General features: G+C 37.7%; 3 protein-coding genes across 8 annotated transcripts in view; all 3 read left to right on the top strand.

The window, feature by feature from the left end:
- The window catches only part of RASA2 (RAS p21 protein activator 2), a 42,733-nt gene extending 21,921 nt beyond the window's left edge, over positions 1-20,812 (top strand). The window contains exons 2-19 of one of the 6 annotated variants that reach the window (XM_018075015.2): positions 660-672; positions 1,154-1,252; positions 3,337-3,493; positions 4,671-4,819; positions 6,105-6,219; positions 6,673-6,747; positions 7,469-7,592; positions 8,959-9,065; positions 10,274-10,360; positions 10,448-10,525; positions 10,972-11,045; positions 12,268-12,374; positions 12,659-12,741; positions 13,615-13,823; positions 14,575-14,678; positions 15,253-15,442; positions 18,052-18,137; positions 20,742-20,812. In XM_018075015.2, coding sequence (XP_017930504.2) covers positions 662-672; positions 1,154-1,252; positions 3,337-3,493; positions 4,671-4,819; positions 6,105-6,219; positions 6,673-6,747; positions 7,469-7,592; positions 8,959-9,065; positions 10,274-10,360; positions 10,448-10,525; positions 10,972-11,045; positions 12,268-12,374; positions 12,659-12,741; positions 13,615-13,823; positions 14,575-14,678; positions 15,253-15,442; positions 18,052-18,137; positions 20,742-20,779 — 1,893 coding nt within the window. In that variant the 5' untranslated portion in view covers positions 660-661 and the 3' untranslated portion in view covers positions 20,780-20,812. Of the gene's footprint in view, positions 1-659; positions 673-1,153; positions 1,253-3,336; positions 3,494-4,670; positions 4,820-6,104; positions 6,220-6,672; positions 6,748-7,468; positions 7,593-8,958; positions 9,066-10,273; positions 10,361-10,447; positions 10,526-10,971; positions 11,046-12,267; positions 12,375-12,658; positions 12,742-13,614; positions 13,824-14,574; positions 14,679-15,252; positions 15,443-16,302; positions 18,699-20,741 lie in introns of those variants that run through there. The other 5 variants (XM_018075020.2, XM_018075016.2, XM_018075018.2 and 2 more) reach the window with 5 other exon arrangements.
- A 7,408-nt stretch (positions 20,813-28,220) lies between these two features.
- On the top strand, positions 28,221-34,827 carry RNF7 (ring finger protein 7). Its single transcript, XM_029960747.1, is given in 5 exon segments — positions 28,221-28,365; positions 28,368-28,410; positions 30,614-30,617; positions 31,539-31,586; positions 33,077-34,827. Coding segments are annotated over 5 exon segments (282 nt in total). The 5' UTR covers positions 28,221-28,235; the 3' UTR covers positions 33,134-34,827.
- An 877-nt stretch (positions 34,828-35,704) lies between these two features.
- GRK7 (G protein-coupled receptor kinase 7) lies at positions 35,705-58,593 on the top strand. The gene is made up of 4 exons (XM_008925353.3): positions 35,705-38,230; positions 38,975-39,412; positions 53,179-53,450; positions 57,586-58,593. Exons 1-4 carry the CDS (start codon positions 37,628-37,630, stop codon positions 57,926-57,928), a joined length of 1,656 nt encoding a protein of 551 aa, XP_008923601.1. The 5' UTR covers positions 35,705-37,627; the 3' UTR covers positions 57,929-58,593.
- The last annotated feature ends 13,003 nt before the right edge of the window (positions 58,594-71,596 follow it).

Here is a 71,596-nt window from a genome sequence, read left to right as displayed (position 1 = left end):
TGTTTTGAAGTAAATAGTGGTAGAGTGTATCTAGCAGCCTAAACTTGTTTCCTGTGCCTGTGAGTCATGAGGTTGAGGACCTCCTGTCAATTTATATTAGTTTGGGCAGAATACTGGTGATAGAACTTGTACTGAAGGATATTAGCATATCCTTCACAGACCTGATCCCAGTATGTAGTTTCAAGGAACAGCCTCTTCTTTGACCTCCTTACAATTTCACAAAGCTTTTTAGAGGAACATTCATGTTTCATCTTTTCCTTGCAAATGCAAATACTCAAAGTATGGTCCCCTTTTCTGCTCCTTTACCCTCAGAGCAGGTCTGTCTGTATTTATTTGATGTAGTCAGAACAGTTGAGAGCCCCATACTCATTTTTATTGTGTTCCTGCACATACATGCACCAAATCTGCTGAATGACAGAAAGTCTTCAAGGCTAGCATGTTTACCTAATGGGTATCAGGAGAATTTAGCAGTTAATTTTAATAGCCATTATAGAACTATTTGATATGTGCATTTTTAACTATTAGCGTCATTAATTAGAAATGTATCTTTCTTTATAGATCTAAATATATTTAGAAAAATTAGTCATGCCCCAACAAATCTAGTTGTCTTTTGTTTTTGTTTTTGTTTTTTTTTGTTCTTAACAACTGCTGTCTGTCAGAAATGTCAGAGAGGTAAGAAGTAATAGAACAAACCCAAGGTGCATGTCTGGAGTCTGGTTCCTTTTGAGGTTGTAAGCATATGAGCTGCTGCTTGGAAAAACAAGCGCATGTGTTGGCGTGGCATTGCAGTGTGCCAGATTCTAGCAGTTAGACAGAGATGTAAATATATGGCTAAAAAGTTCACTTGAATTACCTCAGAAGAAATGTGCACAGTTTTGGGGGTGGAGGCTGCTCAGAACCCATACATATTGCCAATATCACTTTTATTGACTGATGCAAGGTCTGCAAGTCTAACTTTCACTGTTTGTTTCTTTATCTGTTCTTTATGGGTTAATAAAAGCCACTTGTTTGATTCTTCTTGATTTATTTAGAATGGAGTGAGATTTCTAACATTTGCTGCCTGCATGCGTGTGGATTAGTGCTGTAAGGCAGTTATTGTTAACTTATTTCTCTCTGGGGGAAAAAAAAAATCAAACAATGTTCTTATTTTCAGGGTTGACCTGTGGAATAATGGGAATCTGGTACAAGACGTCTTTCTAGGAGAAATTAAAGTTCCTGTGAAGGTGTTAAGAAATGATTCCTTTCAAGCATGGTGAGAAATGGTAGTTCAGAAGTGAATTTGCTTGTCTTGCACGTTTTCCCTTGCAAAGGATATGCTTTATTCTACCTATTCATTAAACTATGTCTTCCTGTTGGTAGTCAGGGTAAAACATGTTTTTAGAGCTTCCCTGCTCAATAAATTAACCTTGCCAGAGGGTACATTTGGCTCTTCTCCCCCCCATCTGCCTAAGGTCACAGAATAGTTGGTGTGTTTGAGGGGCAGGTACAGAGGGGGAACACTGAGTGATCTTTCAGTCTGCTTGTGGGATGTGCATATTTTTCAGCCTAACCAGCAAACCGGGAGTTTCTCAGAATTGCATCACTTATAATTAAATTTCTAACTTGGACTTCCAGAATGACTGATGAAGAGTTTACTTAGTCCTTAAGTGTGGCTTTTTTTCTTCCTTGGGGAGGTTCTGGAAGTATCTTCTGGAACCGACCCAACGTCATTTCGGGGGAGCAGGCACAGAAGCTGGAAGGGTGAGGTATGAAGGGAATTCAGGAAACAAGGACTTCAGTGTGTAACATAGCAGCAACCTCCTTTCTGACGTTCTTGCAAGCAGGAACCCATCTCTAACCCTAATGCTCAGCAGCAGGAAATGATGAGTGTAAGAGATTTGAGTGCCTCAAAGTGTGTAGAATATTCTGCTTTTAGTGAACCTTTCACTCCAGAAAAAAGCATGGAGGAAGCCCTTGTGTGCACACATAGAAAATGCATAGGGAGGAAGTGGATAAATAGGAATTAAATGTAACACAGGTCTTGGCTGTGCTCCATGTACCCACCTCAGGCCCCAAGTGTTTTGGATGTGTCAAAGTTAAACTCGGACTCTTAGTGTTTGGCTGTGATCCTAAACATAATAAATGTTTGTGTTGGTAGTTTCTGGTTTTTACACAGTGTGTTGCAGACACAGACTTGTTCTGCCAGTGCTCTGATCAACAACTGTACGACCATATTAACATAATGACATGCCTCTGTTAACAACCTGCTAAGAGAGAGATTAATCAGCATGGGCTCATTACCAGTGTATTGTGTTTGTGTAGCTTTTTGGATTGACCTGACTCATATCTAGTTCACTTGAAGGATTGGTAAATAGAGTGGTTTGGGTCTGCTAATATGCTTTATAGGAATACCTTACATTGAACATCCCCATATCCAATTATGATCTGCTTAGCAAAAACAGTTCTGTGATTAAAAATAACTGATTTTTTATACTCTTACTAATTTGCATAATATGTTTTTAAATGTGACTGAAGTGCAGCACATAAAGCATTAGCACTACTACTAAATATTGGGAAGATAAGCCTAAGAGTCATGCTGTTAAGTAGAGGTTCTCCTGATAAATCAGTTTTACTTTATATTAGCATGCCTTCATGGGCACTGCATCTGATTATGAAAAAAAAGAAGTCTGATCTCTGGATTGTAGAAGCAAAAATATACATGATTGTAAAAGAATATTTGAAGACAGGATTTCAGTTTGTTGGGGTGAATGTTGAAGCTGTACTGTGACTACTTAAAAGCTGTTAAGATTTTTGTAGGGCTGCACCTCCTGTTGGAACATAGTGGAACTACAGCAAAAGCCAGTGAAGAATTGTTTAGTGTGTTTTGTATTAAGAGCAGAAAAACACCCACTTTTTTCCTTTATCCTGTTTCTCAAGAATGCAGCCTGCTAATATTATGTATTTTTACTGGTTTCACACTAGACCATTTAAATTCTTCACCCTAGCTGTTCCATCTGCAGTGTCCAACACCCTAAATTTAACTTTGATGTGAAATGAGATGTCCAGTGTAATTCCAAACTATTCCTGCTATTCCAGGTAGCCTAAAAAAAGTATACCCTATTTTCCTGTTTGGAAAGATAGGAGAAAATAAATATGTTTCATTATGTGCTAAAGATGTATTAAGTGCTGCTCATTTCTTTCTTTTGTGTCTCAAGTTTGAGGCACTGGCATTTTTTAGCCAGTTTTCAGACTTAGTGTATGTATACTAAAATAATTGTTATACTTTACTTTATTGTAGAATTAGTCAAATGAATTAAATGGGAATCTAATATTTTAGAATTACCCTGTTGCTTACAGGTACTTACTTCAACCCAAAGAAAATGGAAACAAGTCTTCTAAAACTGATGATTTGGGATCACTTAGATTAAATATCTGTTACACAGAAGACTGTGTACTTCCATCTGAATACTACACTTCCCTGAGGAACTTGCTGCTAAAATCTTCAGATGTTCAGGTACTTTTTTGAAAATTTCTTTAAAATGAAAACTTAAAATGAATTGCGTAGTCCTGTGTGAGACAGTATGAATTACTTGTATATAGATAATTGGTTTTGTTCCTTTGAGGTAATTACTTTTGTCACACCCAGATGAGAAGCTTCTAGAGCTTTTACTTCTGCAAAGTACCAGGATTTTCTTCTTATTTTAAAAGAACTGGCAGAGACAGTGAAATAACCTGTGCTATGTGACTGGAGGAGATAAAATACTTCTGTTAGTTGCTCTTTTCAATGTTGTATTTTTCCACTGGCTGCTATTGGCTTCCTGGATTTAGAGGTTTTCAAGGGACATTGATCCATTATTGGCACTGAAGAGGCAGATAATGAAAAAAAATGGTCTACTTCAGAATTGGTTTCTAATTCTACTTCTGAATTGCTTCTGCCTTCCCTAACACGTTAATCAGCGTGACTGGATTTCTCCACATGGACACAGTGACAAAGAGGGAACTGTGGTAGATGGTTTGCATAACATTGGGACAGGAATCAAATTATAGTAACCAGGCTTGATGTTCTTAGGTCTTTTATAGCTTTTCATCACGTCAATGTTTGTGAAATACTGGCAGAGGAGAAGAAAGATAAAGAGGAGGCAGATGTGACTGAAGTTTTTGCTGGCCCGTATTCAAATACTGCTTCTCTGGAATTCAGGAATAGCTGAGTATGTAGGCAGTGGCAGTCAGCAGCTGTCTTTTCTACTTAAATGAAATAATTTAGTTTTTGTATTGAAACTCCCAACTGCACAGTGGTGACAGACACTTTAGAAGTGTGGGAACTTTTAATATCCCCTGATTATAGTTTTAAAAGTCCTATAAAGATACATGACATTATAGTAAAGCAATTGCTTCCTGCCTCTTACTTGGATTTGGGACAAAGCCGTACTCTAACCCTTTAGGGAGAATGAGAAGGATGAGTACCTGCTGAATTCCATTCTTAAATGTCAATTATAGAGTAGATAATATCAATTTTCAATTAAGTAACTCTGTAGAACGGAAGCTTTTAATTGCCATGTTATACAGCAAATGTTGAAACTTTCTGTTAAGAAACTATGTCCATAGTCATGTTAGATCTGATCTGTTCTTTGTCAAATACACAAAAATATTTAACTACTTCACTCATGATTTCATGTTCTGCTTTCTCCCAGCCCATTTCTGCATCTGCTGCCTACATCCTGAGCGAAGTTTGTCGAGACAAGTACGATGCTGTTCTGCCCCTTGTACGACTGTTGCTACACCACCATAAGCTGGTTCCATTTGTTGCTGCAGTGGCAGAACTGGATCTGAAGGACACCCAGTATGTATTTCATGTTTATTGATTTCATGCCTTCTAAAATTTTTCTTCAAAGGGCTTCATGACACAACATGAATAAGTAAGTGTGTTGATTTCTTTCTCTCACTACGTAAAACTGACTAAACACATCCATCTTTTAATGCTACTTTATAAAAACATCCATTAAAATCACTTTGAAGTTGGGAGTCATACTTAATGGTTGTGTGCAATTCAGTAAAATTTTGTCTAAGAGCATATAGTTTTTATTTTAAAATGTCTTAATTTAGCCACTCTTCAGATTTTACTGGCCGTTGGATTGGAACTTACAAACTTAGATGGAACTAATTAAATGGAACGTTTTTTATATTGCTAAGAATCTTATCCTGCTAACTTTAATATGTGACTTCAATGAGGGCTACTGTTTTTCTGCAAAAATTCCTTGTAATTAAGAACATGTCCTGTGTGCCTTGAAAGTAGCAAGCACAGGAGTTTTTCCAAGTAGTGGTGTATGGGCTGTGAATTTGCAGTTCTGTGGTGAGGAGAGAAATGAAGAAGACCTGAGTAGTAGCCACTGAGGTGCCAGGTCACGGCCAGGTGTGGAAGGGATTCTGTCAGCACAGGACAGTTCATTTCAAGGCTGGCTTACTCTTGATTTAAATAAGATGAGACAGCTTAACTCTGTAGAAGGAAGTGACTCACAGAAAATAATTTTCTAAACTGCATTTTAGTACACACATTCCACTGTAACTGAACTGTAACAAAGAAAGCTTAAACTAAATCCCTCAGATTAGAAAGATACACTTTGCACAGCTGGCTCACCGTTTTCTTCAACAGCTATAATGAGTAAAAAGCATAACTCTGGATTAAATATGTTTTGGTTTAAGTGTCTGAGTTTATTGGTGTAGTGGAGCAGTGTTGTATCTCTAAGATTATTTTTTTTTTCACCATGACTGCTGGAGGAGGAATTGTGTATTAGTGAGGTACAACTTTGATTATTTTGGAGTTTTCTCTGATTGTACTTGCTCACATTCCAAACTGCACTGTGACTTCCATTGTCTAAAACGTCAGGATTTTTCTTATGGTTTTATTTACATTTCTGGCTTTGGTAATAGCTGTAATAACATTCTTGTTTATTCTCTTTCTGTTCCTGCCATTGCAAGCTCAGTATCTAGATTCTGGAATTTCTGACTGAAATACATGAAAAATATTTTTAAAAATATTATGTAATAGCAAGATAAAGTATTAATTGAATTTTGTAGCCAAACTTATTTTTTCCCTGCTCAAGTAAAATCAATTCTTTTCTTTACAGAGAAGCAAACACAATCTTCAGAGGCAACTCATTGGCAACTCGATGTGTAGATGAAATGATGAAAATAGTGGGGAAGCACTACCTGAAGGTTACTTTGAAACCTGTTATTGATGAGGTAGGTTATCCTACCAAAACTTTTTTCAGGACACTCAGCCCTCAGGGGTGTCCTGTGTTTTTGATAGGCATTCTGCTTAGAACTCTGTCTATGGTAGGAATCACTCAAGTGAGGGAATTCTGGAGGAAAATTAAATTGAGCAATAGATGGGTTAAGTTTAGGCGGAGAAACTGCTTTTTGTTATTTATGTTCCAGATGCTTCAAAATAAACAGTCAATGACAGTTGTTCCAGCCTCCAACACATTGCAGAATTTGCCCACGTGATGCTTTATGTAATTGATCCATTAAAAAGACACAGACAAAAGTGAGGATGATCATTACATGCTGCTGTGGATAGTTAGGCCCTATTTAGAGTTTTCCTAAACCTAGGACAGAATCTGGCTTTAAATAGGTGCATTTCTGTACTTTCTGTCTGAGAAGTTGAACTCCTGTAGTTTTGTTTGTTTGTTTCAGATCTGTGAGTCTCCTAAGCCCTGTGAGATAGATCCCATCAAATTAAAAGAAGGGGATAATGTAGAAAGTAACATGGTGAGTTTCCTCATTGATTTTTACTAATTTAAATTTTCTCAAAATCTGAAATAAAAGCATTTTAAAAGCGGTTCTTTGTGATGGAAAGTGAGTAACTTACAGTAGCAGTATAATTCTCTGATTTCAGAGTAAACATAGAAAAAGCTGTATTTTCTTATCCTTGTGTAATTATGAACACAGCAATGGAAAACTCCAGTGGAAAACAGGATGGAGTGGAGAAACTAAAGATTAGTCTTTCTTACCAATTTTGTGGGTGTTTTGATTCCTGGTGTTCTGTGCTCAGTGTCTAGATTATGATGTACCTAATTAGAACTGCTTCAGCATTTTTCATTGAAGTTTTGCTTGCTGCTTGCCTGTTATTAGAGGATAACATTAAAGGCAATAGTTGCTGCAACAAAGTTAATATTCATTTGATATACATGGGAAGTGCTCCTTCCTTGTTGTCAGATTACAAAACAGGTATTGATATATAGTTCTATATTGCCAGACAGTGCTAATATACTTTAATGTAAATGAATAGAACTAAATTATCTTTTAACACTAGTAGTGCCATATAAATATTATGAGACTTCTTAAATATGCACTGTACTAAAATTCAGAATTGAATAGTCAGGCAGTGTTTGGAAAAAAAAAATTGTTATGATTATGTTCAGGGAAAAAAACAAACATAGAAATGTGTATGTTCATAGATTGAAAAAAATGCCTCTTTTCATACTTGCAGGACAATCTACGCTATTACGTGGACAAAGTATTCCGTGAGATAGTGCAGTCAAGCATAAGTTGTCCTACCCTAATGTGTGATGTTTTTTATTCTTTGAGGCATCTGGCTGCCAAAAGATTTCCAAGTAAGTGTTCTCTAAAAACTTATGAAAGCGGTGTTTAGAGTGAAACTTTATTTCTGCAGTTACCATATGGGGATTGTTAAAATTCTTGCCCTGTCCAAAGCTGTACCCTGAGCTTCTTACTCAGGCATTTGTTTTTCTGTAAGTTATAGTGAAGCTTTGTGGTCAATCAGCAGGAATTTTGTATTTTCTGATACAAAAACGTAGTAGGTCAGAAACTGCAAGACAGCAGCAAATGAGAAGTCACCAACAGAAGTATGAGATAATAGAAGAAAAGCACAAGTAGTACAGGAAGTGATTTATTTGAAAGATATGTCAAATTTGTAGGAGCTGTTCTGTTTATTGCTTCCAAAGAAGCAAGATGTGCACCTCAAAATAAATTCACTGTTTGCATGAACTACCATTCTATTAACTGTGACTAGCACATCCATAACTTCTCTGAAGTTAGCTTTACCACTGCTATAGCTGTTCTACTTCTGGGTAGTTTTGAGGAGGGGGATAATAAAAAAGTATTTAATAAGCTTGTAAATATGACCAATATTAGAACAGAATAGTTTTAATATAGGAATAATGTGATAGGTCTGAAATACTCTTACACTTCAGTCAATTAAAATCTGAGATAAGGTGAATTAAAATCTTTAATAAGGTGAAGAATATGCTTCTCATAATGTGGAACATTTCTCAGGTTCATGTTTGTCACTGATACTGAAGCCAGGAATTGCTCTGGTTTAGACAGTCTTTTTAGAATAGCAAACTTCCCAGATCAGATTCAAGTGGTCATTAGAGTAAGAATGCGATCCCACTGTATTTCCCAATATAAAAGTGTAAATATTCTCACAATATTAAATGAAAAATCCTCATTTACATTGTCAAAATTATATAACACTATGGTTTTATGAAGCAACTCAGAACTGGAATTAAACTTGTTCATATGTGTGGACTATTTTTCGTGCAGCATTAATGTATTTGAGTTGATGTGTGAGTAGCTTTCCAAGGGTAATAAATCCAGTAAGCCCCAGTGTTTAGAGGCAACTGCTGCAGTGTTTTTTCTCTGCTCCCAGCATCAGCCATACCTAATGAACACTGTGGATGTAAATGCTTGCAGTCATCTCATCATTCCTAGCAGTGGAGCTGATGAGCCAGTTGTATGGGAACAGAACTTCTCAGAGAAATAAACCCTCCATAATAAGTAGAACATTTCTTACCATGATCACCTTTCCCATTTCATGCACTTCATTGATTTTTCTCTTCTATTTTAAAATATAAATGTCTCCTCTGATGTTATCTTCTCAAGGATTTTTATGTTAACTGTCTTCATTATTTCCTGTTGAGTTTAGTGCATGTTACATTTCATGGTTTTTCTCTGCAGATGACCCTCATGTACAGTATTCTGCAGTGAGCAGCTTTGTGTTTCTCCGTTTCTTTGCTGTAGCCGTAGTCTCACCTCATACTTTTCATTTACGACCTCACCATCCCGTAAGTTTCGTCAAGCTTTGTTCTGTTTTATTCACGCCGTCAGATCTGTTGATGTGGGAAGGCCTCAGTTACTTTCAGTGGGTATGAGTGGGAAATTAGATGACTAAATATCTCTAGGTTCAGTTTTCAAGGGAAATAAGACATTTGCAGTTCTTTAAGCATCAGATTTTTCAGTCTTTCTGGGGTGTTCTGAAATGATGTGGCAGAGCTGTTAATGCTAAAGATGCTGTGCCTTTTTTAGAAATGTGTTTCTTGGTTAAAATAGCAACATGACTGAGGGTTCTTTAAGTTATAGGCCTCAACTGCATCAGTTCTTTCCACCAAGGAAGTTAAATATCCAGAAGTCGCTTTTATGTTTATTTCTGTTTGTGTCTTAAGCAGAGGTTGTAGACAATAATTGGTTGGTGTATTTATTCTGGACTCCACTAGTTACAGTGGGTTGCCAAATTTTCCATTTTCAGTTGTCAAGTAGATACACATAACAAAAAATTTTCAAAGATAGAAATATGGAGATTAAAAAACCTGTATTTTTCTCATGAAATAACAGAACGTGTATGAAATCTGCTTCCGAGGTTATCTTTATTAGCTTATTTAATTTACTTAATGTGTGTTGTGCTTTCCAAAGAAAAAAATACATACTTACTCTAATTAATTCCTTTGATTATCCAGTTTGTTGAGTAAAAAAAAATTGAAGGATTTTAGCACTTGAGAGTTAAACATTTGAAAGGGAACAGCAGGGCTGCATTTGGGGGCTGTTTTTATAATCCTGTACTAAAATGCAAGCAGTGAGGTAGCAAACAAATTAAGTAAAAACCTTAAAGACAGTATTTTAGATTCATTTTGTATTATGAAAATTTATACCATTTGTCAAGCAATGGTTCATTATGTTTATTATTCAGGAGTTTGTTAGATGTGTAGTAATGATTACAGGATTTGAGGGGTTTGAGATATTTTATAGGTAAAAATATTTTTCCAAGTACTAATATTGAATTCTAGTGATAGTGAGTAAAATATTAAGCACTGTGCAGTAGTTTATAAACTATATAATACTTCATATGCATTTTTTCTCTTGGGGCAAAGGAAAGGAATGAAAATGTGTCAGATTTACATTGTGTAATATAGTAATTTTTGTGACATTTTAATTTTCAAATGTTTTACCTGACATTGTGAAAAAAATGTGACTTCTGAATTTTGTTTCTTTGTTTTAGGATGCACAGACTTCTAGAACATTAACTCTTATATCAAAAGCCATCCAGACTTTAGGGAGTTGGGGAAGTTTGACCAAAAGCAAACTTGTAAGGCTGCTAAAATTCTTTCTTATTTAATAGACATGATGAACATTCTGTGAAAGTTTATTTATGTCAATATACGTTTTCTTTCAGTCAAGTTTCAAGGAGACATTTATGTGTGAGTTTTTCAAAACATTTCAAGAAGAAAAATTTACTGAATCTGTTAAAAAGGTACTTTTCAACTATATGTTTTTTCATGGTGTATTTGATCAGTCTTCATTATTAGAAGGTTGTGTTATTGTTCAGTTTTCTACTAGACAGCAAAAGAAAAATTGTGGTCCATTTCAGACTTAAAAACCCCCAAAAAACAACACAGCAAAGTCAACACAGTCAAAGTTTTATACTTAGCAAACTAAGCTAATTTAGTTTAAAAAATAAAGTATACTTTTTTTGAGACAGACTTTATTGAATCTGCTGTTCAGGAACTAATTAAAGAAAGCTTGTGTGGCTTATGGGCATCCCGTGTTGCCTTGTTCCAGTCCCTGCAATCTGTTTTCCTCTGTTGCATAAAGTAATTGCTCTGTTCAGTGAGAAACTGTTCGTGTATATTTTCAAAACAGCTTTTGTTTTTAATGTGTTTCTGAATAGTATATATTCCCTGTATTTTTTTCCTTAAGTTCCTAGATGATGTTTCCTCTACTGAAAGTAAAGAGCCCAGTGGTCTGAGCGAGCCAGTGCATCTAAAGGAAGGGTAAATACATCTTGGATCTGTACTGTGTGACAGAATTGACTTTACTGTTTCTTCATTAATACCAACGTCAGATTAAAGCTTATTAAAATGTTTGATAGAGTGCAGAAATTCTGATATCTGTAATTTAAGATAATTCTTTATTAGTTTGCAGAATTAGTTTAAAAGAACAGCTGTAAACTTTACTAACACATCTTTTAAATACTTTCAGGGGGGAAAGTAATTAAAAGCAGGTTAAAACCTATTAAAAACTGACTGCATTATTGTCACAGTCCAGCGTGTGCTCTGTGATGGGTTATTGAGGATTGTGAAAGTGTATTTTAGAAGAATGTATTAATTTAGAATTACTCTACATGCTGTTTAAGCCCAGCCAGCTACATTTAAAGTAGGAGAAAAAATTACTCTGTAATTGAAATACTTAATTTTTATAACAGCATTGTATCACTTACTATTGAGGTGAAAGTAAGTCATCCTAAGAAATAAACTGTTGTTTTCTTGGTGTTGATTAAGAATAGCTGATAAATTATTCAAACAACATTCATGGGGAAAAAATATTTTAATTTATTTGAGAAGTAGATTTATAGGAAGTAAAGATTCTTCTGTAAAACAGGCATCCAAATTTCAAACAAGAAAGAAGTGTGTCTCTTTTTAAGATACTTGATAGAAATGAAGGAGGAAATTCAAGTGAATCAACACTCAGTTATGGTGTTATAAATTGATGGCTGTTGCTCAAAACCAAAAAATTAGTTAGCACTTAAAGTGCACTGAATGCAGCTTGTGTCTACCCTTGCTATTGAGTCATGTTCAGTGTCATTTAATTTATATTCAGTTTCTGATCCAGGTAAGGCCAAGTACAATCATATGAAGAAAGTGGCAGGAAGGAGAGGATCTTGTAGTTGGATACACCTTACTCCCTTTTGGAAAATTTGGAATTCTGGATCTGAATGAGTAAATATCCCCTCCAGATTTACTGCTACAAACACAAGTCTCAATTGTGTATTCTTCAGACTCCTTTCTGGGAGTTTTTGGAACCCTCTACACGATCACCATGTTGGGAGGTGATCTTGAGGATCTGTTTTGAACAACCAGAAGATATTTTTTTTTTTAAAATGCATAATGAAGTAGATCTTTATGTTGCTGAACAGTAATGTGTTGTCTCAATAAATGGTTTTGAAAGCTCTTCAGAAGAGTAATGATTGCATTTCATTTGATTGAATCTTTACAGAGAAATGTACAAAAGAGCTCAGGGAAGGACTCGGATTGGTAAAAAGAATTTCAAGAAGCGGTGGTTCTGTTTAACAAGCAGAGAATTCACATACCATAAACAGCAAGGTAATTGTGTTTATTTTACTAATAGTTTTATTTTTCAGTGTTTTCTAAGTGTGTGCATCTAATTTGTGCTTTTAAAAAGGCATCATCTTCTTCTTTTCCTAAAATACCTATGATGTATTTTAGTTACCTTTGCCTTGATTAATAAATGCTTCTCTCTGATTCATGTCTATTTTCTCAATAATAAAAATGCATATTTTGAGAGCTTGAACTGCAATGTCAGTGCACTGAGGTTCTAAAACAGTTCTGACACATTGCTTCACTCCTCTGTTTACAATTTTTTACAGATAAAGAACCAATTTTCACTATTCCAATCAAAAACATCCTTGCAGTGGAGAAACTTGATGAGAGCTCCTTCAACAAGAAAAATGTGGGTCAAAAGATGGTTTATATGTAATTCTTGATGTGTTCCTTAAATAAAAAAAGATTATAATTACTTTATAAGGGTAATGAAACCCCACTACCAAACATTTCAGCAAAAAGTCTTTTTAATGGATCAAGAATAAGAAGCTGTGTGCAGTATCTCCAAGTACTCTGAACATTGTTAACCTGGAAATAAGGAAATCTGCACCAGCTTTTCTGACTGATTCTGACTTCTGTCCTCCTTCCCAAATTTCTGGAATGAAGGTTAAAACTACATGACCTTATTACAGAGCACTTTTAATTATATTATGTTCTACTAGATATGTATGTATTCCTTTCAATGAGTACTTCCTTCAGTACCTTCATCAGCTCACACAGTTGTCTGTGCTCACAGCCTCATTCTGGTCCTGTAACATATCAGTTATTTCTATTATTTTAATCCAGAATTCTGAGACAGTGATAAAAGTTGATAAAAGTCCAGCTAAGGCTGAGAATGGCTTAAAAGGAGAGACTTCTGGGAGTCTTCTGTTGCTCTCAGGATAGGAAGGATGAAAGTCATGCTTCATGAAGTCTGGGGCCACACTTAAAGATACGTAACTTAAGAGGGCAGAAAATGCATCGTGTTCTAATTCTTTTAGGAATTCTTGTTTGGATGAGGAGGTGGTGTAGATGGAACACAGGGAGCTGTTTGGGTGGGGTTTTTCTCCTAAGTAGGTCTGTGTATTTGAAAGAGGTGAAATGTCTGTCAGTTCTCCCTTGTCTCGCTTTCTGTCTCAATTTGACGTTGAATTGCCTGAGCTTTGAAATCTCTCTGAACACGTTCAAAGTTGCTCAGTAAGCGGATGTTTTCACTGAGCAGGATAATGTGTTTCTTCTACAGATGTTTCAGGTCCTTCATGGAGAAAAGCCACTCTATATCCAAGCAAATAACTGTGTGGAAGCAAGTGAGTGGATAGAGGCTCTTTGCCGGGTAACAAGGTGCAACCAGAAGAGGCTGAGCTTCTACCACCCATCTGCCTTCCTGAACGGGAACTGGCTCTGCTGCAAGGCCACGATAGAGAACAGCGTGGGCTGCGCTCGCTGCACCGCGTAAGTGCTGCTTCCTCAAGGGACAGTGCACGGGGTCTGTAGGAAATGTGGGATTCACTTTAGGGCTTGAAAACATGCAAGCAAGGCTTTCCCTATCTACTTCAGCAAGTTATCTACTAAAAACATGCCTCAGTGTAAGGCACAAAGGACTGGATTTCACTAAGTCTGTCACTTTGTCAGCCGCTGTATGAAATAAAGGTAATCAGTTCAGCATGTAAATCACAAATATCCAATGGTTGATTTCTTCTTCTGCAGAATAGTAGATTTAGTTCAGATGCCAAGGTGAATGCAGAAATAGGATCATCTATATGAAATAATTAAAGTACCTTGCTGCAGAGAGTTCAGCCTGGAAGTCTTCTCTCCCCAGTGACCTTGTTTTATGCAGTCACTTTTTCAGTTGAACCTCACATTTTTTAAAAGTGTGTTTAAGAAAATCAGCTAAATAACCTTGGATGTAGATTCTGATAAATCATTTGTGGTTTGTAGGTATGTCAGAAAAATGAATAACATCTTATGTAATGCTTTAATGCCTTTCTGTCAGCTGCTGATTTCTGAAAACAAATAAATGCTTTGATCTTTTTTAAAAATAAATTTATCCTTAACTGGATAGGTTGCATAAATTACAGACTATGTTTTGTGAACCTGTGTGTGAGTGATAAGTATATTAAAAGGCTGTGTATATTGAAAAAGAATCAGTTTTTACTTGCTTTCAAGAATTACTTATCTTGACATCTCTTTGTTCACCTTTTAGAGATGTTCCTGCTGATACACAAATTGAGATTGATGGAGACAGAGAGACAGAAAGAATTTACTCACTCTTCACTATCAACAGATCTAAACTACAGAAGCTGGAAGGTACTCAAATGATAATTCAGAAGAATTATACTGATATTATTCAACTCTAATTCTTTAGGCCTATAACATCATTTTGTCTTAGTAATTTACCTGAAAATAACAGAAGAGCAGGAGATTGTATTCCTGTCTTCTCAGTGCACTGGTGTCTGACGTTCTTCTGTCATTCCTTTACAGTAGATATGAGCTGTGCACATTGTTTAATTGGATTTCCATATATGTAACACCTTTAATAGTTTAAGCAGAGAGACTGCAACTATAGCAGGTTGTTCTTGTGTCTTTGCTGTCCCTTTCCTGACTTTGTGGTGAATTCTGTTGAACGTGGTTGAGTTGCAAGAAAGCATTGGGCTTCTGTTCATGTGAAGAGGAGAGAGGTGGATGCTCCAGGCGGCGAACACAACTAACAGAGAATAACCCAGAGAACTGGAAATACACCTAGTTGATGCTGTCTCCTGCTTTTGTCTTCTTCCATTTTATGTATAAGCCAGAGTAACTTGCAATTACCATTTATGTAAGAGTTAAATGCGTTTGTTAATTGTTGCAGTTCTGATTGGGGTGATTGTGGTCGTTTTTACAGAGGCCTGTGGAAGCATCGCCGTCTATCAGGGCCCACGGAAGGAGCCAGATGATTATTCAAACTTCACCATCGAAGACTCTGTAGCAACTTTTCATACACTGAAGCAGATAATAGATATAGTAGAAAAGCTGAATGAATCACATGAAAAATACCAAAAGAAGAGATCATCTAGTGCTAAATATGGTAGTGAGTAAGTATCTCATGTAATTTTGACGTAGATAAATGTGTATTTTGGAAAAAAAAAAATCACAGAACGAGGCTAGGCTTGTTGGGGTAGAGATAATGAAGATAGAGTTAGACAACACAGACAGGGAGAAAATAAGGTACATCATTTGTAGTAGTGCAGCTTTTTACCAGTTAGAAGATAAAAGTTCTGGTCTGGCATTCATCTGTTTTCCTGTTGAGATTCCTCTAAGTAGGTGCAATGACAGTTTCCTTGCAACTTAACACCTGGAAGTGCACCCAAAATTTATCTGTAACTATATTCCTACCTTTTAATTTTTTTTTTTCCAAAATTTTGCATAAGAAATAATTGAAATATCAAGTTGTATGAAACTGTAAAAATTACCCTGCAGAAACATCTCTTTCAGGCAGTAGGTTTACTGTTTGTATTTCACTTGCCATATTCAATGATAAACACTATTTCTGGTGAAGTTAAAAAAAACCCATTTGTTCTTGGGAGTACTTTGTTGTTCCAGAGCACATTCTTTAATTCTCTTCAGTCCTGGCTTATGTCTGTGGAACAGTGTAGCAAGTTTTCAGATTTCTTCTTTGCATCAGTAAGGATTGATGCACCAGGCAGAAAAATAAAAAAACCAAAGCTCAAACCCCAGTCTGGTTTGTTTAGGTTAGTGTTTGACCCAAGTTGTTTGGAAAATTTGATTTTGATTTGGAGGTCTCATGTGAAAGTAAATGAGGTTTTTGCAAATCATGGAATTTCACAATTAATTGTAGAATTTTTTTTTAATACATTAAAATTGTATGATGAGAACTAGAAAGAAAATGTTAACCTTAAAAATATTTACATATAATATTTCATTTTTTTTGCAGAGAAAATCCAATTGTTGGAAAAGTTTCCTAACCAAAACAAGCTGTGGCACACTTGGATGAAAAAAAAAAGAAACTGGAAATGTTCTAGAACCTTTTGGGGTTTTGTTTCATTTTTTTTGTTTGTTTTTTTGAATTCATTATAAGCATTTTTGCAAAGTATTTAAGAATGAACGTAAATGCTTGTTGTGTTGACAATCTATTTAATATTTAATAGAAAAATATCTTCTTGGAAATCTGGTCTTTAAGGTTTATTCTCATTTTGCTGAAGAACTTGAAGTTCCAGGTTCTTTGAGTAAGAGGTGTGAATAAATCTAAATGTTGTTTTGCCATTGTTGTCTTATTGGAAAGAACTTTCTAAACAGATAAGCTTTTTAATGGAAGAAAATCCACACTGCATTTGTTGGTTGGATTACATCTCTCAATACATACACTGCAAACTTGCATGAGTTTACCATGAGTGCCTGCCCTGCTGATAAGGATCTTGAAATAGAAATCCCAGGATCCCATGACATGGAAAAGCTTCACACTCGATACATTTGAATTTATTTTTTTTTTTCCTTGTATTAGGTGTTGTCAGGACTTGATTTATCTACAGGTGAAGTTTTACAAAATCTTGCAGTATATGCTGCAGATAATCTGGACAGTAGATACCAGTGTTAGTTATGTTATTAAGTACTAAAGAAGAAATCAGGGAACTTAAGTTGTAACTCTTGTTTACATTTGGGGTGAGTAATATATGGAGTGACATTAGACCACTATCTATTTTCTTTAGCATTTTTAAGGTACATATTTTTTCTTAATCTAAAAAGAAATGCAGGGTAGTAACATTCTTTTTAAATAGGTTTGCCTACAGATAGAAAAATTTAAATGTGAACAGATTGTGGTTAAGTACTGATCAATTAACATCATCCTGTGTATGATTATATTTCTTGTTTTTATAAAAAGTAATAACTACGTCCAGCTCAACTTTTGACTACAAATCTAATAAATAATCTCTATTATAATCACTCAAAGCACTTTAGATATCTGGACTACCCCAGATTATTTTTAGATACTTTGTAGTATCTGCTTGTTATGATCAGTTGAATGATCAACATTGTTTTGTCTTTAAGCAATGCTTCAGTGAATATTTTTGTATCTTTAGTTATGTGGATTTGTATTTGCCACTTAACACAATTTTAAACTGGCATTCCCGACTTTAGTAAGATTAATTTTTGCTTACTTCATCTGAAAAGTTAGGTTTATGCTGAGAAAACATATATGTATATAACCAGGAAGAAGCAAAGGTATTACTGTGGCAACTTTGCTTCATCAGTATTAAATACAATGGTACTCCTTGGAATATTATTTTTAATAAAAGTTATTTGTGGTACTTTTATGTTTTGAGTATTTTCTGTGGGGTCTTTTGTTGTTTTGCTGGGGTTTTTTTTTTTTAGTTTTTGGTTTTGCTTTGTTTTTCCAATCATGATTTGGCCAGATTAATTAGAAATGTACCTTAGAATAGAAATCCACAATGCTTGAAACAGTAAGGTGTTTAAATTACCATACATTTATTATACTGTTGTAGGGAGGCTTTCTGTAATAGAAGCAAGGTGGATTGAAATCTCTTTTGAAATGAATGTAACCTGTTAGAATGACTATTTGCTTTAATAGCAAACTATTTTAGAATATCCAGGATTCAGTAGTAGTGTCTGCAACATCACAATCATTTAATCACCTAAGCTGTTTTTGCCTTTTCCTTTTTTACAGATTTGATGTGTTTGAAGGGACTTTTATTTGCCAATTGTTAAAATTGGGGGAGAATACAGTAAGGCCAAGAAATGTGTTTTGCCAAGGTAAAGGTAAAGATTAATTGCCATTAATCAAAAGCTACCCTTAAACAAAGTTGAATGTGGTTGAGTGTCAAAGTTAGGTTTTGTCATATATGGATTAACCCTGTGGCAAATTGTCTGTTCCTTGGAGCCATTTCCTGTTGTTTTCCAAGTCAAATTTATGAAAAATTGAGTTGTATACTCTTGCAACATTGTTGGGTTTTTTTAATATGCACTTTTTTTTTCTTTGGTACTGGAATATTGAAATAAAAAACAGAGGCCATTGAATATTTGTGAACATTAGGATTTGATTTCTCGTAATGTTTTAAAATTCAGTAGCTGTTCTAGAATTTAATTAGGTACAAGTAGGATGATTAATAATAAAAGTTGCCTTTGTTTTGATTAGTCTAGAAAGGTGATGTTATTCAGTAATCTGTTCTGTTAGGATTGTAAAAGTTTTAATTTTTATTATGATGATATATTGTTGAATGTATTTTTATTTAAATTTTATTTTCGTATCAAGACATTAAAATGTTTTGTAACATTGCTTGAGAATAACTCAGAAATAAATGACAACAAACCTGAGATGCTGTGTGTTTATTGTGAGCCCTAGCTGTTTAAAATGTTGGCATTTACCTGGAGACTGAATAAATAGGGGGTTATGTACAAGACTTGGATATAAAGAGAAACCTCGTTGGCAGGGGGGGAAATAAAAACCACCAAAATTAAGGTGAGGGGAGAGCACTGTTGTGTTCTGAGATCAGTGGCTGGAGAGAGAAGTGCTGGTTCACTGTGTGGTGTAACAGCATGCTTAGAAGTCTTGGTGCTTTGGCAGTTTAAGAAGTTTGCAGTGCTTGGTCTGATGTGTTGAGGGATAACCTGCTACTGAGTTCTTAGTGTTACATGACTAATTTTTTTTTCCTGCTTGCTGGTTTGTCTTCCATTACCTGTCCTATGTACCAGCAGCAGCTACAGAATTTGTCTGAACTATTTTAAATACATTGCAAATGGAAAAAAAAGTGTTTACTTTTATCAATCTGCTGTTGTGGGGTTTTTTTTATGTAATCTGGACACTTTTTTGCCACCTGCTGTCCCCTCCTATGTTTATGGCGGTTTTTTGTAAGATAATTTTGTACAAGCACATTTTAATGTCTTGAGATGTTTTGTTTCCTTGTGCAGAGAACTGACCTGTTGTTTTTTGCTGGTATGGAGGCGTTTTTTAGGAGTTACAGTGCAAACCTTCCAGCAATTTCGGAATAATTTTGACTAATCTGAGGTAAACTGTATTAAGGCCCCATAGGTGTGATCACTACATTCATTTGGCAGAGATTAGAAAGCAGAGGAATTTAAATATGAAATTGGAAGCACAGGAGGAATTTTTTCCTGTGAACATGAAGTATTCTAAGGATTCTGTGATGATCAGAGCAGAGTGATCTTTTCTTTTCACTGCTAGTATTCTGCCTTCTCTAACTGTTCCATTAGCCTGAGCTTTCTCTAAATTGTGACTTGAAAAGGGCATTCCCATTTAAGATCTGTAGATGTGCCACTTAGGGACACAGTTTAGTGGTTGACTTGGCAGTGTTGGGTTAACACTTGGGCTTGGTGATTTTAAAGCTCTTTTCTGATCTAAATGATTCTATGATTCTATGAATAATATATGAGAAAAGTAGAAGACATCTTTAATTTCTGATCATCTATATGTATTTTAAACTACAAAGTTTGCAACATTTAATCGTTTGATAAGGACAAAATCAGTATTGTTTTTAAAAGAGTATCCATATGAAATCAAAATTAGGCCAATAAGCTCCCAGTAATAAGCAACTTCCAGTAGAACAGACAATTTACTTAAGGTTCTTACAAATACTTAGAGAATATTTAAAAAAGGTTTAATATGATTTACACACATTAAATAAACCAGTAATTCTTTATTAGCAGTAAGGAGGCTCTGTCAGTGTTACTGTGTTCAGCTGTGATGAGATTGCTGCTGAAATACTTGTGTATTCCTGAGATTCATCAATGTAAGCAACTGTTAATCAGAGTTTGACAGTAGAGCTGTAAGGACTGGGAATATAGACTGTAATTTAGCTACATTACTGAATTTTAAAATATAAGTTTAAAAAGGCACTTTATATACTTAAATCAAGGACAAAAAAAGTTAATAATTGTTTGTAAGTAAGGTTTAAAAAGATTCAGTGGCTGCAGTGTTCAGAAAATGCATATACTTTTAAGACTATTTTGGGTTGCCTTTTTTTTTTTTTTTAAGTAAAAGCAATAAGATGACCTTGCTGAAATGTTTTTAAAACGTTTTTTATGTTAATTAATATTTACAGAAAATAACAAAATCGTCCATATATATAAATCTTATGGAAGTTCTATGGAAGATCATATTAAGTATGATCAAGATTTTTAAGTGTTTGAGTTCATAATTATTTTAGCATAATTACTATTGCAAATGCTCTGGTAGTTGTCTATGAAGTCTAGCTAACAATTTCACCAAAAAGAGAATGTAAATATTTACACTGATTTTAGAAACATAAATTATGTGACCTTTTGAATCCAATCAAACAATTTAGTTTGCTTTTTGTTCCCCATTTTCATCTTCTGTTTTTGATCATTCTTCGTACACAGGGAAAAAAGCTGAGAGAATCATAGAACAGCCAAAGTAAATCTACAGTGTGACTTGAATACAAGACTTAAAGGTAAAAATCTCTTATCTGGTCCCTCTGAAATAGTGCAGACTTTGATTTGGTTCTGATTTCGCAAAAAATCCAAGATACCCCCTGCTTTACTCCAGGTTGTTGTTTCAGTAACAGACTCCATTGTGTCTGGGAGCAGAGAGAGAAGATGGGGGATGTATTTAACAACAGAAGGCTCCAAAGCCAGCCAGACCCCCATTCCAGCAGTGCTTTCCCCCAGGGCAGCAGGCACTGCACCAGAGGGTCACCTCAGTAGCTGGGAGCAGCCCAGGGCTGGGAGCTCCTGGGGTTTGACACCCCCTGCTCAGCCTTTGCTCTTCCTGCTCTCTGACACTGTTGCCAGGGGATACAGAAACAAGCAAAAAGCAGGGAACAGAGATAAAATTAGTAAGAAGGAAACTCCTCTTTATGAATAAAGTGATCTACAGTAATGCCCAGAGCTGACAATTTCGTTGCATTTCATCCACAGACCTTTACTTAATGAAAGGGGGGTAAGTATATACATTTCAGTTTCTCAGTGCTGGGGGAGGACAAGGTGTTATGTTTTTATAGCAATGCAAACTTATAAAGTCCAAAAAGAAGAAGTATCACCCAGAGGGTGATAGTACAAACCAAAAGGTTTGTTGCGAGCATTTGTACATTTGAGTCTTCTCATTGTCGCAAGCTACACCAGGGGAGGTTCAGGTTGGACATGAGAGGACTTTTTTCACAGAAAGGGTGATCAGACATTGGAATGGGCTGCCCAGGGAGGTGGTGGAGTCTCCATCCCTGGAGGTGTTTGAGACTGGACAAGGCACTTGGTGCAATGGTCCGGTTGATGGGGAGGCATCAGGTCATAGGTTGGACTTGATCTCACAGATCTTTTCCAACTTAATTGATTCAGTGATTCTGTGATATTAAAATGATGCATTATAGCTTATAATTTACCTCACAAGTTGTGCTTAGTCCTGTACCTTTCCCTTACTCACCTTTTGCTTCTAACCTAGGTGTTTTACCCTGGTATAAATTAGACTAAACATGTTGCAGATTACCATATTGGTTTTACAAGTATCTTAAAACTGAAACAGAAATAATCCTAGATATCTGAAATAAATCCTAGAAATCTGAAATAAAGCATCAAGCTGTACAAGTGGAAAAAGCAGAAGGACAAGTTCCTGAAACACTCCATAACTTTATTAAGACACAAAACATACGATGATTTCTGTGACAACCAAAATAATTAATTTAGTGTCTTCCTGAGTAGTTGATTCAGGTTCCAGTCAAGTTTTTCCATTCTGTCATGTTGTGACATTTACATGAGTTTTGGGGGTTTTATTATTTGTGTATATAGTTGAATTGTATATGCATTTATTCTGGCACTACCTTGGCCAAAATCTAAAAGTAGAAATGTGGGTCAAAGTCAAGACGTGTTGTGACATGGCACACAGGATGTAACGTCTGCAAGTGTGGAGGATGAGGAGATAAAGCTCACCTGTGCAATACCTTCCAGGAAGTTAAACATGTGAGTAAAGGGAGTTTCCATAGGCAAGTTTATATGTGCCTCCTCTTGCTGGTATTTTTATTTTTTTGAGGAGGGGAAGGGAAGTGTGATGTTGACTGGAGGGCAGGATTTGCTAACAGTGGCTTATGGTCCATACTGATACAAGACAGGATCCATATATCGGTGAGGTGTTAAAATAAGACAAATTTATAGGAAATGTCAATATTCCAAAATAGGCAGAGGTTGTACCCCTGCACAACAACAGAACAACATAAATTGGTTTTCAGTTTTCAAGTCAGAATGTAGCTCCATTCTCAAAACACCTAACCATAACCACAGTTAAAATATGTATAATTTTATCTCCTCAGGTTTTTTAAATTAATAAATGGAATATGAGACAGGCCTCTGACTTGAAAATGAACACTGTTCAGGGGGTACAGTAATAGCTGAGTTTTACTCCAGAGTAAAACAATTACCAAACAAAAACACCAGTGTAGAATTTCTAAAGCAATTGGGGGTCTTTGTGTCATTGGCTTTAAATCTCTGCTGCAGGAGAGAGGGATGAGCCTGGATGTTGTATGAACAATGGAGAAGTTCCAAGGGCTTAGACTTCATTAAAGCAGCTCAACAAAGTCAGGATCTTTTGTGACACAGAGTTTTCCCATGAAAGTAGAAAGGTTCCCATGCAGAGGTCATTAAGGGTTTCTTTTTTAACTTCTTATAAGTTCCTATAAACTTACAAGGATTTCTCTTCTATGCATTATGTGTCATGAATGTTCATTTGTTTTACTTAATGAGTAAAGCACAGTGCATTTAAGAATCTGACTGTCTTTGGGCTCATTCCTGGACTTCAGTGAAGTTCATGCAAAATCACATATGTATATGGGAATGGAGGGAAATGGTGAGGATGTACTTTATCTCCATTGGCTAGTCTGGGTAGCAATATATTTCTGTGATTTCTTCTCACAGTCTCCCATTGAGGCCCTCCCAGTGTAAAAGTATGCAGTTTATTCCACAAATGCTATTATGTTTCCCTAATTCCTATTGTGGTTTCTTTTGTATTTCTGCACACCAGCTTCATGCTTCTGTTTCACAGAAAGTGTACATTCCAACGTTTGAAGTCTCTTTTCCTTTTTGGCAATTGCATCTGGCAGCTTCAGTAAAACCTTAAAACTACTCCAGGTGGGTTTGTCAGGGGTGCTGATACAGTTCTGTTTCCTGTGCTCTCCTCCTCTATTGCAGCCCCACTGTCCTGCCCAAGTCTCAGCTCTAACCACAGCAGTAGTTTTAGTGCTGGCCATTCATAGTCCTGTGTAGCATATTCTTATTGGTAAAGTGGCACAGAGAGAGACACAGATCATCTAGAGTTTAACAAATAGTTTTGGCAGAGAACTGTGCTTAAATTATTTTCTTTGGCAGATAAATGGACACAGTCCTTCAGTGTTTTGATATATGTTAGTCTATTGACAGAACAAACAGTAAGTGGGATAATACAGTCCAGCACATGCATTAGTTGGCCAAGATACACACATACTTACATAACTGTTCTTTGCATTATCATAAAACTGACATTGTCATAACAGTTTTGTTTTTAATAAAAATAATTTTGAATTCTATGTTTTGGAGTAAACAAACTGTGAAAAGAAAAACAAAAAACAACAAAAATTTCAAAAAGTTGTAAGAGGAAAGAAGGAAGAAAAAAAAGAACAAAATGAGGTTGTTTCTAGACATCTCCATTCTCAAAAGATTCATGAAAATCTATGAAAGGCATTGTACATGCTTTCAAACCACTGTGTGTGCAATATTCAGCATTTAGAAAGGTGTATAGAGAATGAAAATGTTCTTACAAGATGAAGATGCGTCTTTGTATTCATTTTAAATGGGAGTAGGGGTATGAAAAGAACACTGTTATGGCACTTATGTAAGTTGGGTGTCAAACACTTGGAGCTTTGAGTATTTTTTGACATAGAGACAATCAGAACCCAGAATCAGTCCTTGATGAATTACACTGGATTCTTCCTGTGAAATTATTACAGTAAATTAATTGATTATAGATTGTGTAATAGAAAACAATATTTCGGGTTTGGATACCTACTGTTACAAATGTCTCCATTCACAAGTTGTTTTTTTTTTCCCATTCTACAGCACAGAATTGGCTGAGCAGCTTTAAATCTTGCTGAACAATCACTTGATGGGCTGAAAGGAACTTGGTTCAAGTTCTCATATTTAGATACTCTATTTGGAATGTTTTCAGTTATGTGTGAATGAGATGAGAAAATGCCCAGTCTGAAATAATGTTTTTTTATTTACAGTAAGGACAGTGACTACATAGAGAAAACTCACTGGAAAAGCTGTCATGGTTTATGCCACTTTCCCATTGCAACCTCCTTAGTGTCATGTGTGGCTGTAGGTAACAGGTGAATTCCAGAACTATTTCTCCAAATGGCTTGAAAATTTTTATACAGCTCTTTAGGTGATCAAATAGCCAAGAAAATAATTATTAGTTGGGAAACTATCATTTCTATAAAGCGGTATGCAGAGATAAAAGGTACCTGTATCATATTTGCTCTACTTTCACTGCTAATCTAAATATGGTTTATATTTGAATTTGCATGTGTGACATTTTGACAGCATCCAAACATAATTTTAACCTGTGTCATAGTTTGCTTTTAAAACTGAAAAGATTTGCATTTTTTTGCTAAAAAAATTAGAGATGACAAGACAAATTGTGTAAATTAAAAAAAAAAAACAAACAAAAAAAACACCTCAGGCTTTTTTTTTTTCTTTAGAAAAAATGGCAGTTGACATTTTACATAGCAGAAGTTAAACATGCTTAAGTCTCAGTTGTTTGTTTGTTTGTTTTTACTTTAGGAACACATACATTCAAATTTTAAGTGTTCATGCAAAAGGGATGAAAATACAATGCACTGTTAAAGGAAAATTACGTATACATTTTCTTTTCAAGTTTTACAAAAACAGTTTTAAATTTAAACTTTTCTGTATTACACCTAGTCCCAGTAATTCAAATTGAGGAGTGCCACAAGGGTTTAAAAAAACAGAAAAGAATGATGAGTTAAAATAATGGAGTTAGTAAAGGGAATTGAACAGCATGGATTGAGAGAAGTCTGAATCAGCTGAGGTAAGAGCAAAAGATTGTTGAATAATGTTCAAGGAAATTATAGGTTTTTCTGAATTGATAGTTGATTAATGTAGAAATATGAAATCTCAAAGATCAATATAATTTTTATTTTTTACTTTATTACCAAAGGCCATATTTTTGTTGCCAAGGTGCACAAAATGGAAGCCACTGCCAAGGTGTGTGGCTTACTCTGCTAACTGTCTTTGGAAATGTGTCAGGAGGTGGAATTCCAGGAAGATTTGGTCATTTCCCCTTAGTCAAGGCAGTCCAGGCCATTGAGATGAAGCTGTGATTAACTTGCACTACAACTGCTCATAACACTCTCTGTATGCAGAGAACATCCTTCATGAGGAATGTCAATTTGACATCTGCTAGATGTCCTGTTGAAACATAAAAAATGCTTTAAAACTATATAAGTGCACTCAGTCTTGCAGAAAATCTTCCTTGGCTTAAAAATGTGTGATTACATATGAAATGATTTCTATCCACACTTTGTATTACTCTACAGCACTTGCAAAGCTGGCTGGATGCACCGTGTGCTCCTTTTCTATGCCAGCAATAGTTCATTGTGAGATCAGTTCATTCTCAGTAACTTGGACTCTGCCACACCAGACAAGCAGGAAATTATTTTACGTTTAAAGCATCAAACCAATGTGAATTTTAACACTGATTATATTCAGCGTCACTGAAGGTAGGAACGGTTACAATTTGGAGTATTTAGAGTTCTACAAATAAAGATTCTCTAGCTCCTCAATGTAAAGAAAATTGGGGCTTGATTACAGATCGTGACATTCGTGTTATCCAAAATTGCCTTTTCTCAAATGAATTTCAAAATTTATCTATGTATTTACTTATTACATATTACTTTATTGTTATCATCGAAGAGCTGATTTACAGATTTCTGTTACAAGCAGAACTACATATTTGGATGGAATTAGATTTTGAATGGTAAAAGGAGATTAAGAAGAGTGTAACTTCTGTCTCTGCCCTTCCTTTCCTTTAAAATATCTCATTTTTTACTTTCTGCCTTATTTATACTGTGTTTTTGCACATCATTATTCCTGTGCCTTTTCCATCATACATAACCCAGCTGTGGCAATCAGCAGCAGTTTTTATTGAAGGTACATTGCCACAAACAACAAGTTAGTGTTTTGAAAACTCAACTTGGCAGCATTTCTGCTGAGCACCAATACTAGGGTTGGTTTTTTTTTTAAGTGGTAGTGAGAGTAAAAATTTATTTCTCATGTTAGTAAGCAGCAATCCAGCCTAGCTTTTGAAGCTTAGCACCACACTCTACAGGACTGGAGTGGTCGTAGTGCAGAACAGTGAGGATAAGTACTGGTTGGTATGACTTTTCTAATAGTGGGTTAATGAATAGAGAATCAACTGAATTTTTTTCTACTGTGCAAGTGGGACCCAGTACACATTTCAGATCTTGCCTCAGCCAACAATGTAAGTGTGATTGGAGTAACTGAGCTTTGCAAACTGATGATCAAAGTTTGGCCTAACCACCTAAACCAGTGTGGATATACTGAGATTTCTGCAGTGTGATCAGAGACCTGATAACCTACAGTGAACTTATCAGAAACTAAAGGGGGAGGGGAGTGTGTGGATGTGTGTGCACACAAGGGTCAGAATCAGTGCTAGAGAACACTTTTGCCTTAAGCATTTTGCATTTTTGTGGGTAAGCTGAGGTGAACCTGTGTGGTCCATGCACATCTCTTATGGCCTGTTGTTGGTCCTTCCTGCTTGGGGTGTGTGATGGGCTGGTATGTAAATGGGTTTGGGTCTACCTGCATGGAAATATCCTAGACTGCATAAAATGTAAGTACTGCATATGTTTCTAAAGCTGCCAAGCAAATGATTTGTTGGTGCTCTGAATGGAGTTGATTTGTTTGGCAGTGTCATAGAACTGTTGTGTAGATTAAATACTGCTAAGTCTTGAGAAAGGGGAAAAAAGTGAACTTTAGCTCTTACAACTTCCATTAATTTGTTTCTTCTAACTTCAAATAGAATATTGTATCTTTTAAATTTAATTTGTACATGAAATCAACAGTATTTAACAAACTTTAAGTAGGGTTAAAGAGACAGGGTGCTATATTGGAAAAGTCAGTTTTGTATCTTTTTTTGGGGTAAAGATTAGTAAATAAGTATCAATTTCTATTGTCTTTTAAACTAATGGTGTATATTGTTTAGCTTTGTTCTTATGCACATTTTGAAACTCCACTTTTTAAGGTGTATGTAGTTGTATATGTAGACATTTTACTTTTTAATGCAATCGGTCACTTTAAAATTACCTTTAAAATTTTTAGTTCTCTAGTGCTTCACAACTCATCTGTTTTTCTGCTGATTTCTTTTGTCTCCTCACAAATTCAAGCTGATAAACTGGCAAGTAAATTCAGACTGTCCTGCTCCGACTTTTCAAAGTCGGTGTATTTAATGGACCATTTTCCAAGAAAGATTGCTACCGTGTAACCAGAGACGGGAGACTTTGAGAGGAATCCAAGGCGGAATTCACAATATCAGTTAGGTTGGAAAAGACCTCTGAGATCATCTGGTCCAACCTGTGACCCAACACCACCACGTCAACCAGACCACCGAGTGCCACGTCCAGCCTTTCCTTAAACGCCTCCAGGGACGGTGGCTCCGCCGTCTCCCCGGGCCGCCCGTTCCAGTGTTAGCCCACCCTTCCCGTGCGGAATTCCCGCTCCCCGCCCGGCCGGCGCTGGCTCCGCGCGGCCGTTCCCGCTCCCGCCGGGGGGTGGCGCTGCCCCCCCGCGCGGCCGCCGCGTCCCCGCCCCTCCGCCATGGCCGATGTGGAGGACGGGGACGAGCCAGGCGCCCCCCACTCGCTGCCGGGCTCCGCGGGCTCCAAGGCGGGCGGCCCCGACAAGATGTTCTCGCTGAAGAAGTGGAACGCGGTGGCCATGTGGAGCTGGACGTGGAGTGCGACACCTGCGCATTTGCCGGGTGCAGTCATGGGTGAGCGGCGGGCGGGCCCGCCATGGCCGCGGGCGGGGGGGCCCTGCCGGCGCTGGGCCGTGCCGCCGCCCCGGCTCGGCGGGCAGCGCTGGGACGCGGTTTCCGGCGGGAGGGGGGGCTGATCCTCCGCCTCCGCTTCCTCCTCCGCGCCTTCCCCAGAGCGGGAGGAGGAGGAGGAGGGCCCCGCGGGGCCGGGCCGCCGCGCTCCGGGGGCCGCACCAGCCCGCGCCCCTCCGGCGCTTGTCGGGGCAGCAGCGAGAGCGCCGGGCCGGGCCGGCCGTCCCTCGCAGGGCTGTGCGGGCCCGGGGGGCCGTGCTGCTCTGCCCGGCCCGTCCTGGGCAGGGCCGCCCTCGGCTGAGGGCTGTGCTGGTCAGCCGGCAAACCCCGCCAGCACCGAGTTACAGCCGAGCTGAGCCGAGTGCTGCATGTGCGGGGCTGCTGCTTGTGCTGTTTTGTTGGGTTTGGTTTGGGTTTCTTAATTTATTTTTTTTTAAGAAGCCGTTGCGGATGTAGATATAAATTCATTTTTCAAATCTGTTAATCCATAGTGTTTTAACACTACTCCACAAGCCTCCTGATTACTGGTGTTGTTTAACACACATGAATATACTGAGAAATCTATTGAAAAGTAAGGGATTAATTTACCTGGTTTTGAACTCCAGAGACTCTCTTTCAAAGCAGCCTCATATTTGACAGACATTACTGGTTTTTCTGACATCTTTTGCAAATACGATATTTATCTTGGTTCTTCAAAAATTGTTTAAATTTTTCCTCTGCTGTATTTGTAAATCCGATTTTTACTATTATGCTGAGTCATCCTAGATATAACTGTCCTCTTAATCGGGCTTGGTACAGTTTGGCAGGACAAATGATTCAAGATTCCCTCCAGAGCCCCTTGCTTTTTTGGGTCCAGGAACCATGATACTGCAAATCCAGTCAGGATTTGGTTTAACAGGAATGAGACAAAATATGCAGTGCTGTGATTTCTCATATATGTTTTTACTGAGAACCTTCTGTGGAACAAGAGGCAAAAGGGTGTACTAGAGGAAAGAAGATGCATCACAGACTGAAGTGGTGGGAGATTCACCTTTGAACATAAGCATGTTAGATTATTTGCTTTTCTATGGTAAACAGAGACCACCCTGGAAAAATGAAATTGGCTTCATTTGCCATGTTAAGCGATATTTTTAAAAATGTATTTATCCCATTATAGCTAGCTTGTTACAGGACACTATAAAAGAAGTCTTAGATGAACAAAATCTTTCCCAGAGCTGTTATAAAACTTAAAAAAATTACAAGGTTATATTTTTTCAGAACTAGTCCAAGGGAGTACTTTTAATCCGAAACTAGCAGAAAAATTTGGGAGCCATTTTTTGAGAACAAACCGCGTTGTTAGAACGTGAAACTTGATCGTTACTGACTTCAGTTGGGTAATTTCGTGCTGACCCTGCCAGACCCGGCCTGGCTCCTGTAGAGCCACTGCGTCTGCAGTAACCTTAGGCTGGGGGCAGTGCCAGACTGACACTGGCACTTGTTGAAAGTTAGTTTGTTTGACTTTTGCAAGGGAAGGAGGTGTTAGCTGGCTCAGTTTTCTACTGAGTTTAACTCCTTGAACCAACGTGGTCTTAAAGTGCACAAGGGAAAGAAGCAAAAATGCAGGTGTCAACTGGGGAGGGCAGGATTGCAGCAGTACTGACTTAGCTTTCCTTACCCTTTCGGACACACCCTTGGGGTTATGATGTAAGAAGGGGACAGCTTACTTTGGTATGGTGGCATTGATTTCTGCCCTCAGCTCTGTGCTGCTTCTCTATCTAAAAATACAGATCCGGGGCTAGATAGGACAGCTGCTTTTCCTGTGACTTCCAGTCTGCCGCAGCTTTCCGCCCTGGCCCGGATCAGTGTGCTCCCAGGGATCAGGATAGTTGAGCAGTCTGGCAGAATTTTCCCTGCACCTTGGCCCTTAACCACTGTGGAAATATAAAGTGCAGGAACAGACAACAGGAAACTGTTCACTGTTCTGCTTTTATCTCAGTGAGAAAGGGCAACTGTTTTAGAGTTTTCTCTTCTTTGTTCTTTGTTACCTGAGGAAAGGAGGAATGTCTGGGCAGATGAATCTAGAACAGAAGTACTGGCCCTGTCTGGCAGAGAGAGCAAAAATGCTCAAATCTAAATTCCTGTAGCACGTTATGTTTCTGTCTTCTAGGAGAGTAAGGTCCAACTAGTGACAGGTAGGCCTGATCCAACCTGCAGAACAGTTGTTTAAACTATTTCCTTTTCTTTGGGGGAGATGAAGATGTGTTTGCTCCAAGAACTGTTGGAACACTTTTTGGTGTGCATGATATGTGCAGTGGCAGCCCATGTCAGGGCAAAGGAGAAACACAGCCATTTTTCCACTGTGTGTGTGTGACACAGTGGGAAGCCTGGAAGTTGTCACTTCTGTATCTTATTGAGTCCTGGACCTTCCATTCAGTCTTGCAGCCACAGACCAGAATGCATAAAGATGATAAATATGTTTAATTAGATATTGTTCTGTGTTTATATGTTAATTTATATTATCAAATTTACCACTATATTTGCATGTGTGTGTAATTCTTGTGAAAATTACATGCAGGTACTTGTTAAAGAAAATTGCTATGAAAAGGAATAGGAGGTTGAAGTTGTGGTGAGAGATGCGAAGCCTAAAAATTCAAAATTGTGAATGATTTCCTTAAAAGGAGATGCTAACATCTGAAAAACAAAGTCCTGTAATTAAGGTTTGGCTTTGTGCTTGCTCTGCTCTTAAGATGCCTGAGTGCCTTGGCACAAATCTGCTGGTTGTTATATCTACAAAATGGAGAAGGCTTTTTTTCAGCAAAAGTTATGAAAATACTAAAGCAATAGAAAATAAACAAAACTTGTTGGACAGTTTATAGTTCTTCTGATCTCTTTCAGATATTTATTTCATTGTCATTTGCACAGTTTTAGAATTTAGGAGGGACTATTTAATGTTAAAGGGCTGAACCAGATATCAAAACTTATGATTTTTACCTCTGTAAATTTGTTTTAGCGTTTATGTTTTCCTCTGACAAACCTATTCTTAAGATGGAATCCTGAGAATCAAATTGAGTCTTGTTCTTGTTTACTTTTAGATGCCTGTCTTAGATGTCAAGCTGAAAACAAACAAGAAGATTGTGTTGGTATGTAGTGATTTCATTCGCTTGTTTTTCAATTGAAGCTTCTCCCAGTATGGTGCATTTTAAAGTTTGAAGGGAATACTGATTTTATTAAAGGGAATACTGATTTTATTAATGCTCAAAAGTAAACTGGTGTTTCATTCTACATTGTGTCATCTTTTTACATTAGTAATACTTTATGCTTTGTTTTTGAGCACTAATAAAATTAGTTTTCATGTCAACTGTGCTGTAAACCTGTACACAGCTGTCAAATTTGCTGTCAACATGTACACATCTGAGAGGTTTAACTTCCAGTGTGAGCATATTTGAGGAGATCCTAATGTGCCTTTTTGAAGTGGGTAGGAAAAAGCTACTTTTTCTTATGAGGTGCACGCCAGAAGGCACAGTGGTAACAGCAATAAAAATCCAGTGTTCTGAAATACATGTATGTCTGGGTTAAAAAGTGGTATTTTTCCCACTCTTAATTCAGACATAGTGGAGGCATGGCTTGTTTGTTCACTTTTCTTTTTAAAAAGTGCAATCACTTGAGTTTGCTATAATTCTATTTAAGCATAAAAGTACTTTCAGTGCCAATGTATGCGAAAGAAAATCTTAATTGTGACATGTTCAATCTGGAAACAGTGCAAACTGTTTCAAAGAGTTTGCTTTAAACCTTTAAGACAACTTTTAAACCAGTGGAAAACCTTTCCATGCCGTTGTGCTTTGTGTCTTGAAGTATATTGTCTCAAATTTAGTCCACTTTTGGTTTTTGATGATTGTTTTAAAGAGAATAGGATTTTCCTGTTCTAGACATCTTAATTGGCTTGCTAAGTGTCCTATTTAAGATAGAGAGGAAAACGTATGATTTACAGCACTCCTTGGATTGATACCCTTCTGTTCTTGTGGGGAAAATGAGCTAATAAGGGAAAAAAGCAAAGTAACTAGTACTATTCAGGAGTAAATGGCCAACAGGTAACACTTTTTGTTGTGTTGAAACAGTTGTAGCCTGTGAATAAATTCTGGTCCGAGGTCCCATTTTAAGGCTCTATACTATGTCACATGTGGCTCCTTGGTATCATACATCTCAGTGGGAACATTTCCCATGAGAATTGGGCTGACCCTCTTCTGTGATAGTGAGTCTGTAGTGCATTGCCTTTTATTTTTGGTACTGGGGAAGATACAGGGAAGAACTTAGATAGTTGCACTTATTTCCTGGACAGAACTGATAAATGTGTGTATACATTCACAAAACTGTGTCACTTTATACAGGAAGGTGAGAATATATGCAATTCCTTTTTACATAATTGGAAATAAGTAAAAGGTTGCTGACAGAGAACTGATTATCTTCAGGATGATCATAATACTCCAGTTTCAGTGGATAAATTAGCGATGACCTGTTTTGTCTCTAAAGCTTCCAGTGGCTGTAAATATTTGATAATGATAGTTTGGACCTTGCTGTAGGTGTTGATTGAACAGCTGAGTGTGACTGGAACGTGTTCTTTCTTCTCTTTCAGTGGTTTGGGGAGAATGCAATCATTCCTTCCACAACTGCTGCATGTCCTTGTGGGTGAAACAGAATAATCGCTGTCCCCTCTGCCAGCAGGACTGGGTAGTCCAGAGAATAGGCAAATAAAAACTGGAAGGTTTTTGTCTGTTGAACTTGTTGAAGTAGTGTGTGTCTTATGCCATATGCTCAGTGCAAAGGAACGGAACATGTCAATCACAACATGACTTGTTTAGTTAGTCTGCTGCAAAGGTCAGTGTGGGTTTGATTTGTGCTCTTTGCTGTAGGAGGAGGCAATGGTCAGTCTTACTGCACATATTCTACAACTGAAAGGAGAGACACTACGTTAAAATGTATCTGCTACAAATAAATGTTACCTTTAGCAGAGCATAGAAGTGTGGTGGTGCAGATTATACCCTAATTTAATGTTTTTCCATAGATAAATGAATTAATTGAAAGGGTGACCTTACCTGTAAGTCTGATACACTGCATAGTTTACTGTCAAGATAAGGAAAATGTTTTCTAAGTAATATTGTATACAAAAACACAGTCAATGTGTTTTTTAGGAACTATTTTGGTTTTTAATCTAAAATGAAGAGTGTGTAAAACATTTACAATGTGCTTTTTCCATCACGCTGTATTAAACATTTCTAATTCAGGTTTTCTTTATGACTTTTGTTGTATCTCTAAGTCTGCTGCTCTGTAATAATCTGTACATAATTTCTACACCATAATATTAAAATTTAACCACATTAATAATTTTTTATTTATATTTCTGTTAACGATCATGGAGACATGTATTTTTAATCAAGAGAGATTTGGTACAAAGACATGGATTTCATATCAGTTAACTAGAGGTGTAGACAATCTTGCTGGTTAGCTCACTAATATAGGAAGCAAACAAAATGGATAATTGAAATATCCCAAGGAAAACAAGCACTAACTAAATCTATGGGAAAAAATGTTTAGTTGTGGTTTCATGAAAATTCAGTTAATAGAAATTTCTTTATTATCTTTTTACTGATTACAGTGTTTTGGAAGCATTGTTTCATTTTTGTGGAAATCCTCAATATATCATCTTTTTTATATGAATTGTGATCTTGTTCTTACAAATATTTAAGTGCTTGCCTCTGACTTTGTCTTTTCCCTAAATATCTGAAGTAATTACTATTAATCTGAACATATGCTGTGGGGTGTTTTTAGTATGTGTAATGGAGAGGTAGAATTACTGCTTTAAGTCTGTAACAAATTCAGGATTAATAAAATGGTTAATCAACATGGGTAAAATTGAAGCAATATTATATGCATTGTTTACTTCAAAATTATCATCTTAAATGTTTAATGTGTTTCTCCACAGATGTACTTCTATATGGTTCTGTTTAAGTACATTTAAAGAGGTTTATCTTCACTGTATAAAGGACTTCCAATGACAATCTTTGTCATCAAACATTTATGCAGAGTTTTCTGTGGTTTTGTTTATTACTTGTAATCTTGTTTTTAAGATGTTTTAAATTTTTTAAATACAGCTTTTGTCTCATTACACACTGAGATCAAAAAAATCCTCTGTGTCACTGTTACACTGTGTCACATCCCTTGTCATTATCCCAGATGATGTCTGTCTTTTAACAGTAGTAATGAAGTGCCTATAGCATTTACATTGTTGAGTATTTCTGCTTGTGTACAAGTATTCCCAAAATTTTTGCAAAAAAAAAATATGAATGGATGTGGAAATAAATTTTAGCTTGTCATAGTTAAACTGTATCTTACCTACTGTCTATTTTCTCTGCCTGACTTTGGTCCCAGGCTCCATCCTGTAACCTCTGTTAATGCCATCTAGTCCCATCAGAGGACTTCTTTCTTCATTTTTCTTTGGTCTGTAGGTGAATATGGAGAGTAACAAGCCCTACTTTTAGTTCACATCATGTGCATGGCAAGAGTACCTGAGAATTACACTTGAAGAGTTTTTCCAAAGTGTTGGATCAAAGGGGTATTGACACAAATGAGGTGTTAGGAAAGTTAATGTTGAAATCAAAGCAGCTGATACTTGTGTGTATCTGTTTGTGTATTATAAGTATCTTGTTACCAGTAATTGAGGTTCATCTAGAACATAAGGTAATGAATTTTAAGTCCTGCATATTTTGTCTGTGATTTAGAGATGAGCTTAGGTCCCACTCTTTCTATAAGCTTTGCACCAGAGAAATTTTCTTTTCCAAATCATATCCTGATATTCCATTAGCATAGTTGTTAGTAAGTCTCCATTTTCAGTTCTGTCATTGTTCACCTCTTGTGCCTGCAAAACAAATCAGTTTTGCTTCTCACCCAAACGTACTGTTTTATGAGTAGGTAGCACTATCTTAAACAGCTTTTATCAATTGATAGATTAATGCTGAGCTACTTTTTTCCAGTGTTTAATAAATACTGATTTGGATAAGTCAACAAGCACATCTAGCTAGAGTCTTCTCTCAAAAGTGACTGGAGTAATGAATATGAGTTGAATGATCATATTGTTAGATTTTGCTTTTCATGAAATTATGTTCTTTTAGTGAAAGTTTACGTTCCATAGAAACTAGGAAAGAGTCTGCTTATCAGAGTAGAAGGTTTTTGGAGTGTAAATGTTTGTCTTCCATAAACATTAGGTGTTCTCTTGATTTGCTTAGACTTGAATATATCAATAGCTGGTGTAAGCTTGAGTGCAGCCTTAGGACCCCAACTACCTGCCATTTGTACTCTGCTCTTTGAGCTGTGGTGGCATTCTGGCTAAATGTAAAGAAGACCCTGCTGAATTTCAGGACCTGAAATGAAAGCTTTGTTACCTCCTTTCTTTCCTCTCTACCCAGGATATTATAGGAATGTGTTGCTGTAGGCACCCTTTTCAGGAAAGCCACCAGGAGAATTCCCCATTCCTTCCTCTGGCTATTTTGAGCTTTACCCACACTGCACTGTTCAGCCCTTTATGTAACCACCTCCTGGCCCTGCTTGCTCTCACCTGGCAGAACTGGCCAGGCTTTCAAATACTCTGCCTCAGAGTACCCCTGTTAACATGCACACACAGCAGTTTGCAATGGATGGCCCCCTCAATCCCACCTGGAAAACACACCTCCGAGGTAATTTGGTTAAGTATGAGTTTTATGTCAAATGAATTCAACAAAGATAGGATTAATGCTTGTAAAAACAAAATACTGCATGGTTGTAGAGTGGCAAAAAGCAGCCAAGAAGGGCTTAGCACTTACTGTAGGGAGTCTGAAAGGTGCCTGTTATTACTCTTGATGTTTAGTTTTTGTGATTCAGCTCTTCAGCTTGCTCTAAGACTGGGGGGAGGGAGGGGCAAAGAAACTTGACCTTGACCTCAAGAGTATACAGCTTGACCCCAGTGCTACTGGAGGAATCATGAAACTTCTTTTCTTGTTCCCATAATACCTTCCTTATATTTAAAGAAAGTTTTAACAACCAAGTCACCTGACCCCACAGCAGAAGGGGGCTTAGCCTAGTAAGTGCCACACATCATTCTTATTCTTTTGAGGGAAAAAAATACCTCCTGGTAGGCAGCCAGCAAGCAAAGTCAAGTGGAATTTGCCTTCACTTGATTATAATCAGCTTTGTCCCTTTGTTGATGTCACCTCAGCTATATGCAGTTGCCATCTTCTCATCCCGACACTTTCTGTCACAAAGCTCAGCAGAGAAAATAAACTCAGGCCAAAACATAGAAGTGTTTTGGCAAGATTTGGCTGGTCATGTGAAGTCTTTTTTCTGTGGGTAGGAGATGAGTTCAGAAGTGTATGTTGTTTTGTATGTAGGGATCACTATTTTTGGTTCTTAGCCTGCACGTAATCTGCTCAGACAGAGCAACGCCAGGCATCCGGGCTGGCATGAGCTGTCTGTGGAGCTCATCGCTGATGTTGAGTATAACTTGAGTTTTGGAAGTTTGTGGATGTCAAATCCTGTGGTAATTTAAAGCTCAGCATCTCATGTTCATCTATGTCAACTTCTGTTTAGGCCTGGCAGATTTGTGATAAAAGCTTCTCATAAAATCAGATCCCAGCATATGTAACTGTGGCTATGCTGGGGTTCTTTGTCGAGCGAGGGAGAGCCAGGGCTGTCCTGACTGTGGCCAAAGTGCCCCTGAGTTGGAGAGAGCATGTATTGCAGATGGGAATCTCTGCATGTTCCCAGCAGCCAGGGACAGTGCAAGTAGGGGGATTCTCAGTACATTTAAAGGTTGTCAGAGCCCATTCTGAAACACACCAGCTGAACCACGTGCATTTGGTGCTGCTGGGAAGGTTTGCCCAGGATGTCATCCCTCGGCTATACATAGCAAACTCAAAGCTCCTTACAGAGAAACCTCTTACCAGTCACTTTCCACAAATGGTGCATATATCTAAAGGTACTTAGGGAAAATCCTTGAGAGGTATTTAATGCAAAAGCAGTTGGTCTCTCTGGTGTTTTTCAGAAGACCTCAGCACACCACTGGCAGGGAGAAGTGCAGGGCAGCTCCAGTACAGCACTTGGGCCAGTTACTCATTTTGTGTGAAACCAGGCTCTGCCACCCCAAGAGCTTGCCAAGATGTGTGACATGGGGGGGCTCGACAACCTGATTGCCAACACGGCCTACCTCCAGGCGAGGAAGAGTGGAGAGGCAGACACCAAGGAGATGCAAAAGAGACGTAAGAGCCTTTCACTGCCCAAACTTGACCAGTGCAAAGAGCAGAGAGAGTCCATTGTTGCTGATTATGAAAGCATCTGTGAGCAGCAGCCCATTGGCAAGAAATTCTTCAGAGATTTCTTAGAGACAGTGCCAGAATATTTGGTAGCTAGGGACTTCCTGGATGAGGTATCAAACTGGGAGCTGGCAGAGGACAGCATCAAGAACAGTACCATGGAAAATATGGTCACCAATTTTCTTAAGGAAGGCTCCAAAAACTATCTGTCTTTCATGAGCTCTGACTTGGTCAGCAAATGCCAGGCAGCTACTGCAAAAGACTATGAGAATGTCATGCAGCTGGCCAAGGAGGAAACCAAAGTCTTCCTTAAAGACAAGCCCTTCCAGGATTTCCAGACCAGCCCCTTCTATGACAAATTCATCCAATGGAAAGTTTTTGAGAAGCAACCGGTAACTGATAAATACTTCTATGAGTTCCGAGTGCTGGGCAAAGGTGGCTTTGGAGAGGTAAGAGCTGCACTTTTAAGGATGTGAGTCATCCCTTCCCTTTCAAGACCAGCAGGTGGGTTTGCAAAGAGCAGTGGGTTAAGAAATTGTGTAAAGATTTGCAAAACTGCCCCTTCAGATTGCCCATTTTCCAGAAAGTAGGCTGGGTTATTTGTACTGTGGTAAAGTTAGTGAAGAGCTGCTTTGAAGTTTTTACATTCTGTATCTATGCTAGTAAAAAAACAGGCTTCTTTACAAAAACTTGCATGACTGTCCATATAGTTAAGTATGGACTTAATGCTCCTTGGCACCATTTTAGCCTGTGGTAGCTCACACGGTCCCAGCTAATTCCTAGCTGCAGTGTAGGGAATAGCATGATCTGTTCCCAAATTACAGTATGAGTGAGACTACCTTTTTTGAGAGGCAAGAGAGTTAAACTGTACAGATGCAATCTGTATACGCTGCTTATTCTCTTGGTTACAGAATTTTGTTCTTGTCCTTGTTCCTCTTATTTGCTAATACATGTCTGCTAATGGTGTCCTGAAGAACTTTGCATCAGGTCAACCATATACTGGTTCAGAACAGAACAGATTGTACTTTTGTTTTTTCCCTTATTTTCTCTGCTAATACACTCTTCCATGGAAGTTAGCATCAGCAGCTACTTATAGGCATCAGTGATTCCCCAATTTCTGCCTATTACTACCCTTGATATTCCAGTCCCTGTGTAAAATTCCTTCATTACTTTTCCGTATGCATCTTCTCTAGGTTTGTGCCATCCAGGTGAAAAATACTGGCAAGATGTATGCCTGCAAGAAACTGGATAAAAAAAGGTTGAAAAAGAAAAGTGGAGAGAAGATGGCACTGCTGGAGAAAGAGATCCTGGAGAAGGTCAACAGCCCTTTCATAGTCACACTGGCTTATGCCTATGAAAGCAAAACCCATCTGTGTCTTGTTATGAGCCTCATGAATGGAGGGGATCTGAAGTATCACATCTACAACGTGGGAGAACGGGGTTTGGAAATGAAGAGGATCATCTATTACTCAGCTCAGATCACCTGTGGGATTCTGCATCTCCATTCCATCAACATTGTGTACCGGGATATGAAACCAGAGAATGTCCTCCTGGATGATAATGGGAATTGCAGACTGTCTGATCTTGGATTGGCAGTGCAAGTCAAAGAGGGAAAACCCATCACTCAGAGGGTGAGTACAAATTCGTTGAACATGGGAAGTGGGAAGTGAAGCTGTTCTATTTCTAATGCCTGATAAGTCCAAGACTTAATTCCCTGCAATTTATTCTTTGCTAAAGACCTTACATAGTCATTTCATTCTAAGAGACAGGTTGTAAGAAGATTTGGTTAATTGACTCTCTAACTGCTGCATGTAGTAAAATAACTTATTTTGCACAGAAAGAGTAGAATCAACCTGACCTGTTGTTTCTCTTAAGCTCTTGAACCAATCAGTTTAGGGGGGCAGATGCCTTGTGCCTTGAGCAATCCTGCATAGTCAGGGATTTAACCAATTACTTTTTTAATGAGCAGCAGTCAAACATATGACTCCTTGTATTCCACTTTTGCTCCTAGAAGAATACAATTTCATATACATTACTCTGAAGTGATTGCATTGCAGGCATTCGTGGTGCTGCACAGTAAACCATTGCCAACCTTCCTCCTCCCCAGAAATTAAATCCTCATAAAGTTAGCACATATGACAGTTTGCAAATGTACCTGCCTGTCTGCATGTGTAGGAAGAAAAAGATGGATGACCAACTGGATTTTGTTGTGTGAATTAGATTGTGCAGCACTTAGCTGTGCCTGTGGTCAGCCCAAACTCACCTGCATTTGTTATAACGTCAGGAGGTTTACACAAGAAATATGTAGGTAGCTTAACTATGAAAAAAGCCTATTTCTCTCAAGGTATCTGGAGCTTAAAGATATATATAATATGAGAATGTGTCTGAAATACACTAAGAATATGAAGAAACAGAAGCAACATTATAATAACCTGGTCTAACTGCCTTATGTTAAACTCCCCAAGTCTTTCACACTAGAAATTCAGTAAGAGAGAGGACCTTCTAGTGGCCTTTTGCATCTTGCTTGAAGTACACATTTTTGATGTCAGTAAATACAGTAATTTTGAAGGAAATTTTCTTTTCCTGGCAATTTAGGTAATTTGTATTATGAGTGGTTTTAGTTCTCACTGAAAGCAAAGATGGAAACTGGTGAATGTATAGATAGTAAATAATTTTAGAATGGGAATGCATAGTGTTTTGGATACAAAAATGCAGTTTCTATGAAAGCTAAGGCAGGTTTTTAAGTAGAACTTACGTGAAATGGGAATGTTGTTTTGTTTGTGAAGATGGCATTTTGATCAGTGAACCCAAAGCTATAAACTTACTGTGCTGTGCCAGTTCCAGATCCATGCAGTTACTATGGTCAGAAAAAATAATTATGTTGAAGGGCAGAGGAAAAAACCAAAATGAAACAGTGTATTTAGCTATGTGTAACCACTTCTGTGGGTATGAGTGTTGAGTTTCAAAGCAATACTGGTCAAGATGGTTGTTCCTCACCTATGACAGTCATCAAGTTGTAATGACTCTTCTTCTGTTGTTCACTGGTTTTAGAAGCTCTATTCACCATCGTGTGCTTTTTATTAGGGCAAAAACTGCAATGAATAGTGTAATGATTGTAATGCATTATAGGAATTTCTGTTAAATGCAGTTTTATTAATTCAGAACATTGAAATAAGCAGAAAGAAAAAGAAGGTATTTTTTTTCATTCTCTCTATCGTAGCTATGAGTGAGTTAAATCAATAATAATTCCCAGTGTCATTTTGCATTTCTGTAAACTAGTCATATTTGAATCCTTTGAAAGCTCCTCCAAAAACCATTTTATGAGGGCTAGATATTGTTAGTATTTAAACTAATGTCATACACAGGAAGACCAAAGAACAGATTTACACAGTTTACATTAAGCTTCACCATGTACCTCTGTAATAAAATAGAAATGGTGCTGTTAAAGTAACTTTTGTTCACACTTCTATTGTGACTTAAAATCAGCAGAAAATTTACATCATAGCATGCTTTTTGACTACCAAACTGTTATCACTTTAAAAAAGGTGATTTGTATAGGTTTGGGTTTTTTCACCCAAAAGGATATATGGCTCCAAGACAGGTTTATCAAATGAAATCTAATCAGTTCACCATTTTGTGGACACAGTTTTATAAGGGCATTTTTATAAGCCAAAGCAGAAAATATATTCCTTCCAGGCCAAATCTGTATTGTACTGGTATCTGAGTGAAGTGCCTAACATCATAGAGCTGTTTCTACATTTTGGATGATAGTCTGAACTGACAATTTAAGGCTTACAATTTCACTAATTAAGGGATATTACTACTAATCTATAGAATGTAATAATGGATTTATCTGTGTATTCATTTCATTAGAAATTGCAAAAAATACACTATTTCAATGAATTCTGAAAGTTTTGTATACCTCTCATGGGTGTACAAGCTATTAAAGATGAAATTTCTTATGCTTTTAAAGCATAAAAAAATTCCCAGCCCCTCATGTATGAATAAATGCACATCACCCACACATCACCTGGAGGATCCATTAATCCCTTTTCTAAATCTTATTAGGTGATTAGGTTGTCACATGGCACAAGTAATGAGCTGGTTAATGAGTTCCTGTTTTAGACATTTTCTAAGTTTTCAGTGAAGGTGTCTATGAAACTATAATGTTTATATACTGTTCACCAGCCAAATTTTCTTTATGGGTAGAAAGGTTTTTTGACTTTTAGATAGGTGAGTTCAATGTGGTCTTCTTAAAAAGTAGTGTGTGTTTATGCTGCAGAAAAGGCATTGTGCAACTGGTGATTTAATACTTATATAATTGAAGTAGCAGCCTTGCTATTCTTTAAGTATTGCCATTACATATACTCCTTTTGAAAAAATAGTTGTGTACTGTGTGCCAATTGCCTGCAACTGTTATAAATAAAAATACCCTGCATTCAGAAACAGTGCTCCTTACCAAGATCTAGAAAGAGCTGGATATCCAGCCTTAGTTTTCTCCCCTTCTTCTCAATTGCTAAAGCATCCAGTAGAAACATCCAACTTTCCATGTGAATGTCACTTTGAACATACATAGGCAGTTGTAAGTAATTGGTACAGTAATAATGACAGAATTTAGAAAACTTTAATTTCACTATGTGTGCTAATTTGTCCTTGTAAAGTGCTAACTGGTTTTGGAATGGAGAAATCACCAAAAAAAACCCTCCCACAAATTAAAATAACAACAGTCTTGGAAATAAAAGAAAGTAGAAGGCAATTAAAAGCTACTTACAATGTATTTTTTTTCATGAGACATGGATTAGATGGGATCTTCTCGTGATACATACATGTACCTGTGCAATCTCCCAAGAAATGTATATATTCACACTTACTCAGGCAGAGCTCTTACTGATATCACTGGAAACAGAAACTCTTTTCCAGTGGTAATAAAATTATTCAGGACTTTAAGAAATATCATGATTTCATACAAATGTGCCTGTAGCATCTCATCTGATGTGTGGATCATTCTGTGCAAAAACTAGCTTGTATCTTAAAATTATGACTTTTAAAATGTTGATATTCTCTCTGTCTTACATAATTGAAGTAGACAACAAGGAGAAACTGAGAGCCTGCACAGGTGGCTTTCCATAGGCCAAGTGTTTTGTCTAGTTATGTACCTGATTGATTCTTGAACTAGTTTTTTTCATATATGACAGAAACGAGGAGCCTCCATCCCAAGTTTCTCCACTTGAACAGTTTGACCTGTCATCTTTTTCTTGAAGTCTCTACAACTTTTTCTCATACTACTCAAAATTCACTTCTTGTGAGTCAAGTGCTCCTGCCCTTATCCAAAAAAGTAATACTTCTTCATTAGACCTTAATTAAACCTGAGAATGGTTGTGAGAAAAGTCAGTGTGTTCTTCTGTTTACTACCCTCATATCCTTTGCATATTGAAATATAGAGGACTTAATTCCATTTTTCCAGAAGTCAGAGTGTATTTGCCGTTTATTTCGGGAAGAACTTTCTGCCCTTACTGGGTTTGGCCTTTGTGTGAAGCAACTGTTGCATGTAAATGGTGAAGGACTTTCGAGCCAGAGAGCTTAAATATTGACATAATAACTGCGAAAAATAACACAAACATATTTTTGTAGTATTTATAAAAGTGCATTCATATCTTCAGAGGTTTCAGGCTTCTTCACAGTTTTCCTGTGCTATGTTTTATATATTTGAAGGACATCATAATATTTTTATAGGAAAAACATGTTTTGGTTAAAATCTTACTCAAAATGTCCTTTTGCCCTCCTGTATGTTTGTTTATCATAAGATTCTATTTCTTAGGAAAACAGAAGGAAATCTATTTAGATGTTCCTGAAACTTGCAGTTTAATTTCAAGGCAGATGAGAAGCAGGAGGAGGGTTTAGACTTGTGAAATAAAAAATAACTCAGCACGCTATTCTACAGTTGACCTTTGTTCATTATCACATGGCATTCTTATTGGATAAGATTCTGTAAAAATCTGTTCTTCCTTTGCACTTCGAAAAATGACAGCTCCTTTGTTCAGAATTAGAGGGACTTGCTGCTGTTTTGCAGTTTCAAAACCACCATTCTGCTTATGAATTTTTAAGTATGACGTGAGATTGGTGTTTTTACTAGCAGAACTTTGTTCTTAAAAAATTTCACAGTCACAGCTGTTTTGAACTGCATAACCGTGACAGGTGTTTTGTTTTGTTTTTTAATCTCTAAACATACACTTTACAGAATGAAGTCTTATCCACACAAGTCTGTGGGGCCAGCTAGGAGCTGGCACAGGTGCTCATGAAGCCACTTCCCATCATTTACGAGCCATCCTGGCCAACCAGGGAGGTCCCTGGGGGACTCATTTTGGCTGGACGTGAGCAAGTGTGATACCATCCACAAGAAGGGCCAGACAGCAGATCCGGGGAACTACAGGCCTGTCAGCCTGACTGGGTACTGGAGAAGGTCATGGAGCAGATCATCTTGAGAGCTGTCATGCAGCACATACCAGACAACTAAGGGATCAGGCCCAGCCAGCACAGGTTTATGAAAGGCAGGTCCTGCTTGACCATCCTGATCTCCTTCTGTGACAGGGTGACCCACTCTGTGGACAGGGGAGAGAGTGTGGATATCTGGGCTGTTGTAAATTCTTTGTCAGTGTTTCCCACAGCATTCTCCTGGAGAAACTGGCTGCTCATGGCTTGGATGGGTACACTGTTCCCTGGGTTAAAAACTGGCTGGGTGGCTGGGCCCAGAGAGTGGTAGTGGATGGAATTACATCCAGCTGGGGCCAGTCACCAGCAGGGTTCCCCAGAGCTCAGTACTGGGGCCAACCCTGTTTAATATGTCCATCAATGATCTGGATGAGGGGATTGAGTGCACCCTTAGCAAGTTCACAGATGACAGCATGTTGGGTGGGAGTGTGGGTCTGCTGGAGGGGAGGAAGGCTCTGCAGAGGGATCTGGACAGGCTGGATTGATGGGCTGAGGCCAATTGTACAGGGTTCAGTGAGGTGAAGTGCTGGGTCCTGCCCTTGGATCACAACAACCCCCCACAGTGCTACAGGCTGGGGGAGGAATGGCTGGAAAGCTGCCCAGTGGGAAAAGGGAGTTGTTGGTCAACGTCTGGCTGAACATGAGCCATCGTGTGCCCAGGTGGCCAAGAAGGCCAATGTTATCCTGGCCTGTATCAGCCATAGTGTGGCAGCAGGACCAGGGCAGCAACTGTCCCCCTGTACTCAGCACTGGTGAGGCCACACTTCAAGTGCTGTGTCCAGTTCTGGGCCCCTCACTGCAAGAAAGACATTGAAGTGCTGGAGCATGTCCAGAGAAGGGCAATGGAGCTGAGGAAGGGTCTGGAGCACAAGTCTGATGAGGAGCAGCTGAGGGAACTGGAGAAAAGGAGGCTCGGGGGGACCTTACTGCTCTCTGCAACTCCCTGAAAGGAGGTTGTAGCTGGGTGGGGGTTGGTGTCTTCTCCCAAGCAACAAGCAACAGGACAAGAAATGGCCTAAAGTTGTGCCAAGGGAGGTTTAGATTGGATATTAGGCAAAGTTTCTTCTCCAGAAGGATTGCCAAGTGTTGGAAGAGGCTGCCCAGGGAAGCAGTGGAGTCACCATTCCACCACTAAAGGTATTGAAAAGTCGTGTAGATGTGGCACTTAGGGACATGGTTTAGTGGTAGGCTTGGCAGTGCTGGGGTAATGGTTGGGTTAGATGATCTTAGGATCTCTTCCAACATAAATAATTCTATAAATTATGCAAGTAAAGGGAGCAAAAATGATTTTGTGGGACCATTCTGCCTCCTGCAGTTTTGGAGATGGCAGAAAGGATACTATAGTCATCTAAAATTTTGAGAATGCAATATGTCCCATGAAATGCTTTTCCTACACATGGCATGTCACTCATGTGACATTTTTTCTGTCTGGGAAAGACAGTGGAGCCCTTCATGATGTAGCATGCAGTGTCTTTTCATGACTTTTAACATTGTTTTTGATTCAGTTTAATCTCACAATAAGTGCTATAGCATTTTCTATAAAAATAGTGTACATTCTGAAATGATTTCTGATAAATCATCTAATGTGCCACTTGTTGACTCACCATCATCAAAGATGTTTTTGTTTCATTGGATAAGAAATGAAGCATTTGGCTGACAATGTAATTCTTTGAACTTTTGATTTGACAGCTTTGACCAGAAGCAGTATTGCATGAACAGTAAGCTGTGAGATGGTGTAGCACTTCCATTCTTACCGGACCACATGTGACATCCCACTTACTGTCATGAATAATTTCAGTTAACAAACATATAATTACTTTTTTTTTTTTTAAGACAAAATCCTAGAATTACAGACACATGGAGGTGAAAACTGTGGGCTTGGTTTAAAATCTACTAGTGAAAGGTGGCAGGTGGGTGGTTCTCAGCACGGGGTGTAGTTAAGCTGCTGGACTCTTGGAAAAGGTCTTGTAGTGTCTAAGCATTTATCTAGTTCAGGGGGAGAGTGGACAATTGATGGAAAACAACTTTGCTGAGAGAAACCATTTCTGTCTCTGGAAGCCCCTAAACTGCGAATAGTTGGAGTTTAAGGAAGGTGTTAGAGAAGTCTCAGTGTAACTCAATGTACACACCAGGTTCTAACAGAACTCCCTATACATCCATTCTTTGGCCAGTTCACCATCAGTAAACTGGCTATATGGGCCTCTGGTCTGATGCAACCAGTACTCATCTTCCTGGATTTACATTTCAGAGAATTGTACCTCCAACATTAGTCATAATCCTGAAAGATAAAGTGGGTGAAATCCCGCGGATTTCAGTGATCAGCAGGAACTGTCCAGGCCTCACTGACATTCTCACTGCTTAACCTACAGCTGTACCCACATTGGAGGGCCCTTCTCCTTCCCAGGGCACCCTGCAGTCCCCTGCACAGAGCACAGAATTTCTCTTGGATGATCCCTTTCTGAGAAAGCAGCCTGCTCGTGCTGCCATGATACAGTGTTTGCATTCATTATGAAGAGCTTCATAAAATATAGACAGAACTCAGTAGATGAAGACTTTTCTCCCTTATTAACAGTGTTTATGAAATATTCTGTCATCATTAAATAATGAAACCATAAACATCTCTGAAGTATTATTATTCCCACATTATAAATGGGAAATGGTCAGGAGAAATTTAAAAGGAAATTAAAGGGAAAATCACGTTACAGGAAGACTGGAGAACCCTTATAATTCTTGAATTCTAATTGTGTGGTTATGAGTCTGTACCAAGTGTTCTGCTTGTCCAAAATGCTCCGTTGCTATAATGCCTGATTGCTTCCCTGTCTGTGAATGTGTATTTCTTCTGATGACACTTCCCCATGTTGGGAATGTTAGCAGGTTCTGTCTCCAGCAGGGATCTGAGGCAAAGATTTACGTGAGATCATGCAGAAGAAATCGGGGAGATGCTCAAGAATCCAAAATTAAAATTGGTGCCCAGTTACTGGAGTGTCTTTCTTCAAGCCATTTATTCCTTTGACTTCCATAGAGTGTGAATCTAAACTGAAAAACACGCTGTACCTGTGTCTGCTTCTCTTCCCAAGTAGGAGCACAGAGGCAGCCTGTCCCTACTGCACAGAGTGGCCTTCCCCTTCGTTTGTGCAACTCCCTTCAAATTTAAAAGAGTAAAAACCAATGGTGGAGTTTTTACTATACCATTTAGTGACATTGAACCCATTTTGTTTTCTTTTTTTTTCCTAATATAACATAAATTTGTTTTGTCCCTTTTGTGCTTTTTCTCTGTGGGCTTTTTTAAAGCAGACAGCTTTCCCTATGAAAATTATGTTCCTATATGAAAACAAAAAAAGTTTGGTCTTCAAACTTGTGTAAGCATGTGGGATTCAGTAGTTACTAAACTCTTTACAGTCTTTCTCATTATCTCTTCCTGGTATTCTGAATGGTTGGTCCTTGTGTTCTTCTGACTCGGTAGCCCATCAGTTTATGATGGACCATCCCAAAGGAATGGCCGTCCCCAAGGAAGGTCCTTCCCTTTGCTAAGCATTAACAATATGGCAAAATCTTTGTTCTGTGAGACTTTCCAGAATACTTTTTGTCCTATTTAGATTTGATTTTTTATCTTCTTTTGAAGGATATTTGCCTATTAATTTGATCAGCAGGTTTCTTGTGACTGTATGAACATGTGGTGAGAAACTGTGGAGCAACTGCAATTCTGTGTGACATTTAAATTACGCTCCTTCCTCCTCACAGTGGCTCTTGGGAGAAGAATTAAGATGGTAAAGTGAGTGACAGAGGCAGATCAGTTGTTGTTCTCCACATCTAGGGCCTATTAGCTTGTGTGCAGAGAAGAGGTTTCTGTGGTCTGTTCCTGCATTCCTGCAGGGTCTGTTAAGGCCATTGCTGAGGAGTGGAGGAACAGCTGGACGAGAGAACAAAGCAGGCAGTGGCACCCCTTGGAGGAAGGAAGGACCGAGCCCCAGGAAACAGCTGATGGAGCTAAACTCAGCTTGTTTTTTTTCCTCTGTTCAACAGTTCTTGTGCCATGGCAAACAAAAGATAGACATTCTGATTTGCTTTACTGTTTGGTTTATGATATCAATTGAGTTTGTTTTGCAGAGATCTGTGGGAAAAGGTAGAGAGGATCTGAATCCCGTTTCTCCTCATTTGCCTGTTTCTGTGCTGCTGAAAGCTCCAGAGAGTTCTGTTTCTTGCCTGCATCTGCTGGAAGCTGAATCACGGTGGTGGTCGAGGGGCTTTCCTTTCTGGGCCAGCAGTGTGTGAGGGTGTGTGAGTGTGGCACTGTGGGCCTCACTCTGCTCGGAGCTGTGCTGTGCCCAGTACCTGCTGGCTGCACTGGGAACTGAGTGCACTTAGTGTTTCACAGGATCACATCTTGTATTACTAAAAGATTATAATTTTGTGACCTTTTAAAAATTTATGCAGGGTCGCTTTTCACAGAAGAAAAATTTGTATACTTTCAGATGAGTCATTCCTACTATGCCCTGTCAAACCACACTGAAAGGAACAATTCCACTTAACAGAACTTCTTCACTAATGTATCCAAGGGCAACATTTGGTCATTACTTTTTAGAGGATTATTGAAAAACTGTATTTTGTGTTGTTCTCGAGATAGTGAAATAAAGGGAGAAGGAGATTTGTGAACCCTTTTCAAAAGCAGGTCAATTAAAATTTAATTGACTGAAATGTAATGGCTATTTTTACATTTCAAACAGCATATGCAAGTAAGGCATCCTGCTCATCATCACAAAAGACAGTATTAAATGGAGAACAAACAAAAACCAGCAAGTGTTATACTGACTATGCTTCAAGAAGTTGTGTGCCTCTGCAATGGAATATGATTTCTGCCTTCTGTAAAAAGTTGGGATAATATAACATTCCTTGTCTTCTTTGTGATATTTTTATTTACTGTGTCCCATTAGATGCTTCCAGGTCAGTGAAGGTGTAATACCATGTGTTTGTCTCTGTAAGATCACTTGAGCAGTCAACACATTTGTTCAAATGGTTCCTTGTCTTCCCAGGAATTCTAAAGGAAAGAAGAAAATAATGTGCTTGGTCTCAGTCAAAACCCAATGGACGTCCTAGTTGTGTAGAGTTGACAACAAAGGAATTGAGTGTGGGTTTTTTATTTTTCCTGTTTCCATTAAAAGAGTGAAATTTATCCATGTAAATAAGATCTAGTATGAAAAAGTGGGTTTCAGTTAATATACATCTTCTGAATTTACTTATATATTACTTATATATATTGAATTAAAACATCTGTAGAATCATACAAACCTAGTGATTTTTTGTGTGATAGGCATACCAGTGTCCCATACTCAGAGATATCCATTCTGAGGCATGGTCAGATAATTCTAACTAAATTAAATATTCAATACCAGCCCATGGGAAGGAGACCCCTTCTCAAAAATAATGCATTTATCTTTTCTGGTAGCTTTCTGTCTTTTTTTTCCTTTTTGCATTTGAATATATATACTTATTTATTCCTTGGCCTGCTGAGAGTAATTTAACTCATTACTTTAATTCACTTCTGCTCTGGGAATCAGTGGATAAGTTTTCTACCTAATACATTATTTTTTGCTGCTCAAATCTCACTGCTAGTGAGGAGTACAGTTTAAAAACTCCCTTCACAAAGCTGTTTCACCTCCTTACATGAACCTCCCCTGAATCATTGAGGCTGCCTTTCCTGTTGCCATAGGATCTCTTTTCCTTGAAAGATGATCTGATCTTGGACACCTTGTTCTCCATAATGATTAGTGTAGGGATGTTAGGTTTTAGCTTTCCTCTCTTGCTATCTACTCTCCAAAGATTAAAGGAGAATTAAATCTTCATTTGAAAGATGGATGTTTTTCCAGTTCCGGAGGCTGAATATTTCCTTTTCTGTCTTCCCTAATACAGGAAATGCTTATGGCTTCAGCATCGTTCTTCCCAAATCATTTTGCCAAAGCTACACATATGTAGAAATAGGTGAAAAAGACTAAAATTTATGCTATTCTCTTTCTTTCTTCAACTACCTGTTTTGATAAAGATAGCAGAGATTTCTGTGTTTCTTCCCCCTCCTTGTTTTGTATTTCTTCCCTCTTAAGCATCACTGCTGACTACTTGTGAAATGTCTTTGTTTCTGCTGTAAAATTGTAGTGTTTTAGTGGGTTTTGAGTCTCAGAGGTTATGAGATTAGGTTTAGATTCCTGCTTCTCAGCCTGTTCCTTCATTGTGAATAGTAGGAAAGCTTCAGGATTGGGAGAGATTTGTTTTCAGATTCAAGTTTGGATAAAATTCCATGAGAAAACCAGCTCTCATGAAATTCTGAATTGAAATGGTTTGGCATATCAGAGGAACAATATGTTTCTAGTCCTCCTCAGATTGATTTGGATCAACTCAATATGAGCTCACAAGATTTCAGTGCTACTACTTTAAAATTTGGAAGTTTAGTTCTTGTTCATGGTTCAGCTCATCCACAGCCCATCACTTCAGTCTGAAGGAAGGCTGTTGTTGGTCCATCTCTATTTTCCATTAAACTGTGGTCGTGAGTCTTTTTGGTCTGTGATAACAGCCATGCTTTCTCTATCCTTGGGAAACACAAGCACCATGTCAAAGCACAGTGTTCTTCTGGATGGTGTGTCCTACTGGAGGGTGTGTGGAAAATGCACATGGAAGAGACTGAGGTTACTCAGTTTCTTTTGAAAAAACAACTATGGAGGAAAAAATGCAAGTGGAAGAAAGAGAGGCAATCTGGAAGGAGCCGCCTTGAGACACATTTGTGAGATTTCTGACTTTTCCATGTCAGACGTATCCAGGTCCTGTATGATGATGCTAACTTGCAGCAAAGTAATGTCTTATCAGAAAGACCACACTGTGCTGTCAGGGCACATTTTGATGATAATATGACTCATCAATTCTTCAAGGCATTAGTGCCCCAGCTTCACCTCACTAAAAACAAGAATGTTTATTGCTTCCCAGAAGGAGGAAAAAAAAAAAAGAAAAAAATATTTCAGAAGCCTCTTTAGAGCTGTGTTCACCAATCCACAATGAGCTCTGTGTGCATCCTTCTGTACCAAAACTTCTCTATGCTTTCAGCCTCTTCTCTCCCTTCTAGGTTCTTCTGGTGCCAGAGGGATCTGGGTTCTGTGCTCTGTGTTTGAGCACTTTTCTGAATAGAGCAGTAATCATACCTAAAAATGTCATGCTGTCAGGGTATCTCTCAATATTAACTTTTACTTAGAGAAATTCAATGTAAGCAGTACAAATTGCCTGGGGGATGATGTCAGCTGCTGCAGTGCCTCTGCTTCTGTGGCTTTAGTGAGGGCACCAGTTTTCTTTTACCCTTTTCTTTGCTTTCAACCTAGCTGATATTTTTGTTTTTCTCATCTCATTTCTGTTTTTCAACGAAATGGAGGATTTTGCTCTATATCCCTAAAAGTAAAAAAAATACAAAGAGGGAAAACAAACTGGATTTAATTTTCTGTCCATTAAGCTTATGTTTTAATTGATGCTAACATGTTCTCTGCTGCACATGTTGTTTACAGTAGAGTATATGTCATAATGTGTACTGACACAAGCTAAAGTTTATAGGGAGATGTGACTTGGAAATATTGTGCCTATATTTGCACAAAATGGAGGAGTTACCCCAACCCCATAAAATGAAATGTATCTGTTGAGCTGTGCTTTTTTTAAATACCATTTGCTCAAAGGAGCTCTAGTTTAAGTTACCTTTTTCTAACTGTTTTACTTTGGAGTAAATCTCTGTCACTACTTGTATTCTGGTAGCAGTAGTAATGACAGTTGAATAACCTTTAGTGGGATTTTGCACACACACAGTTTTTCATTTTAAATTGTAATACTAGTAATACATCAGTCCCAGTATTTAAAACAGATATGAGAGGTTCAGGCAACTTCTGACATAGCTGTCAGTGTTGGCTGAGTCTGGTAAATGCAAAAGGCAGGGCCTCAGAAGCAGCAGTAAGTGTTGGGTCAGCTGAGGGAATGCTGTACGATGGCAACCTCACGTCCTCGGTGCAGCAGAAAGCACATGGAGAGCCTGATCCCCTCACCTCCCTCCCAGGTGAATCAGCTCTCCAGGGAGACAGGCAGCAGGAGCTATTTTGGACACTGCAGCCTGTCCCCCAAGGGGAATGTGCCAGGCCTGCTCTGGGAAGGAAGCAGGCAGATTCCCCTCCCAGAGAGGGGTCCCTTCTCCAGGAGAAGGGGCTGTTAGTGCTGCACAGTCTTTATTCAGACAGCTGGTTCTAGTCAGGAAATGCAAACTCATCTTTCACCCAAATGAGTGTCATTTATGAATTATAATATATAGGTTTACTTTCTTACAATGGTTTTAGGAGTTTTTCTTGGCCCTTGATGGTAGAACTTCCATCCAGACACCAAGAGGGAGGCGAGTGAGAACTTCCTCATGCAGCTCAGCTACCGGCTCGATGAGAGTTTTCTCACTGGCAGCAGACCCCTGTGTTGGAGCAGTTATAACCACTGAATGGGGTGGGAATCAGTGATTCTTTTACCTGATTTTTGTCCTTTTTAAAAATCTTTTCAAATTGATTGCTATTTGTGTTTGCAGGACGAAGCTAACAACACTATCTTCAACAGAAAAAAAATAATATGGAAGAGGAAAGCAAGATAGACATGAGTTTAAAAATAAACCACTTTTAGGTGGAAATTGCACAGACATTTCACTTTTGAAAAGCATATTTTCCCATATGCCAAGATGTTTAAAGACAGATATAGTCCATATGCTAAAACAGTTATACCTTACAGTTTCCAGATAAAAAGAAGTCAAATATGCAGAGTTTCTGGATACTAGTCTATCAGAATTATAGACTAGTCTGTTTACCTGTATGCATTTAATTACTGACATTGTGTAGTAAATCTGTCTGTCTGTTTGCAATAGGCTGGGACAAATGGTTATATGGCTCCAGAAATCCTGAAGGAAGAAGACTACAGCTATCCTGTGGACTGGTTTGCTATGGGCTGCTCTATTTATGAGATGGTTGCTGGACGAACACCATTCAAGGATTTCAAAGAAAAGGTCAATAAGGATGAGGTTAGAAGAAGAACTCTGGAAGATGAGGTGAAATTTGAACATGCCAGCTTTACAGAGGAAGCGAAAGATATTTGCCGACTGTTTTTGGCTAAGAAAAAAGAGGACCGTTTAGGAAGCAGGTATGCCTTCTCAGACTCAGTAAAATGCAGATTAAAGCTGCAAACAACATCATTATTTTACATATTACACAAAATGGGTTGCATCTTCACTTTCTACAGAGTACTGAATTTTCCCTTTCATTTCTAGGAAGAGAGAGGTGGAAAGTTTTGAAGATAATATGGAAATAAGGAATGTTGTTGCAATAGTTTGGTTATCTATCCTCACTTCAGACAACTCTTAGGAGTTCCCTTCTGTTATTTTCTGTGTTAGACTCTGTATAGTTTTGGGGAGAAGGGGGCAACCCATTTTTGTTGCACATTCTTTTCTAAAGGTAAAAGATATTCAAGTAGAAACCTGCATCTATGCTAGTGCAGACTGAGTACACAATCTTAGGCTGTATCACTTACTGGAATGATGTGGGCAGAAATCCAAATCTGCAATGTGGATTCTCTTCCCTGCAGATATCTAACTTGCAAGGCTGCGTCATTGGCTCCTTGCTGAACAGACTTTAACCCCTCTGCTTTGCTCAACTGCTTTAAAAAAATCTTAGACAGATTCTGGTCTTCCTGACTCATCCCGGGGAGAAAAAAGGAGGAAAAAAATATTTGGCACAAATGCCTGTAAAGCAAAACATTTCTGAGGACTTTACAGGTGGTTTTGGGTTGATGAAGACTGATAGATGTGTCCCTGACTTAGAAATTTCAAGGAACTGTTTAATAAGAAGAAAACTGAAAAGCTAAACATTGTAATGTATAACTTGTCTATCTCTGCTGCCTTTGAGGTGTGTTGGTGTGTATATATATATTTAAATCATTTAGTGCATTTCCAATGAGACAGATTGTGGACAAAATAAAAAATATAATAAAAATGTAAAAAATTAATAGGAAACTGATAGTACCTATCTTTAGAGTACTCTACATTTGAATCATCTATGAATACAAATATATGTATCAGGTGCTTTTCCAGTCTAATGGTGGAATAGACAAAGGATCTTACTGAAAATGTGTAGACTTCTAAATTTATATTTCATAACAACGTGGAACAATTTTAGAAATGCTAGGCAAACATTTATCTGAAAGAATTTAATAAAAGGTAATATATCATTAATACACTTATCTTTAATATTCTAGTGCTACATGAAGACAGCTACTCTTTGTGCCTAATGAATTTTCCCAACAACTACGCCAGGCAGCAGAAAAAAGTTATTTTCAACAGCTCATAGAGTATGTTTAATACAAAATCTATATGATTTGAGGATGTTTTAAAAGCTTATTTTAAAAGTAAATTTAACACAAAACCATGTAGAGCATTCTAACTTACAAGTCAGCATACTTGCAGACATTTAGACTTACAGCATTTTGTGAAGTAAACAAATTTCAGAGTAGGAGTAAAATGAATTGAGAGATTCTGAATGACTTGGTCAAGTTCATTCAGCAAGTCTGAAGCAAAACCAGCAACCAATGATTCACTTCCTGTAACCACATCCCCTGTGCCAAGAGGGTCATTTACCATCATTCTCTCTGCTTTTTGTTCTATTCCTTCTCAGCAATGGGAGAAATGTACACAGAAAGGTAACTGCACATATTATTTTTAATTTTCTGCTGTTTAAGATATCCTTACTCTTAGTGCCATAATTAGAGAAGGAAAGCAATAGGATGTATTCCCTTCCTGGGCATGATAGAGAATAAAAGCTTGCATGTACCTCTTAAACAGGGCAATACTATTCAGGACAGCTCATCCTTTTGCAGAGATTAGTACTGTAAATCTACTAAGGACAACAAGAGCTTGGGTTATCTACAGAAGTGCCTGTTGCATAAGTTAAAGCTGCTCAAAGACAGCTTTACTTTGTACACCTGACCTTTTAAAACACTCTTTTATTGAAGGTTCAATTTCACCAGCTATGGAAAGATGTAACCCCTTTTCTCCACTCAAGCTTTTTGGGACTGACATCTCAAATCCCAAACCTGTAAAGTGACTTCTAAAATTTTTTTTAATGGAAGAATGCAAAATTATCCAACTTTGTATGAGTTCATTTGCTCTTCCTGTTAAAGTTACGTAAAAAGGCAGTTCACAGAGGAAGAACTTAAGTTCACCTCCAGCTACGTGGAAGATGCCTCAGTTCCAGTAGATGGCATTCATGTAGCTTTACATTTTTTAACTTTTTATTGTTTCAGGAGGAGAAACACTGCAGCAATTCCATTTTGGAGCCTCCACCAGCTTCTAGCGCTTTTTGGTTTCTGTTACAGAAAGGAAAAGTGAAATAAAGGGGAATTTCTGTGAGTGCATTTGCCCAGTAGAATGTCAGTACTACTGGCCCATGAGTGTCCCAGGACATTAGTTCATTGGAATAGCAGCTCTAATGGACTTCAGGCTACCAGTGAAAGTATATATAAGTCATGTCAGGCTGCTCAGGTACTTGGTATCACTAGCTGGGTAAGTTAGGAGATGATTTTGCAAGACTATATATGTGCAGAGGTCATGATCCCTGTTGGCTTAATCTGTATAATTGCATGCATATGCCTCTTTTGGGTAGAAAATATCATTTTTTCATTGCCCAGCGTGCCTGGCTGGCAGCTTCTCTCATTCTTCAGGCTGTGATTTAGCATTCTGGTCATGGTGGTGTACAGTACCAGAGGTGCAAAGTGATGATGGCAGGGGGGCTGAAAAGGGCAGCTGGTGATTTCATCCTGGCCATGCCTGGGTAGCACCAAGGCAGGCTGGAAGCATGGCAGGACAGCATGGGAGGAACAGGCAGTAGCAGCAAGCTGGAGAAGCTGTTCTGCATGCATAGTATTGAGGCCTTAAAAAAATGAAGATTTTTCCATAGTCACACAAATCTTCTACTTCTATATGGTGCTTCTGCACACTTGCAAAGATAAAAAGACTTGCTGAATGTTTGCATTGCCTTTTGTTCATAGAACATTGTCTAGAAATACATGAGTGCTTGCACTTTGCCCAGCATGATTCTGTAAGGAAGTGGGAAAAGCAAAAGCAATGTGTTAGGACCTACCATTTTCTGAGGCCGAAACCCAGACAAATTTGGTTTTCCTATATTACTGTTTTCAAGAGTGGTGCATTCATAAATACATTTAAAAAAAGAATGCATAGGTGGAAAGTACAGTGCTCCTGTCTGCTCCTCTTTTCTCTAGAATTCAAAACTCAGGCTTTGCATACCTTGGCACTAGAGGCACAGTTCAAAAACTGTGGTCTTTGGTCATACTTTAGTGAGCACACATTTGAGGCTCAGATGATTCTTAACATCACCATATCCTACTGGTGTCTCTGTGAGTCTACAGTGAAAAAATTCAGTGTTTCTTTTACAGCTAAAGTTCTCCCTGAGGTCTGCAGGTGTTTTTCATAAGATGTATTTAACTTATGCATTTACAATTATTTAGTCCTTTCTTGGTTTTATAATTAGGTATTAACAATATTAATAAAGGATTGTTTTTGTGACAGTGGCACACATACTTTTGTTAATGTCATAATTTGTGAATCTCTTGCCTAAAAAAATCTTTGTTCATTTGTAGGAGTATTTATTTTGCATTAACAGAGTCACTAAAAGCAGGAGTGTTTGAGTGACATAACAGTTTTATGATGTAAATGTGTAGCTGCTTTGAATTAAGATAAAACCAGAAATGTCATTTGTCACCAGTTTCCTATTGTTGCTCAGAGTCAGTCTCCAGATATATTAACCCAGGGTACCTCAGCCTAGAGTTTAATATATATTCTTACCCTAGATTATAGGATAGATATTCTTATCCTGGTTAATACAGAGGCAGTTGTTGAACTGCCATTTTTTGACTGTAAATCCCAGAGTCCCCCTCCCATCCTGCTCTCTGTTCAGTTCTGGTGGGAATGTATCTTTGGATAGGGGTATCTGAGATGCAGCACTGCAGCTCCTGCATGGCACCTTGCCCAGACTGATTTACCCTGAGAGGTGGAGCAGTGAGTAATGGGATCAGAGTGTTTTCTGCTCCTCAGCTTTGCTTATATTGTGCAATGCAACGTTCTTTGGTTAGGAAAAAAGGAATTGTGTTGCATTATATATATCTATCTCCTTATTTTAAAGTACCCTCATGTATAAAACACAGACACACCTGTACCTCTCTGAGAGCAAAACATCCCACTGATTAACAAACCTTTGCTTTATTGCAGAAATGCAGACGATGACCCAAGAAAACATAATTTCTTCAAAACGATAAATTTCCACAGGCTAGAGGCAAACCTTATTGACCCTCCATTTGTGCCAGATCCATCAGTTGTCTATGCCAAAGATATTGGAGACATTGCTGACTTCTCTGAAGTACGAGGAATTGAGTTTGATGACAAAGATAAGAAGTTCTTCAAAAGGTTTGCCACAGGGGCTGTCCCTATCCCCTGGCAGGAGGAGATCATCGAAACGGGACTGTTTGACGAACTGAACGATCCCAACAGGGTCGAGTCCGGAGGTTACGCCAACGGAGGCGAAGCTAAGTCAGGAGTTTGTTTGTTGTTGTAAATATTGTATCATTGTCAAAGAGTAGAAACCACCTCTGAACTTTCCGTGTTCTGACGCTGTGTCAGAAACTCAGTGCTCCTCTTTGAGAAGAACCAACCAGTGTAAGGTGACATTGGCAGGCTGTGTAGGACCACCAGCTGTATAGACTGTATTGTTTGCCTTTGTTCTAACAAAGGAGATAATATTTTTGTGTTATTGGAGATGTATCAAATGAAGAACCGTATTTCTCCAAGAAACTTAGAATAGAAATTCTGGAATACAAAAAAGCAGTGATAGAGTGAAGAGGCAACAGCTTTTGAAAATGCCTGATTACCGTTTTGAATACAATGATTTGTTGGTTTTCTTTCTTTTTTCTTGTTATTTCTACTAACATTTCCTTGTTCTGCAGTTTTCAGGAAGGATTTTTTAATTTTCGAGTAATATTCTCAGTTAGACAGTGGAGCTCACGTACCATGTCAAACTTGGAATCTTATTGGTTAGCCAGTCTGTCTGTTGTTTTCTTAAGTTCTGTTAGTTTTTGGATGGTTTGATTGTAATATGTTCAAGTTGTCATAAAATATAAAGAAAGCTCTACATATCATTAGAAAATAAGAACGACATGATCAGACTATTTTCAAAGTTGATTTTCATGAAGTGAAGATAAGATTGCACCAAATCTAATGGAATAAAGCATTTATTTATTATTATTAAGTGTATTCTTTTAAGTGATAATACCATACACAAAGAAAACATATTTGTAAGTACACATTCTCTTTGACAATTTTATACTTTTATCAGGTTTCCTGCTAATTTTTCTGTATTTTGGTGATAAATTAAGCTACAGATAGACCAAAGCAATATGTTATTGGCTTTTTACAAGACATTTATTTCAGTGCAATATAGGTTTTAATTCAGTAGTTGCAAAATGCATTATACTGTTAAGTGCTGTAATGGTGGAAAGGTTATGTATGCAAGTTGAAACTATCTTCAAATGTTTATTGATTCTCATGCAAATTTTGATGTGTTTTTATTTTTCAATTTTATGACAACCCAAACTGAATTAATTGGAAACATTTCTGTGAATACTTGCTACTGGTGAAGTGTATTACTCATGAGAGGCCTCCTGCTGATTTTCTGTGGTAAGAAAATAGGCAGTAGTTGTTTGCACAACTTCTAAAACTGATCCTACCTGCTGGTTATGTCATCCATCCAGCCACAATTTCCATTGACTAAAGTGGAAGTTGAACCTGCTTCATTCCTTGGAGTCCTGGAGGTTGCTGATGCCCCGTTTTCTGTTTTTCATATGGCAACTGAACTCAAAGACTTCCGTTACAGAGACATTGGGATTGAACCCAGACATCTGTTTTAGAAGAGGAAAACCAGTATATACGATGTCTTCTATAGTCAGGTCTGTCATGTGCATAGCTTTAGTATTTATTTATAATCTAATAGCTCATCCCAAACATTGCAATAAACAAAAACTCCTTAGTTTTAAATAGTTTAAGTGATTTAGTCACAGCTAAGAAATACATTGGTAATACAGTGTGTTGTTCTAAGCAAAAAAAAAAAATTGTTCTTTTTTTCCTTTCAAATTTGCTTTTCCAGTGCTTTATATAATTAATGTTCAAATGAAAATCGTGAAGAACAGTGCTACTTAGGATTAGTGGATAATTCTGTTCATTAATTATGAGCATATAATTGTCTGCCTTTTGAGCAGAGACTTTCTGTCAAAGAGTTTAAAACAATATAAGCTGAATTCTGACTTGATCTTTTAATTGAGAAGGGTGATCCTGAAAGATTGTGAAAAGCAGAGGAAGTTGGAAGGAGTGTGATGTGGTTCTGGCATGGATTTAGGAGAGCACTTCCACTGCTGACATCCACTGATTTTATTTCTTATTGCTCCCATCTGCAGAAAACTCTCACAGAGTGGTATTAGGCTAATATATTTAAGAAATCAAGACAGAAAACTTCATCATATATACATTTTTTAAAAAACAAAGCAAAACACAAAACTACACAGAAACTACAACCACCCCCACCACATTATTACAGCTAGGAGAGACCTGTTAGTCCTAGTGGCATCAAACTTTTGTCCTGAACTGATACACCTCAAATTCATAGAAATGCTGTTTCACAAATCCTCCAGAACCAGAAAGCAATACTCTGTAAGTTTTCCATTGCATAACTAATTTTTCATTATATACATGGTCCCATTTGGAAAGAGGTTATATATAGACAGACAGAACCAGAACTTAATGTCTTGTTTGAGTCATATATCCCCTGTGACACCAGGTGTTGCAAGTCGGGGTTTTTCAAAACGTATTGCAATACTGAGATGTGTGAATTCAGGATGCTATGGGCACAAAATGTTAGGTTATTTAGCTTTAGAAATGTTATGGTGTCTCTAAATCCCAGGATGTGTATCACTGAGATACCATAATGTTAAGTGTCTCATGAATCATTCAAAGTAGCACATCAGAAGTCTGATAATGCACAGTTTGGCACAGTGTGTGACAGAGAAGAATGTGTTAGTTTGAAATACTCATTTTAATATTTTTAAAATTCTCCTTCACAACATGAACAGCTTCTCTTTGCACTATGGAGAGGGGGGCAGGGCAAAAATTATTTCTGTATTCCTGTTAGAATTTTCAGTGGGTCTTTAAAAATTAACTTCAGCTTCTTTTTAAGGAATCTGTGAAATGCTTGCTTGTTTTCTTCTTCCTGCCACTGTAGAGTTCCTTGATAAACTTTCAGGAGCAAAGTTACTTAACAACCTGCCTCACCTTAACAAAACAAAGCCAGCAATCCCAAAAGATTTACATGTTCAATGAACTGTCTTACTGCAACCAAGGATGCCACTCACGTGAGTAAACTTGAATGTATGTGCAAGTGTTGCAAGATCAGGGCCCAAGACAAAAGTATAGATCGAGACATTGGATGTTTATGGTAGAAAAAGAGGGATGAATTTGTGAGAGGAAAATAACCTTGTGGTTGTGAGTTGAGTTCTTGTGGCAAAAGAAAATTACGTAATTTGAAACTGCGATTTTTTTTCTTTTAGCTGTCTCTCTTTTTCCTGCTTTGCCAGCTTTGTGGTGTCTCACTTGGCTGCCTCTTTTTTGCAGCAGATAAGATGCATTCAAGTGTTAATCTAATTTAAAAAACTAAATTGCAAACTCTATTGCATTAAATGCCATCTGTGTAAGGTTACAGAGTGCCCTGGCCACTCTGCAGGGACTGTACTACCAGTGCTGTCTTTCCTGCCCAGTTTTACTCAGTACAGCTCTTAGAACTGCTTGATAATTTGAACTGTACAAGCCTGAAATGGGAGATTTGTAGCAGCTTGAAATCTGTTCTTGTAAGAACATCATTTAAAGCTGGACAACACTGAATAAACACTGCTGGCTCTGAGAGGTATAAAAGGAAGAACTTTCTGTTGTATCTCAAGTCCAAATTTTCTTTGATACTATCCCTGTTACCATTATTCCACTAATTTCACTGAGCACAGAGACAAAATGATGTTTGGCATTAATGTTAACCTTATGAGATCATTGTTCACAGAGATTATTTCTCAGTGGTACTGTGTACCTTCAGTTGTTTCACGGTAAAGGCTCATTTTGTCAATAAATACGTTGTGCTGCAGCAAGTAGTTCACTTTTCTATTCCAATATGAAACAGATTTAGTGATTGGAACCTGTGGGCAAATTCCAGGCTATGGGGTAGCATCTGTATTAGGGAAGGCAACTTTACATTCAGTTAGGAGCATCTTAGCAAACATAATTCTTGAGGTAGTTATTTCTTCAACCATAACAGATGCAAAACAGAAGTAAGATGAGGTCTCTAGTTAGAGCAGATGCCTGTAAATGTGCAGTTGTAGTTATAAAGTGATGCATGGTTTTAGGGACTTTTAATGGCAGCATAGTTTTTAGAAATGACCTGCTTATAATACTGTATTTAAAATACTGTTGCTTTTACAGCATTTAATAATATATATGTAACATTTTTCTCATTTGAATATCCACATCTATGATTAGAATGAGTATGTTCATGTTATTTACCTTAAAAAATATAAATTGCTTCTTTGATGTTATGACAATAATTTTTATCTTTTTATTATTAGTTTTTTAATACTGAAATACTTAAATTCTTTTATTTATGCGGTAATGAATTGTAAAAAAGTATTTTAATTATGCATAGTATTTTTTCTCTATAATAGGATTTCAATTAAGAATTAATATCTTAGCAACTGTGGCTCATAGCACCACAAAAGCACTGGAAAGCCTACCAGTTCTGGGACTTCTGCTAAAAGCAAAGCATACATTTTTCCCAAATGACAAACACATCAATTTTGAAATCTGCAGATAGAAGAAATTACTGGTGCTTTATAGTCTGAGATCTGACACATGTAATGTGATGGGCAAAGGTCCCCTACGGTCAGTGTGGCTTAGGGAGTGCATTTGAAACTTTGCATTACAGTGGCCTTGGGGAGCTGTACAGGCACAGTGGGGAGTGCCTGGACAGAAACTGAAAACAAATGCAATGAAGCATATGACCTTTTATGATGAGGTACTGCATTATTACAGCAAATACCTCTCAATCTAGTACTTAATTTTTAAGAAATAGACCAAAAAATTGTTTCATAGGAAATCATTCGGTATTTCTCTGAATTTCATTTATATAACTGTCTGAACCTGAGCAGAGCTAGTATAAAATTCTTACTGCTTACCTCTCTGCCTTTGCAAAAGTGTGAATAAATAGTGTTCATAGGGGAGTGGAAATCTTGTGGGCATCTCTTGCCTGGAAAAGAAGAAGAGCAAGAACACAGGGGGTAGCACTGTGTCTCTTGGAATACAAGTACCTTCATCCATGGGAAAGTATGCCTGGTGATGTCTGTAGGTAGCACCATTCTCTTAAGTTCATTTCCTTTTATATGGCATAGCATATGGTCCTTACATTCACCCCACTTGTGTACCCTCTTCTGTCACCTCCTGAAGGCTGGCACAGTTCTGAATGAAGCCCCATAAACTTTCAGAGAAACTTAATGTTACTTCTGTAGCTTGGACAGACAAAAGGTGCCATAAACAATAGCTGTCAACACCATTGCAGTCAAGTGCTACTCCAAGTGGTGAAAGGCTTTTGGAGGGAGAAATATGGGAAAAAAAACCCCATGAGTCTCTTTGGAAGGGCTTCTGGGTATCTTAGGTCTATTCCTATCCCTCTGACAACTTCAGGGCAGCTGCAGTGGTTAATTCCTCCCTTTCCTGCAAGCACAGTCTGGTTTAGCAGTTATTTTATCCTGTGTATGCTCTTTATCCATGGTTTTCAATGTCTGAGCTTTGTTAGTAGGTCAGTCCTTCCAAGTGTTTTGTTTTCTGGTTAATGTACACCAATATGGTGCTATTGTGGTGTTTGGTAGAATGACTTAAAAAGAAAGAAAATTTTCATTTTTCTTTTGTGCACAAGCATTATGTGAAGTTAAACATAACTAATTAATTCTGACATGTGCTTTATCAGTTGTTCTTCACCAAACCTACATGTTGGCCTATACAATTCATTGAAGTTGTTCTGACAGTTACATTTTACAGAGTGGAAAGATACAGCGAGGCTGAACGACACACTGTGTACATGTCCTTACGATGGGAGTTCCTCACCATGAATGTTTCCGTGATTCATGTTTTTATAAAGAATGCCAAAGGGATGACTGTGGATATATCACTTGTCATAACTTGTAGTTCAGTTAACAATAGTGGAGTAACTGTTTAAAAAAACAGCTATTGTACAGGAATGTTCAGTCATGTTTTCTTTGCAGTACTTCATGCAAGCATGACATGGGATGTGCTAGATGTGTCTCGGGACTTTTGGGTCGCTGGAGTAAAAGGGCTACTGCAAGTAAGAACAGATTTGTTAATCAGTCCTGTCCACAAGCATTCCTACAGCAATACATGCTGTTCCCACTGAACACCTTTTGGACAGCAGTGAAAGATTTCTTTTAATTGCATTGCTGCTCTGCAGTGCTTAGTTACAGTTCAGTCTGTGCAAATACATTGATGGAGCTACAAAGAAATTTTTTCCATAGCCTGGACTTCTCAGAGCATATCACCACAGTGGTTGCTTCTGACATCACCAGCATGTAAGCAAGAAGTGGCTTTGGGAGCATGAAAGCAAACCAAAAGAAGTCCCATTGCCCAATGGATGGAGTCAGTTTGGTCCCACTGTTGGGAACAGCTTCTCTGGATCCGGTGGCAGTAAAGCTGGTTCCTGATAGACAGGGATGATCAGAGTGGAACCAGTGAGATAATGTCAGCAACAGGACCAAAGGGAGGCCCCTAAAGCATTCCTGTTTGTGGCCTTCCTTGTCTGAAGGAATTAGATTCATAGTAAAAAATATGGATCATTTTTATCATTATCAGTAACAAAAACATCATGATCATAAAGAAGAACCACTAGTACCAATTACCAATTTAGCCTGTTTCTCTGCAATAACTGGAGGGAGATGCCTGATTTACAAACAAGCCCCAAAGAATTTTGATTCTATTCCCAAAACATAATACCAACAGGATGTAATGAACAACAGGAGGAAACTCTGTTGAAGTTGTACAGGACAATTGGCAGAACAGTAATCTCAAATATGGTATCTGGCTTGTAAATCTGTTTTAATCTATCCTAATTATGCAAGAACTACAAAGCTGATTTGAAAATAGTCATTAAGCAAAGAAGTTTTTTCTGATGAATACAGGATTTTTTTCTTTTTATTCTTTCCAGGGTATGTTTCCTTCCTTCCTCCAGACTGACTTCTATGCTATTCCCCATTAGAACTTGATACATTAATGCAATTCTGCAAACAGATAAGAGGCTATTTTTGGCCCCAAAACTTTGATGGAGTTGGTAAAAACAGAGCTACCTTGAGAAGATAATGAGACATCAGCAATGAACTGGTGTCCAAAAAGATGAAAAATATGAAATCAACATATATCAAAAATTAGGCTATAATTTAAGAAATATTTTTTTAAGCAAGGACGAGATATTTTAACTCACATCAGTTCCTTAGTACAATTACTGTACATGTCTATAAATAAAATGTATCACTGGTGCAGGCTATTTTAATCAGCATCCACATAATAATAAATATTCATCCTAATATTAAGTAAGGTTTGAAGACACTGATCTACATATCTTGCTGCCCAGAGTGAAGGCAAAGACTTAATGCTGGATATTTGATTACAACAGCTAAGCTGTGCTGGCAACAGCATGTACAAGTATGTAAACTTTTGGTTTCCCACGCTTACTTAGTGAAAGTGAGAAATGATAGTGCTGGAATCTGGAACCCAGCACCAAACTAATCAGCTGTCAGAGCACTCTTGCATAAAACCTTTCAAGTTTAAGGTATCAGACTAAAAAGGATGAACTCTCTGAGAGTTGGTGTAATGATTGTGTAGTTATGTATCTGTCGATACTCACATCTGGTTTTATTTGATAAATAGTAAAAGCAGCAACATTCTCAGTACTTTTTGAAGAAATGTGGACAGCTGTGTTCTATAGCTGTATTGCTCAGTGGCATCTTTTCATCAAGTACAGGGGAAGAAATCAGAAAATGTGCTCTTATTAAATTGTAAGGATAGTTTGTACACTGCTTAAAATAATCCAATAATGATGTATTGTCTGATACAACCTAAGAATCAGTAGTTTCTCATCCCATAATGAGAATTCTACTCCATTAAATCAAGCAATGGATTAATGTTCAAATACTGTTTTTCCTAAATTCTGTGCTCCATGTGATTTTCCCACTTCTGCAGTTCACATTTTTGCTCCTCTCCCCATCTTTCTGTGTCAATACTAAATCAAAACATTATATTCTTTTTGATGTGGATGAAAACGTGGTGACAGATGCTGGATGAAAAGTTCTATAATTCTATAATTTGTGAACTCATAACCCTAATGCAGGATCTACTCCCAGAGAACTAAAACTGAGTATGTGCTCTAATATTTGGTCCTTCTAAAGGCTCTATGTTACACCAGTTCTGGGCAGGGAAAAGACTAAAGAAATGGATAATCTCTTCAGAATTTTCCATATGCCTTGTACAGAGAATAGTGGATCAAGTGTTTTAAACAAAGAAAGGGAGGAAACTCTGATTTCTTGCCAAGAGATTGAAACCTCCTGATCTCTTGCCAAACTGGTTTATTTTGCTGCCAGCAGTTTCCTCACCTTAAACAGCTCCTTTTGGTCTATAAAACTAACAGCAGGGAACAAGGCTCTGCAGAATGGCAGTGCTGGCAGAATCTGCTCTAGTCAATGTGTGGACCAATTCACTTTCAAATTTTGATGTGTACCAGAAAACACACCCAGTTCCAGGCAGGGGTGACCTCAGGTGATCCCTAACCAAATTTTACTTTCTTCTCCAAGTACATGAAAGTTTCTGGTGTTGTGAATGCTGATCTCTTACTGCAAGGAAAATATTTAACTGCTTTTGCTATTGACTAAAATATGACCCTGATTTTCAGGATTCCACATATTCTGTTTGGTTTTTTTTTTTTAAATGTTGAGATTTACCAAATTTAAGAAACTGAGCTCATTTGAAGTGAACACATCAGTTCTGACACTTGGCCTCCCTCAAAACTGGTGAGTTACTGCAGGTACATCATGTCCTTGGTGTTGATAGGAGTGATTTCAGAGCAGTCTCTAAGCAGACGTGGAGCACAAGTTCTTAGATATTTTGCTTATCTTTTTTCAGTGAGAAGAGGAAGAAGATGGTAAGGTCTGAAGTCAAAGGTTGGCCATGGATACTATACCACAAGGTTTTTAGTTTTATTATGCTAATAGGCCTGGGACCAGACATGTGTGATCAAGTTATCTGCTGTGGAGTAATAAAGCATAAATCCTGGGCACCCCTTCAGCCTGTTGTCCCAATCATAGCTATGTAAGGCTAATTAATTAACTAGAGGGAAAGTTTTTATTTGGAAAATTATAAATTGAAACAATAATGGAAATTAGTAATTTTGAGGGTGAGGAAATTGTAATTAGTGAACTGTATTAGCAAACATCTTCTAGTTTGTGTCTGGATGGACACAGGGATAATCTGTTATTCTGAGATCCATGGAACAGTCACCACTCCAGACTGTAAACTGTTGTTCTGAAATGACCATGATCTTGACATTATCTGAAAAATAGACATTTAAAATCAAGTTAAGACAGGATATGCAGGACCTTAAATCTTCACTGTAATCAGGAGTGGCAGTAAATGCATTAATTGTGTTTTGTTCCTGCAATCTTCCGGTAAGGAAAAAAATAGACCCATTCTGTAAAAGCTATTATTTTAAATGAACAATGACTTTTTCCTTTTTTTTTTCTTCCAATAGCAAGAGAGGATATGCTGTCTGAATCTTTTTTTTCCCTTGGAAATACTTTCTAACTTATAGTAAATCAAGTGAGCAACCCTCTATTAATTTGTTTTTTCCTTTATATAGCTGATAAGAGAATGAAGAAATAATGCTTCAGACGTTGACACATATCTCTGGGTCACTTAGGTGATATGAAAATATTTGGACTGTTTAGAAGAAACTAATTTATTTTGTAATAGTAAGTGAAAACATTTATGAAGCCTCCAACTACCAGGCAAGAACTGCAACATCCAACTTAATGGTGCACACAAAGCTGACTGCAATGAATGTCTGTGTATCCATCCCCAGAGGGATGGTTTACCTACCCATTTCTCAGTTGCTCAACATGCAATTTAAAGACTACTGCACAGTCATTTGTATAGTTTTCTGTTTCTAGTGAAAACAAATGGTTTTGTCAACTTAAAGGGCTTTCATTTCACTGAAGAAGCAAAGCAATGGGGAGGGAGACACAAGGAGGCACTTAAACAGCTTGAGAGCACAGTATATGTGCTCAGAAGAACTCAATTAAAAAATACTTTCTTTTTTACAAGAGTGTCTGTGGTCACAGATGCTTATCTGTAATTCTGAGTGATACCCTAAGGATTTTTCTGGCTGTTCTGCTACTTCGAGTTCAGAAAGCAGCATTTTTATTTACTTTTTGCTTAATGTTAACCCTTTTTAGAGCAGGGAAAAGTCTTAAAGAAAAAAATATTTTTAACTATATGGGAGGACATACCCTTTTGAAAAAACATGGTCCCCCTCTGTTTTGATTTGAGCAACAGGCATAAGCTCTAGTGACAAAACACTTCAGATTTCCAGATGCCAAATTGATTTATTCTGAAATAAGTAGCTGGAAAACAAAACAAGAAGTGTACTGAACCCAGCACTACTTGACTCAAACTGCACACAAACTTAGAAAAGTGAATAATATGAAAGAAGGAATTTTTTAATTAATAGGAATCTTAATCAGATAATTTTCTCTAGAAATTGATTAATAATGTATGATTTGACCCAAAAGAAGTGGAAATCTTATGTCTAGGAAACAGAAGAGTATGTATGTCACAATGGGATTTTATCTCTGTTGGTATTACAGAAACCAAGTTAGAAAATAAGATACTCTATTTTGTTTCAGAGTTTACAATTCTAGCATTAAAACCAGGAGAAATGTCTGTATGATTAATAATGGAGATCGTATGTGACTGTTCAAGACATCCACTGCTGGAAATTTACCTCCTAGGTTTAGTTTTTAAATGAACCTTGCTGTGTTTTTTCTGCTGCTAAACTGCTGTTGAACAACAATTCAACAGAGAATGCACTAAAATAGAAAAGAAAAATCTGCAGTAGAAGTATTATGGTTAAATTGATTTCAGAAATTAAATTTACTCTTGTTGGGAATATAGGTCATAATGCATGTCATTAGCATTTTTAGCTGATTGTTCTATTTACATATTCATAAATATAATTTTCATATATTATATCGTATAGTTATCACTTTTAACTGACAGACCCCGTAGTCACCAAAGGCTTTAAAGCAGACCAACTCAGGGTTTTTTTAAAGTGAACCTGCTGAAAGAACCCAAAAGCTTCCCATCTCTGAAGTGAGATGATATTAGCACACAAAACAACAAACACAAGCAAGAGTTCTTTACAGAGAAAGCTGAGGCTTATCAGTGGAGTTGGATTAAAAAGTTTGCAAGTAACCTCCTGGCCAGTTGTGCCTTACGGGGTGAGTTCCTCAGTTTTGCCTTCCAATTGGGCAGCTTTCAGCAGCCTCCTAATGCATACATAGTTTACACAGCTCCCTGTTGGAGAAACACCCTTATTTCCAGGGCTGGTTCTGAGCCCTTTCCCTGCTGCCAGCAAACCCTGTTCATTCCAGCGTTCCTGCCTGCTGTGCCTCTGCCCTCCCCACCCTCTGCTCCAGAGCTGCTGCTCCAGAAAGGTCAGTGCTTCTCCAGGCTGTTCCCCTCTCCCCAGAAGGCTGCAGGAGAAGGGACAGGGTAGTACAGCTTGCTGTGCCATTCAGATAATACATGCATGTACAATCTCTGCATAAGCCACAAGCAAAGTAAAAGCCAGTACAATAAATACAATCTTTGGCTCATCATTAACTCTTCAGTGTTACTTTCCCACCTGCACATTAATCACAGGTTAAGAAGTCTGCCCCAAATGTAATTGAAACGGAAGGACAATGACGAGAGAAGTAGAATACTCAAAGCTTTGTAAAAAAATGCAGTGCATAAAATTAAAATTATTTTTGCACGGAGATACGAAGTGTTCCAAAGTTAACAGCTGAGACTGCAAATGTGGTTTTGCTGTTGGCGCCCTTTCTATAGCAGAAAGACATGAAACCTGAATCCCCACTGGCTTCCCCCAAATCCAGAATTTCTTAGGTCTGTGATCAAGAACATTGTTTAGCAATAATTGCTGGCAGTTTCGTATGCTGCATAAACAATTCCTCTCCCACCTAAATACAGAGTTTCTAATTTGTGGCTTACTTGTCTTCCAGTTTACTTCAGGGTATGTATGTATGTATACATACAGCAGTGGATGTAGATAAGATGAACTAGGTTTGTATCTTGGTAATATGAATTATTAATGATTAAGTGAAGTGACCTAATTTAATACAAAGTTTTGAAATGAATCCTCCTTCTAAGAATATTTTAAAATACAGAATGCATATTTAGAAGACATATGGTAGCTGCCCTACCTTGACTTCACAGTGGGTATTGACACAATGACTTAGAATCTAGCAAAAAATCTGCTCTCACTGAGATCATCTCAACCACTTGACAATTACCAAAGAGGAGGGAACAGACCAAATTGTATTTCGTGGTCAAACTTAAGGCAGATGTTTAGTATTTCCTGGTGTGGTATTTATTTGAACACTGTTTGGGGCATTATATAATAGATTTGAGAAATCAGCTCTATAGCATACATTGTGTTAAGAGTATGCTCTACTGCCTACAGTTTACACAAATGACCATTTTCTCTGCACTCACTTGAGTGTTTTAAATGCAATTTGACTCTTATTTTTCTGCTATAGTTATACAGGGCAGTCATTCCTTTCAAGTATTCATTACTAACCTTTAATAACCTTGTTAATAACCTTTGTTGTGTCCAAATTTCAGAAACCCTGCTTGACGTGAAGTGCAAGGACAGTATCTGTACATCAGCCTTAAAACTCTAGGTGTGTGCAGTGCAGTGCCCAGCTACCTTAGTTTGTGTTGAAATGCTGAGAACAGTCTCCACAGCACATGGGAAGTACAGTTCCTTCACCAGCTTCACAAATCACCTTTGACACACAGAAACTGCACTGTGATTTCTGCCAGAAATCACAACCAGGTTTGCTCCTTAGGATGGCTGTAAGTACTTTGTTTTATTCCTGTTATGGAATTATATTTTCAAAAATCCATTCCTGTGGCCCCAGATTTGTTAACAGATAGATCTCTCAGTTACAATCAATATGTCTTTGGCCTGAGCATTAGAATGTGCAATTACGTTTGCTCATCTATGCAGATGGGCTTTTATTGTAAATTATCTTGTCTTTCTTCTGATAGCAAACAATTTAGCAGATAAATAAAAAATGAAGATTGATGGTATTAGAGCACAAAGTGCCCATTACAATTACAGCAACAGAGAACTGCAATAAAAAAGACTGTAGAACATTTCAGTCTATGTTTTAATATGATTTGTTTGTAGTTTAAGATTTTTTTTTCTCATAGGCTCTGTGATTATAGGTACCTGTGATTATAACAGACCACATTTTGACAGGGTTTTCTTTCAGTTTTTCAGTTAACTATATCCTGCTTCTTCTGCTCAAAACACTTCCATTTGTGTATGGGAAGTATCTCTCCCAGCATGTGGAGAAGATACAGCAGTTTTGCTTATTATGTGAGCACTCAAGTGTGGATTTTTGTTGGTTTTGTCTGCAGTATGAATCTGAAAAAAACCTTCCCCAGCCACTATGTATTAAAAAACCTGTATTTTACCATCATCTTGTAATAACCACTGTTGCCCTTAAAGTATATAGAGATCAGCTAAATGTTCTGGTTTAAGTATAGTTTCCTTTTAAAGGACTGCATCTGGCAGTAGGAGGCAGAATAAACATTTTTGATTGTATTATGATTAGGAAGCAATGAAAAGGGAGGCCTGTTGTATCTGCTTGTTTAAGTGTGAGAGAAATTGGAAAATATATTTTAAAACTAATTAAAAACCTTTATTGGTGGCCCTTTGGGGAAAATCTGCTAGCATTTACTGGGAATTAAACATGCAGGAGCCTGTAGAATCAAAAGAAATGGGCATATGGATCCAATG

This window comes from Manacus vitellinus, unplaced genomic scaffold, assembly GCF_001715985.3.
Source record: "Manacus vitellinus isolate BGI_N305 unplaced genomic scaffold, ASM171598v3 scaffold_29_pilon, whole genome shotgun sequence".
Taxonomy (NCBI): domain Eukaryota; kingdom Metazoa; phylum Chordata; class Aves; order Passeriformes; family Pipridae; genus Manacus; species Manacus vitellinus.
The sequence above is the reverse complement of the archived record's forward strand: the minus strand, read 5'-3'. Positions and strand labels throughout refer to the sequence as shown.

Coding starts and splice junctions, on each gene's coding strand:
- GRK7 (XM_008925353.3), top strand. CDS start 37,628: ATGTGTGACATGGGGGGGCTCGACAACCTGATTGCCAACACGGCCTAC. Junction 39,413..53,178: donor GAAAACCCATCACTCAGAGG/GTGAGTACAAAT, acceptor TGTTTGCAATAG/GCTGGGACAAATGGTTATAT. Junction 53,451..57,585: donor GAGGACCGTTTAGGAAGCAG/GTATGCCTTCTC, acceptor GCTTTATTGCAG/AAATGCAGACGATGACCCAA.